The 72,089-nt window shown below is 46.3% G+C and overlaps 1 protein-coding gene and 2 long non-coding RNA genes across 3 annotated transcripts; all 3 read left to right on the top strand.

The window, feature by feature from the left end:
* The first annotated feature begins 43,186 nt into the window (after positions 1-43,186).
* LOC119405881 (putative nuclease HARBI1) lies at positions 43,187-45,526 on the top strand. Its single transcript, XM_049419530.1, has 3 exons — positions 43,187-43,648; positions 44,503-44,772; positions 45,513-45,526. The coding sequence occupies exons 1-3, from the start codon at positions 43,249-43,251 to the stop codon at positions 45,524-45,526; spliced, it is 684 nt and encodes a 227-aa protein (XP_049275487.1). The 5' UTR covers positions 43,187-43,248.
* Positions 45,527-45,650: 124 nt separating this feature from the next.
* LOC125759872 (uncharacterized) lies at positions 45,651-49,897 on the top strand. The gene is made up of 2 exons (XR_007417582.1): positions 45,651-45,699; positions 49,826-49,897. It is a non-coding gene; the product is annotated as an uncharacterized LOC125759872 (long non-coding RNA).
* Positions 49,898-53,788: 3,891 nt separating this feature from the next.
* On the top strand, positions 53,789-61,534 carry LOC119406112 (uncharacterized). The gene is made up of 3 exons (XR_005186542.2): positions 53,789-54,002; positions 58,701-58,825; positions 61,395-61,534. It is a non-coding gene; the product is annotated as an uncharacterized LOC119406112 (long non-coding RNA).
* Positions 61,535-72,089: the final 10,555 nt, after the last annotated feature.

Here is a 72,089-nt window from a genome sequence, read left to right as displayed (position 1 = left end):
GGTCTTTTACTGGGCACGTCAACTTTCTGCCTCAGGTTGCGCCAATCATGGCAACGAGGCCATCGACGTAAGGAGCAACTTGTAAGCGATTGCTTGTAGACATCCACTTCCTTGCTCTTCGTTATATGCCCTGGCGGTAAAATGAGAGAGAGAGAGAGAGACCTGCACCATGCAACACATTCTACATTTATGCGCCTGCCGACCTTCAGCCAGCTGTAAATATCTCGGCATCGGCGTCGCATCAAATGCAGGTACTGACCTGCACTTTTCCAGTTTGTTGGAGATCGTTCAGAGTAACGTTTTAACCTTTTCTCGTTAAAGTAAGTCAACTTTATTGTACCGTTTGTTTTTTTTGTTTTCTCTTGACACCAGCACGATACGATTCACTTCCGTTTGTAGAGAAACTTAAAAGGAGAAATGGTTTCGAGTACAAATGAGAAGTTACGCTCTCAAAATCTCGGCAAATAAGATTTCATTTCTTCCCATTACTGAATATGTCCGACGTAAGTTTCGAAATCAACCTTGGCGGTCGGAACATGTTGCGAGCTCGTGATGCAATATTTCAATGGAACCCACACAGATATATCCATTTGCAAATCCTAATTTCATGCTTGTTCCACTTCCAGTTAGAGCGTCCAAGATCGTTATGACAAAAGCGCAACTAAGACGGCGACCAAGAAAGAACGCAGGACAGAGCGCTTTCTTAGTCCATATTCGGGTTGTCTTTTTGTCATACCGATCTCAAATAAACGTGCAAGAAATGGTAGTTATTCGAAGCGTATACATGTACCACATCTCCCAGTTTAGCCATAGACAACCTGTTTTAGCATAGTTTAGCTTAGAAAACAATATGCGCAAGTTGATATTTGACTTCTGTACTTAGAAACCAACACGCTGTCCTTTTTTACAAATAAAAATTTAGGCTCTGCACATATTTTACAGACAGCAAGGATCACGAAGCTGCTCGTTTGGTGTCCTGTATGCGGTCTTGTACTTTCTTTTGCCACGGAAGCCTGGCATGGAGATCAGAAAGCGCTGCGATGCAGCCTGGCATGCACTCAATTGGTCTCTGAAATTTTGCTCTCCACTATACCCACCGTCCTTTCGAAACATTATCAAATTACACATGTCTTGCCCTGCCATTTATGACGACCTAAAGTGTGTTAGATTGCTTCCTGAGACGGACATCGCTAGCTATATTTGAATCTTAACCATAAACTCGCTTTGCTAAGACCATCACCGCACCGAGTGGAAAAAGATGTGAACATGTTTTTTCCACATTGCTCAAATTCGCGATAACGCCTACATTTTTTTCCTCGGAGATGAGACGCCACTATGCAGCTGTTCGCACCATGAATTCCAACATCAGTCCCAGCTGTTTCCTTTCTTTTCTCGTCGTGAACACAGGGGTTCCAACAGCGTGATAAGCAACGCTCTTTTTTTGTTTTGTTTTGTTTGTTTTTATTTCGTTTCTTTTTAGCACCAGCTGCGTTGCTTCGAAATATAACAAAAGCGCTACACTTTTCACGACGACACTGCAGTAATGGAAGTTGTTTCTCTGCTCATAACTTGACGTCCTGTCGTCTTTTTTTCTCGACGAACGACGTGCGCGATTCTTGTACAGCTTTTTTTCGTATAAGGTTCGCATTGACCATTCAAGAGCCCGGTTCGTGCCAGTAGGTCCTTCTGTCACCCCACAATACAGCAAAAAAAAAGAAAAGAAGGAAGAAATAGTAGTCTACAACGCGCTAGCATCAAGGTTGTTCTTACGATACATCGTAATGCGTGCCAGGTTTTCAGTGTTGTTCCACTGTAGTTTCATCGTGGCTCGGATCCCCGCGAACAATTTCTTCTAGATACTTTGATCCCGTAAGTGGCTCTCAGCGGAAGCACGTTCCATTTAGGAAAATAAAGCGGAACACGGACCGAGAGTTTACGGCCCGCTGTCTTCCACCGACAGCACTTGAAAGAGGCTGTTTTGAGCGGGAAAATATTTCATTCCGAGGATTGTGCATTCTCAGTGTGGAGCTCATTCTTGCAGATGAAAGTAACGTTCCGTGAAGGCAAGACAGTTTTAAAGACATAGTGTGAACAAAAGCTAAAACAAAACGGAAAACTAAAGAATGAGAGAGGTCGACGACTAGAAGGTACAGTATCTAAAATGGCAAACTGCGAATTAAGGAAGGTCTATCTGTAAGCAACAGCACGCCATGCTAGTGAAGCAGTTACTGCAAGCAAATGATGGTACACATCTTAATGCACCGAGTATGGTATGATGTGCGCTGGCGTTAAATTGAACGTTTAACTTATCGTGGTATATCGATAAACGTTGCAGCGATTATCCTTTATACGTCTTCGTATCATTACGGCAGCGTCATTATAGGTGATGGAGGTGTCCAACATTTCCTGAACTGAAGTTAAAACGTGCTTAAATGAGTATGTATGTATGTATGTATGTATGTATGTATGTATGTATGTATGTATGTATGTATGTATGTATGTATGTATGTATGTATGTATGTATGTATGTATGTATGTATGTATGTATGTATGTATGTTAAGATGCCACTAGACGTTGTTTACAGCTGCCGGGAGCTTGAAGAACTCAAAGAAGAGTCAAGCTATTTTGCAGTACTGCATGAACGACTGCAAAAAGCCAGAGAGCCCGCTGCCACATGCATCAGACTGGCTCAAAAAAAAATAGCAGCTTGACAAGCACGACAAAGACGTGTCGTTTGAGAGAGGGCAACTGGTGCTCCTCAATGTTCCACCGTCCGGTGTAATATGGTACACTGGTCCTCACAAGATAGCGAACAGACTGTCTCCCGTGAATTACGAGATCGAATTCGTGGATAACATGGGACATTGTGCAGGTGGAAAAAATAATGACCTTATTTGAGCCCTAATACTCATATGGAGCAACCTCATACTTCGGACTAGAGTGTACATCTGCGCCGTGAAGTGCACATAATTTCTAGTGTTTGTATATACTTTCGCATGCATGCGTGAAAGTGGAAAGGCAATGCTTGACTTTTGTAAATAGTTCCAAATAAGACTGTTTAAGTTGGTTTATTTATGTTTCACCTATCTTCTGTTTTACTGTTACGTTATGTAGTTCGCTGTGTTACGTTATGCATTACGTTATATTCAGTCAGGAGGACTAGTTTAAAAACCCGGACATGTCCCGAGCGATAGCAGACGACGCTCGGTGTGTGTCTCATGCCTTAGCGCGAAGCAAACGAAGAAGGTCGTTGCCGCGCTCGCGCGCACTCGGGCAGCTTCAAAGAATAAAGAAAGAGTCAGGTAGTCCCTTCCTGGTCTCCAATGTATTCGGTCGTCTTTCTTACGGCGCCTCGAAACTCATAGAAACCGACGGCCACAGCAGCCCGTCACAGGCCGGTAGGTCACTGATGTATATTATTTTCGTATAACATTTTAACACGTTTTATAACAATTGTTAACATACTTCCCGCTTTTATTTTTAGTTCGCCGTCAAACGCCAAGAGTTAGGATGATTGGTACCTATATTTTTCACATGCATACATCTCAACCATGGAGCCCGTGCGCTATATCTATATATATATATATATATATATATATATATATATATATATATATATATATATATATATATATATATATATATATATCCAGCCCACGACACTGCGCCGCAGCCGCACTGTCGTGGGTTGGATTCCCAGTAGCGAATCTTTTAGATGCGAAGCATCTCTTGCTTGGGGTGTGGGCGTCCGTACTCACACTACGCATGCGCAACTCTCCTCTTTCCCTCTCTCCAACAGCTGCGCGTTACTCTCTCCACTTCTCTCCCAGCATCTGCTTGCGCTTCTCCTGCGTTCTCGCTTCTGCTCTCGCGGCGCATGTGCTACTCTCCTCCTCTATCTAGTCTCCTCTCCATCAAGCGGGTAGAGCACTGCACGCGTTGTCGAGCGCTTGATTCGGTTGACTCCTCTGAAAAGCGCCCTCGACATGTTGAAATTCTCTCCTGCGCAACGACGCGATGAGCGCCAGCGCATGCGCGTCCCCTCTCTCTCCTCTCCTACGCTGCCCCCCTATCGCGCACCTGGCGACCGCGTTCCCCGCTCGCCCTGTGAGGATTAACGGCCACGCTAGAGGGAACACACGACGCGCGTAGTGTTCCTCTTCGCGTTCCACGACGTGAAGTCGGTAGCATGCCCGAGGTCGGTATCATGCCCAACGAACGCCAACGGAACGCAATCGTGCAAATGCTCCGGCTTCGCATCGCCTCATGGTCCCGTTTAGCGGGGGAGATGGTGTAACTTTTTTCGCGGTTTTTCTTCTTTCTCACCCGTTGGCGTCCATTTTATGAACGTCATATCCGGTAACGGAAGTACTTGGTGGACCCCAGCATAAAACACTTTCGTGTTAAAAAAATCGATATTTCTGACCGGAACGAAAACGTAACCTAAACTTTATCTACTATTTCGTTCCGGAGTGAAACCAAAATTTTTAAAATCGTTTTTTGGTTCATGAGAAAACTTGGCAATCCGGAACAACAGAGGTCATGCAACATGAGCAAGTATGCATATATCAGGGTACAGTATTAGCGCGTACCTCAGGCAGGAATTCCAAAGCAAAGATATGTTGAAATTGGGCGAAAAACGAAAACAGTGGCAACCAGAGATGTCTATATTAATGCAAGTGTACTTTGGAGCGCTTGTCGCGCACGCCAGCGTGGGGGAGAGGGCATTTTCAGCACTGAAGTTTGTTACAGCGATAGCTATTATGAGATCACAACAGCCGATTTTGGCGCCGTAGCTGTCCGCCGCCACCGGTGTCCGTAACCGCATTCGCGTGAAATCAGAAAAATAAATGAAATGAGAAATTTCTAGGGTCGGATGGGATTCTAACCTGCGCCCTCTGAGTGGCAGACAAGCATTCCACCGAAGCGCCAGGATGTTGCTTGCAACTCCTTCACAAAATATGTAATATATCGTGGCAGAAGAGTAAAATAACAACCTGGCGTAACACAATGCGAATTGCGTAACTACTGGGTCGTTTATTGCTTCCAACCTGTTACAAAGGACTCAGCAGTCATTCTTCATCGTCATCATCCAAAGCACAAAGTGCACATAGTACCTTTAGCGGGTACCACGATTCTCCGAAGAATGATGAAGAATGACATAGTGGGTACTTCGTTACTGCAGAAAAATTACGATGATGTAGTGGGTACCTCGCATGTGTACTTATATTATTTGGCCCAAGAGAGTCTACAAGGGGCTCTAGAAAGGCCGCTCTTCCAGCTTTCGCTGTGACTGTGCTGCGTGTTCCGCGCAGGGCTGGCGATTGTTTTACCTCTATCCTACTTTCTTAAGTGGAGGGCAAGTAACTACATCACAAATCCAGTGTTGTTTATTTTATTATTACCTTAACTTCAAATTCTTTCATACAAAACAAGACGTTACAAACTCTTACAGAACGTGTTTTTTTTCTTCGTTTCGGAACAGAAACGAAACGCAACTTTTTGCGGTTGAACGAAACTGAAACCGAAACGAAAAACATTTCGTTCCGACACCCAGGTGTTAATGTTTCTGTCGCGGTTTCTTTCCATGGCGATTCTGCGTCACCTAGTATTATTAGTGTCGGTTAGCTCCTGAAATCCGTACTCTTGCTTTGTGCTGTCTAGACTAACGAGTAAGAAAAAAAAAGAAATCACAGACCTCTTGTAAGAAGTTAGCCTGGAAACTCAATTCCTACAGGCCGTGTGGACGTGGGCGTAAAAAATGAGGGAACCTGCAAGAGCTCTAGCGCAAAGAACGGTAAGTTTCTAGGACTGGAACGTTGACGACGCGAGCCCAACCCGCAAGGCGCCGAGATTTCTGGGTGCCTACAGGCACCACTCGCTTTCCATTATGGCCTGCTGCTGCTTCGCCGTTGGCAGTAACGAAGGATTAAAGAGGGAGCAGAATTTATGTGGCGTTTACCGCTTCAAGCAAGAGAACTGAGCGCGTCAACCTATACCTTTGAAAGTTCTCGTGTGCTCCCAAGCAGAGTTTCAGTGAGAGAGAAAAAGATCGCGAGATTTCGTGTTTAAGGCCGTACGCTTCCTAAGGGTAGCACGTTTGAGCACGCCACTTCTTCAAGAGATCGAGGTGGTCTGATTATTTGGGGTGCATTTCTGTTTCATTGGCGAAAGCAGCCTCTGAAGTTGCGCAATTTTTGCACGATTTCTGATGTAGCTGAAAAACGCTGAAAGAAAAGAACTGAACTGCAGTAGTAAGGAAAGCCGAGCCACTTGGTACGAATGCATTGTGGAATAACGCAGAGAACATACAGGGGCACAGGCAAGAGAGACGACACAGGCGCTAAAAAGGAAAAGAAAAACAAGGATTTTTCCTGGGCTTGATCGCCTTCACCATCTTCGCAGTTCAACTCCGTCAACGTGTTCGCTAAAGCGTGTTGTGCGTGTTGTGCACTCAGAGTCTGAGTGCAGAATCATTCAATTTCTAATTCTTGCGTTTATCAACCCTCCCACCTAGGGTAACCCGAGCTTACGAGCTAGAGAACACAGCTTCGGAAAATTAAAAGTTTACTTGATTCCTTCATCTACATGCTTCATCTACATGCTTCTACATGCTTTAGAACAATACATTATGTATGAATTAGGCACACCACTAATGACTTACATTGCGTTGCTAACGTTACAAAATAATGATAACGAAGGCTGAAATCCTAAATGCACATGGCAAGGTGTCTGCTTCCGCAGCAGGGGCTTGCCGGGAAGTGTGCTTGTCATATTAAGTTGTTCATTTAATGAAATAAAATCACCATGCAAGGCTGCGTTCCAGCATGCCTAAAATAAATGCGTCTGCAGTGCGTCTTTATACTCGATGTCGACTACGTCACACTACCGAGCAAATCAGCATTGTTTTCTTTTTATAAGTTATAGCAGCTGCCCTCCAATAGCTGTGACTGGTTATTTTCTCATGCTAGCTTACTTTATTGCTTGTTAGCTTTTTTCTCGAAAGTTGGTCTGTCTTTCTTTACAGGCCGCTCATACTCACTCTAAAGTAGTTACTGGTCAACGAGTGTGTCTACTTTCTCGGAAATGATTTCCGTTGCTCACGCGTAGAGAAGTTTCGAGTGTAAGGGCTCAGTGAAGTACCGCGTAGATCAAGTATGAATTGCTTTTGCAAATTGCCTTTCTTTGCTGTCGTTATGCCCAAATGAAACATTTACGCAAAAGAGATGGGCAAAGAAAGAACACTTCGCGCAAGTTAAATGTGCACTATATGTAGGCGTACGTTGAATCCTCGAAAGACTGACCCTTGCGAATAAAACAAGCACACTCGAGGGAATACCTGCTCTATTCGTTCCAGAAAAGGGCCCTTATTTTCTTTCCCAAAAAATGCCATTTTCTGCCGCCGGTGCCAAACCACCGTCAGTCACGTCAGCACTGCTCGTCCGCGGCTATATTCATAGTAGTAACTATCTTTTTCGATCCCTTCCGTAGGAAAGATATTCGCTGAAGCGAAGCAAACATCGCCTGGTCAGAAGAAAATTCACAGTAACCGCGTTAGACCTTTCTAGTAGAAACCACTTTTACTTGGGGTAATCATCTGTTGCAGTTCACATCATCTGCTATGCCTTGCTTCTAGCAATTGCGGCACTGAAGTTGACGTCATTTAAATGAGTTGCCACTATGGTCGACATTCAAGGCAGTGATTCATATATGGAGGCTCCCTTATAATCTCGGCGTAGGCATTGTCTGAGAAAGCGCTCGTATAACATAGAACGGGCTTATCGGAATAAGTACAAAACATTCTTCCTGTCCTTCATGGCCGTGTTTTCTTGTCGTGCCTGACTTTTCTAACAAATGTGTACCAACTAGCCTAGGAGCGCGTTTCAGTCAATTACAAAGCATTCCTCTTTGCAGGTTCTTATCATATTTATACAGAGGCTGTATAGTTGTGTTACGGATTGGACAGGTTCATTTACGAGATCAATGAAGCAGCGTAAACTTGAGATTTCCGACACTGAGGCGTAACGCTTCCCCACGCGCAGCTCAGCCCTTTTTCCTCCTCATCTGCATCTCCGCCACGAAATGCAGCGTTTTCCCCCGGCGCCGATGAATCTCGCCGAGCTTGTTAGACAGCCCCATGTCACTGATGCCTCAGTCTCCCTTATGGCGGTGATTTAGTCAAGCCACATGAACCACATATGTATTCCGCAAACTATCGGATGACAGTTTCTCTATCAGGTAGCTCACGTCAGTCAGTCTGCTGAGTATGACGAGCGGGCCTGTGTACGCTGAGATGAACTTGCGCTGCAACCATTTCTATCGTACAGGAGTCCACCATAAAATGCAGCCGCCTTGCGCCAAAGCTACATGTATGTGCCAGAAGCCATAGCAGGCCTTGGTTGCAACATGCGAAAACAGTCTTCTCAAGCGGTTTAGTGGACACAACTGTTATGCACGACGCAATGTCTCTGCAAATGTGCACATGTGCAAGGTCTTTGTGAGAAGAATCCAGAATGGTTCCAGGATTTCTTTTGCTTCGTTCCATTTTTGGTACCATTAGTGCTGTCAGCGACAGTAACTTTTTTTTTCGAGTCGTGGTGCATGTGAGGCTTGCGCCTTAACAAAGCCGACAAGTGAACAATTGCGAAGCGGAAAACGTTGAGAGAAGCGTCAAAAATACTTATCTTTCTTCTACTAAATTGTGTGGATGTCTGCTGCAGTGGACAGAGACGTCGCGATTAGAGAACGCAGTATCCGATGACAATGCTGATTACTGCATCGACACTTTGATGAATGCCAAGCACGTCGTGCTTCGGCCCGCAACGGGAAAATTGAGGCGCGCTGACTCAAAATAAACGCAAAGCATTGGTGATTTGGTTGGAAGCTTACGCATACCAATACTTGTGTTCCAGCTTTAGAAGGCAACCTCAACGCTTCTGGCGTACGTGATAACCAGTGGTTTCAGCGCTGCTGCGTTTTAACTTCTTTTCTGAAGCAGATCCTGCTGACGGCGAATTCAGCACTCACCGTCATGGGAAAGCGACCTCCGCTGTAGCTTAATTGGTACAGCATCGGACGCGTTATCCGAAGGCTGTTCGTTCCCTACATGCGGCCACTTGATTTTCACCTCAATTCCTTTCCATTTATGTCACAATTACTACACTACAGCGAACGCATAGAAGTAATTTCCCCTGTGCCTTCCTTAGCTGGATTGTCTGTTGGCTTTTTTTTTAGGCTGTGTCTAACCAAAGAAACGAGTGCTCGCCCAAGCCCTCTCTTTCGTTCTGCCGCGGTGGCACACGCGCTTCTTTAAACAGAGGAACCGCCCACAGTCCCGTACTGACTGTCCGCAAAGCTTGTGGGTTTATAAGTGACGATTTTCAGTAAGTGAACATATCTGTTCCGGTTTGTTTTGCCTCTTAAATGTGCATGCTCATAGAAAGACAGTGCTTTATTGCAGTGTGCTAGTGTATACTTGCGAAACGTACACATTGTGATTGTGTGTTTGTTGTTGTATTTGACTTTACGTAAAACAACTAACTTGTACAATAAAGCTGCCCTGTATGGGCCAAACCGGAAGTCGTCCAGCGCCTGTTCATGTAAACAGAGAAACGGTCTGCATTGTGCCCGAAGGAAGCACTTGACGTCCCTCAAGTGAGAGAACTTGATTGGTGGAACCATCTATGCAATTTCTTTTTTTATGTGGTAGGACAACGGTTGTAGATAGATCATACATAATTTCTGAGGTTGTAACATCACCTTAAGTTTCCTTTCATAAAAAACGGCCATCAATTCCGCGTAGCCGGAATACTACATCGGTTAATTGAAGAGCACGACATACTCAGTGGTCAATATTTGGGAGGCAAGCTCGTACTACGTTTGGATTGGAATCTAGCCACCCATTCTAGTTGTAATATTGTTATGTGCCGCTTACCTAGAGGACAAAGAAGAGGAGGACGGGGTTCGTTGCTGTTCCGCCATCTTGGTTGTTACCCCGATCACTGCGATTGTGTGAATATACAGCCAGCAATAATACAGCCTTCTTCTGTCGTCTCCCCGTAACATCTTTGGTGGAGGTGCTGGGTATATCCGAAGCCCACCACGGAACTTCGCAGCGGCCGTCTCCTTGGGCAATCCATCATGTCGACAGGAAGGCCCGTTGATCCAGCCCCCGTTACGCCAACTGAACCCAGCCACGTTGTTGTGACCCATCTTCGAGACCCTGGTACCTTCTGCGGAACTGACAACGTGCGCGTCGAAAAGTGGCTGGCCAACTACGAGCGCGCCAGCAAGACCAACCGGTGGGATCCCACTTTGATGCTGGCCAACGTCAGTTACTACCTCCGGGGAACGGCCAGTGTGTGGTTCGACACGCACGAGGAGGAGCTGACCAGTTGGGACGTATGCAAACAAGAAATGAAAGACCTTTTCGGAAAGCCTATTGCACGCCAACGAGCCGCCCAGAAAGAACTTTCGTGTCGTGCACAAATGTCGACCGAGCCGTACATGGTGTACAATCAGGATGTCTTAGCCTTGTGCCGGCAAGTTGACGACCAAATGCCCGAAACTGAAAAAGTCATGCCCTTTGGGTTGTGTAACGCACCCGCAACATTTGAGCGCATGGTGGACTCCCTCCTTCGGGGTTTCAAATGGTCCACATGCCTCTGCTACCTCGATGATGTCGTTTTCTCACCTACGTTCTCAAGCCACCTACAACGCTTGTCGGCTATTTTACAAGTCTTTCGCACCGGAAGTCTTCAGCTCAACTCTTCGAAATGCCGCTTTGGCCGCCGCGAGATCACCGTGCTGGGCCATCTTGTTGACGCTGCGGGTATACGGCCTGACCCTGCAAAAATACGCGCCGTTGCGAACTTCCCCACTCCACGTTCTTCAAAGGACGATCGGTCGTTTTATGGCCTATGCTCCTATTTTCGCCGCTTTGTTAAAGATTTTGCAGCGATTGCGCAGCCCCTCACATGCCTTCTTAAAAAGGACGTCCCCTTCTCTTGGGGTCCTGCCCAAGCGTCGGCTTTTTCTCATCTCGTCGACCTACTCACATCGCCCCCTGTGTTGGCTCATTTCGACGACTCTGCACCCACCGAAGTACGTACCGATGCCAGTGGTCATGGAATCGGCGCTGTTCTCGGCCAAAATCAACGTGGTCAGGATTGCGTTATTGCATACGCCAGCCGCCTTCTTTCTGCGGCTGAACGGAATTATTCAATTACGGAGAGAGAGTGCCTCGCTCTTGTTTGGGCCGTCGGCAAATTTCGTCCTTATCTGTACGGCAGACCCTTCACCGTTGTCAGTGATCACCACGCCCTCTGCTGGCTGTCTTCTCTGAAGGATCCCACTGGTCACCTTGGTCGTTCGGCATTGCGACTTCAAGAGTACACGTACACTGTCGTCTACAAGTCTGGCCACTTGCATCAGGACGCCGGCTGTCTGTCTCGTTATCCCGTAGACCCACCAGAACCTTCGGCGAACGATACTATGCCATCTGTGCTTGCAATAACTGACCTCTTCAACATCTCTGCTGAACAACGCCGTGACCTGACTCTCCGAAATATCAATGACGGCCTCAACTCACCGACACCTGATTCCTCCCTTCGTCTCTTCGTGCTACGAGATGGAACCTTGCTTCGTCGCAGTTTCATACCTGACGGTCCTGAGATCTTGCTTGTGATTCCGGCACACCTTCGTTCGACTGTTCTGGCCCAACTTCATGATGTGACGACAGCGGGGCACCTCGGATTTTCCCGCACCAACGATCGTGCACGCCGTCGTTTCCCTCTGACCTGGGATGTATAGGTCGGTACGCCGTTACGTGACCTCGCGCGACCTTTGTCAGCGCCGGAAGAAGACTACACTCCCTCCTGCTGGCCGTTTTCAATCACTCGACATCCCATATGAGCCGTTTTATCGTGTCGGCCCCGACTTGCTTGGTCCATTTCCTACGTCTGTCTCGGGAAATCGATGGATCGCCGTTGCCACGGACTATGCTACACAGTTTGCAATTACTCGCGCACTTCCAACCAGCTGCGCGACCGACGTAGCAGACTTCTTGCTCCATAACGTCATCCTTCAACAAGGGCCACCGCGCCAGCACTTGACCGACCGTGGCAGGCAGTTTCTTTCCAGGGTCATCAATGACAACCTGGCGTCTTGCTCGACGAAACACAAGCTAACCACGGCCTACCATCCACAGACGAATGGCGTGACGGAGCGGATAAACCGGACCATTACCGACATGCTAGCAATGTACGTGTCGGCCGACCACCAAGATTGGGATAGAACATTGCCTTTTGTCACGTTTGCGTATAACACGTCCCGGCACGAGACGGCTGGTTATTCGCCTTTCTTTCTCTTATTCGGCCGAAATCCAGCGTTGCCTATGGACACGATGATGCCTCCTTCCATGTACCCAACTACTGAGTACGCTCAAGAAGCCATTGCCCACGCCGACCATGCACGTCAAGTTGCGCGCGTTCGATTAACCGAATCGCAAGCAGGCCAAGAATCTCGATACGATCGCCGTCACAGAAACGCCCATTTTCTTCCTAGATCTCTTGTCCTCCTCTGGTCTCCAGCACGCCGTGTTGGGCTTTCTGAAAAGCTACTCTTCCCGTACACCGGACCATACCATGTATGCCGCCAAGTGACTGACGTGACGTATGAAATAGAACCATTGTCTTCGTCCTCGTCGACTCAACCCCGCACCGACATTGTTCACGTTGTCCATCTGAAGCCCTATCACATACCGGAACCCACCGACGCCTCCGTGTAGTGACCATTCTCGCTACCGTCTTTGTCCGGGTGCACCGAGTCGGTGCTTTCACCGTCGGAGGGTATTGTTATGTGCCGCTTACCTAGAGGACGAAGAAGAGGAGGACGGGGTTCGTTGCTGTTCCACCATCTTGGTTGTCACCCCGATCACTGCGGTTTTGTGAGTATTGTAAATACAGCCTTCGTCTGTCGTCTCCCCGTAAGAATATGGTTAAATGGCAAGGTGCACGTGTATCTATGCCGAAGTAGATATTCACATGGTGTTCTAATGACGGTACTCGCATTAATACGCAAATTTCACTGCGTTCACTTTGCACAGGTTTGTCGCTCGGAAAGATTTTCAAGTCTTCCTAGTTAGATTGGCCAATGAGGAGAACTCCATACATCTCACGCCGCGAGCACTGTTTGAACAGTTGTCCTATAAATCCTGTACTCTGAGCAGTAGGGACATTGGCGGTAATAATATTGTGTGAAGTGTGTTCCGACGGCGCCATTTTATTTGCGTCATTGCCATCCCTTCGGAAAAACTGCCCTCAAACACGAGCATTGTTACCTCGTGTATACTTAAAAGGGCATATTTTTAGTATTTTTTTATGATTTTTTCTTAGGTGCGTTGCACTTTAGGGGCCTGGCGTGCCTTCCATCCACCATCTCATGTCGCATGGTTCGGCAGTGGTCAATACAGGCCAAAAACAAGGCTAACAATGCTCAAAATCAGTCGGTTACGCCGACGACGGCGACTCCACTCAACGCAAGAACGGGTACCTTAAGAGCTGCGCACTAAAAAGGACAAAGAGACGTAGTAGACCCGAGGTTCTCGGGTTCGATCCCGACCGCGGCGCTCGCATTTTGAATTGCGGCGTAATACTATAAGCCCGCGTGCTGTGTAATGTCAGTGCGTGTTAAAGAACACCAGCTGTCGAGATTTCCGGCGCCCTCCACTACGGCTTGCTTATATTCATATCAATGTTTTGGCCCGAAAAGCCCTAGAAAAAGCACAAGCAGCTTATCTAAGCAGATCACCTCTGTGCTATAAACAAAAATTCTTTTCTGGTAAGATAAACCGAAGCCGCGCTAAAGCATTTGTCTGGTCCAAGTTTCCAGATATGGAATGCCTCAATAATCTCCCGTTCTCGCTGCGTCTTAGCCTTACCTAAAATTGTCACCTTATCGAACAGAGGCGAACAACCACACAATTTGCAGTGCAGCGGCAAGTTACCACCGGTGCCCGTGGGTAGAAGATTTTCATGCTCCCTCACCCTAACATTGACACATCGACCCGACTGTCCAACGTAAAACTTGTCACAACTTAAAGGGATGCAATACACCACACAAGTGCAACACGCACGGTATTTTAAATGCGAAGCATTTCTTAGCGAACCTCTGGCACTTTGAGCGTTTCTATCTACGTATCTATGTATCTATCTATCTATCTATCTAGCCGCCTACGTCTGGGTGCTCTCATGATCGCCTCCTTAACTTGGTGTAGACCAAAATTTGCGTGGGAGGGTAAGAGGATTTGACGAATATGACTGCCGGGTCATGACATGAATAACGTTAAAAACCTTGTCGCGTACGTCGTCAAACCCTTTCCACTAGACACGTGTGGCACATACCCGTTTACCACGGGCCGCGGCGTACGGGTATGCGCCACAGGTGATTGACAGTTTATATCTACCCAGGAACGGCGAGAACGGACATTGGTAACTTAAATGCTAGAGCGTTAAGGAAAACCAACAATGGCAGCGTTGACTCAACAAATGGAATGAATGAAAATTAGGATCCCTGCAGGAATCGAACCCAAGCATTCTGCGTGGGAATCAGGTATTCTACCACTGAGCCATGCCAGGTCTATAAACTGGTTTGGAAAAACAGCCTACGCAGGCGTAATACCGGTGTAACGTCAATTGTGGTCGTGGTGCTTGCTATCTAATTTTACAAGAAAGCAATAAACACTACATGATACTCCTACAATGTGTACTCCTACGACACATGCATCATATCAGATTAACGTCTGAAGTTCCAGTGTTGGCTCCGCTTTTATAGCAGTCTAATAAACATTACGTTTGTATTCCTATGATTCAGCAAGCTATATTGAAGCATTGTTCGAGCACGGAGGAATACAGTAACGAAAGTTACATATGATATCCACATCACAGCACCGTAAAGTGCACTTAGTCCGCCAGAACGACGCAGTGTCCTCTTCATTTCTTACGAGGCTGGGCGATGGCCTCATGCTGACCGAGGATGATGCCAGATTGATTGACAGCCGCTTTGTAGAATAGGCTACGTAGGCCACATACGCCCAGGTAGCCTACAAATACGACAACACCATCCACTGATGTTGGTCTACGTAGCACTATCCAGGCCTACCAGCTTCGACGGCCTATACCTCACCAACACGAAGGGTGGCTTCAGGGTCCGACAGGTCGCCGGCTCTATTGACCGACAATTTGTCGACGAAATGACCGAGGCACCCACGAATTCCAATAGCTATACTATACCTCGTCACCACGATCACGACCGGATCCTATAAGAAGTCATGATCAGCTGCTGGTGCTCACTGATCACGGTGATGATGCCGTTGTTCAAGAACTGTCAAGAACATCTTGCACACATGCACACGGGTTCGTGAAACGTGCGTGCGTTCTCGGGACACGTATAAGCACTACATATTAGCTTACCGCTTCTGGTGTTGGTAATACCCACGTTGCCATTGGCAGCGTTACCCAACCGTAAACAACTGGTTATATAACACATATGCGGCTTTTCAACATATATAAGTGTGCGTATAAAATTTATACAAATCTTTAGCGTCATTTTGTAACGTGTCGCTCAGTAAAAAAAGGTTACGCCACAGTCACCTACCCGCCGCATGCTTCGCATAACATCGACTCCCACGGCACGTGGGATCTGCCGAATTTTTTTGACATGTTTTATGTCAAAAATCCTGCTCATCGCGCCACGCTGCACCACCTTCTTACAAAGACTCGCGAGTTTGCAGGGTGCAGAACAAACCAGTTTGACATCGCTCCTGCCCGCAACTTTCTTCAGTCCATGTGAAATGCCGCTCTGCTTTTTCCGTTTTCGACGTTTTGTGGCTTCTTTTGCAGTTAACTAAGTATGTACCAACTTGCCCAACAAGCAACTCTCCTGAACGTGGACACGTTTGTTTTCGCCTAGTGTTTTTCAGGGAAAAAATGATTGAATAGGTAACTCATTCGTAATTATGCCGCGTCAAGGCATTTACACCAGAAATAGAACGCACGATGTTTCTGCAATAACAATTTTTTGCTTGCCTGGTTCATCTTGTTCCCGCTAGATGGCGTCACCTATCCAGCCTGTCGGAGTATTTATGTCAAGGCTTTCACGTTTTTACGGCTTCAGTATTCTATTTCTAGATCACTCTCGTGACTTTAGCCTCGGTAATCCGGCTGAAACAAGGTGATCGCAATTGGCGCTCGCACTTCGGCTTATTTTTACTCGGCGGCTGGAGCCTCGGCAAAGCGGGTATCGCGAGTAGCCGCGAACGAAGGTGGATTTGCGAGATAGGGCCGTAAACGTAAAGCCAATCCGGCGAGTTGTTCACGTTCCGTAAAGGCCCGCGCATGCGCAGATTCCTTCCGGCATCTCGTAACACGGTAACGTAAAGCTAAAGCCCCTAATACAAGCTAAAAGCTCCTAATAAAAGGCATGGTTGCACTAGAACGCCAGAAGCTGAAACTGCTCTCATCGCAAGTTAAATGGTATGTTGGCGTATAACGTTTGGCATAAATATATAGCCTGAGAATGTGGCAATAAAATGCGAAGCTTCGCGAGACTCCGTGTACACTTCACGACAAACGAGCGGTTGAGAGAAGTACACAGTTGATAAACTTTACATTCGCGGTTTTATGCTGAACGGCAGTCTCAAGTAAAAACCGGCAAAAGCCCCGACTGCAGGGTTGCAGCAGAGATCACGCAACGAACACTTTAAACGCGATGCGCAGAAAAACTAACAGCGAGCTAACGCCGCTGCCCCACCACCCCCCCCCCTTATCTCTACCTTGTCACTGGCTGATTTTGGCGGGAGGGCAGCTATCACAGAAGAAGAAAACACACCTCCGGGCAAAACAAAAAAAAAAAGAAATTACTGGCCTTTTAGCTAGCGCAAAGCCTGTGTTTTCGCGAGAGATTCAGTACCTTGACGTTTTTAGATGTTTACACTGTTACTTTCTATTCTCTTTCGAACATCACCACTGGTTCTGCACGCCTATGCTCATTTCACTAACGTGTCAGAACGCGCAACGACCCGTCGGTACCTACATAACCCCGTTTGCTTTCAGACGGTGGCGTAGCGGTTAGCGTACGCGCACGGCGATTAAGTGGTCGCGATTTCGAATCCTGTGTGTTTGTTGCAAATTTCCTGAAATTTATTTCTGAATGAGATGTCTGTATATCATTTGTACATCTAAACAAATATCTATATGCTCAATATGCTGTATAAGTCAATTAAAAAAAGCGAATTTTTTTTTCGCCCAAGAAGAAACTAAGGAGTAGCGGAAGGAAGCATCCGTTGCTTCCTTGAGGAGCAACGGATGCTCCTTAGCAAGGAGCAACTGACGGGAGTAACAGTTGGTCCTCAAGGAGTAACTATAGGGGAATAGCCATTCATCCCCCGAAGGAGCAACTGAAATGAGAGCAACGGTTCGTCCCTTGCCGTTGCTCCTTTTAGGAGAGTAATGAGAGTGGCAGTGCACTTGCTCCCTCAAAGGAGGAACCCCTATACCCCCTTTGCTCTGTTTTGGCGTAAGGTGTAGTTGTAGCTAGGCAGAACTTGGTTGTAGCTAGGTTGTCGGTAGAGCGGGCCGGCAGCTTGTCGAGTTCAATCTTTGGTTTGGCTTCTTTCCGCGTACCCGTTTGATAACGATAGCTTTCTTCTTAATTTTGAGTGGACCAGTGGTGAGTAGTGGGATTTACCCAATTTCCGTGGCACATACTCGTTTATGATGATGATAGTTTTCACGTAGGCCGCACGGCACATGCCCGTACGCCGCACAAATTACGGTTAGCATTAAGAGCTTCGCTATTAAAAAATAATAGATGGTATCTAGTCAAGATAGAGTTACCATGTTTACGTTGGCTTACGCTGGGAAGTTTTAGAATTAAGTACCCAAGCCTTGTAATCTTTAGGTATGCCCGCTATTTGCAAAAATTGGCGTGCGCATCCAAGAGGTTTTCCTTTAACGTACGTGAATTGGCCATAAGAGTATAAGCCAATGCGACTGAGTGCACAAAGCATTGGGTACCTTATTCAAAACATACCTACTGCTACATCCTTAAACGGTTAACTACGCTTTTGCAGGAAAGATACATAACAGCAAGAGAAAAATACGCAGGTCACTTCTGAAAAGCTGCATGTGATTTCGTATGTTTATTAGGCGGACATATGGTGCTAGCATATCGCCTGTGGTCTACAGGCAGCGTGGTGGATAATTACAGTGCTCTATATTACGGCAGTTGCGCTTACGGAGATGGACGTAACAGGAGATGCAGGAGATGGTCGAACACTATTCTATTTTGCATGTGTCGAGCCTTCGTGCGCATGGATTTGAAGACTCCCTGAATTCGCTTTTGGGAGAGCGTCGGTATTAGCAGCACTCGACGCACGGAAGGTCACTCAAGCAGGTGCGGTACGTGCGCCGGACAGGGTTGCGTCACGTTAAATAGGTTTAGAGGCCATTGTTTCGTATAATTCGAAAGCAGAAGCACAATTTTCTTGTCGCGCATTCAGGGTATCGCATCAAGGCCAAGGCAGATATTTTTTATCGCGGATGGGGGCGGCTAACCGCCCTTCGTGTATGTTAGTGTGTGTGTGTGTGTGTGCGTATATATATACACATAGAAAATTGAAAAATCTCAAGAGGGTTTGAACCCCTCCACCATACCCCCTTGCTATCGCAATGAACCGTACATTCCACAACGCGCAAAGGGATTTTGTCCAAATAGTGCCTCGTTTCGGCGTGCTCTATTGAGTATAATGTCACGTTCCTTCCGTTCGCGTGCACTTACTGGCTGTACTTTCAACGGGAACGTTTACCAATCTATTCAGTGCCGTGTAAGCAATACGTTGCGCGAAAATGTAAATGTAGTAAGACCGTAAACGAAGCACAAGCTACGCCACACGTGGTGCCACTCCTTTCGCCGATGCGTGCATGCAATGAGAATGTAACGAACTGTAAATAGTCTGCAAGCAGGCGAGAGGTGAGAGGGGGAGGGAGACAGGTGGCGCCACCCCGCCAGGTGGCGCCACTTGTCCGGCCTCTCATGTTTCCGGTAACCCGGTATAACGCTAACGCAAAGGAGTTTGCGGACAAGCTAAAAAATTGGAGCGGGGCGAAGCATGTAGGAAAGGGTGTTTCAGCACCACTAACGTGAAACCTGTGGAGGGGCGAAGCATGCAGTCTGCGCCGGTGTTTCCCACAGCAAAATCACTGCTAATAGGCAACGAGGGAGAAAAGAAAGATTAGACACAGAGAGCTGCAGTCAGCTTCTAGTTAACGCGCACGCTGCGAATCTTTATTGTTCAACGACGCACAACAGAAATCTTCCACCGGTGCTACATGGCAGATCACGATCCAGTGCCTATATATAGGGAGTGGCCGGTGAGCGGTTGTACAGCGCGAGCAGTCGGTTTTTAAAGACGATAGTCTTTCTTGGGGAACTTAAATGCAGAAATTTTGGTCTGTCTGTCTTTCTGTTTGTCGGCACGTCCCTCGATTCAGCCACTCGGCCAAAGTTGAACCACTTGCCCAAGGGCCAGCAGTCTTGAACTGGTACGGCTGTTCATACTTGTGAACGTTGTCGATCAAAAAGTAAATATCATGCATATCTGAGGTGCAACATCACTAGGTAAGTATTAGGTGGCGTGTTCCTTTAATAGAAAATGCATACATACGTAATTTTAAGGACCCTAGTTTCTTAAGCTGCGCTGAAAATGCATAAGAATGGAAGCTTGAGCGAGTTGGTATGCGTTCATCTTTGTTGAAACAGCGCTCACTAGACGACGACGAAGTAAAAGAAGGCACAGGACAGGCGCTGCCTGTCCTGTGCCTTCTTTACTTCGTCGTCGTCTAGTGAGCGCTGTTTCAACAAAGCTGAAAATGCGACTGCGCTGAAATTTGCCTTCCTCCGTGCCCTTCGCACGAGCTCATTGTTGTGTTTCGGTTTCGGTTCTGTTGCACTGTACGAATGCCATGGGTTGGTGTTGAAAAACTTTAGTTTTGAGAAGGCCAAGAAGGTGAAAAAAATATTTAAAAAATGAAAAAGCAGCGTTGTGGGCGGCCTTCAGGCTGCCGGTTGTGGGCGCCGCTCTGGCGTTCCTGTTTTACCCAGGCGACGTGTAAATAAAAGAGTGTGTGGAGAGTACTCGTTGAGTGCGGACGTTTCTCTGCTTCAGCGCTTCGCGCCAAACCGCGTTTTCGGGCTGGCTGGCGTCCCCGCCGGTCGCGTTGGTCACCGCCGGTCTTCGCCTGCTGCTGCGCCGGGACTACCAGCACGCAACACAGCACTCATATTTCCCGACGTATTGCCAGATGGCGTCCATATCTCACACAGCGCCTCTTCTATCGTCTTTACACGACATTTGCAGCGAAGCACGCAGATACGCGGCCAATTTTTCGATCTAGAAACTCGCTAGCCGACGCTGTCTGCGTTGGCGTTGTCTCTGGCGGGCGAGGGCGCGTTCTCGTTCGATGAGAGCTGGTAGTTCAGCGTCCATCGCAGAAAGAGCGTTTCCATAGTCAACGCGCGCCGTTCGCTCTCTCTCGCCACACGGAGAACGCTGAGGCGGTGTCGCCCTCTCTTGCGTTCAAACAACTGGACCGTCACGACAGCGGACGACGATGCACGCCGACACGCCGAGACACTAAGGTGCTTCACCCCTAAAACCACTACGTAAAGCCACATCGTATCGCTGTTGCGAGTGAGGCTCAGATGTTTACCGGCGACGGTGCAGCGTAGCAGGTACGGCGTCGCGTTGCTATGCTCTAGACGAATGCTCAATTCCCAACCTAAAAAACACTGAGATGACGCACTTGGTAGAGGGCATTCGTTTCGAACAGAACTCTGATTGTTAGACAGTACCAGCTATTTTTGGCTCAGATCGCAAGCTGTCTCCTCGTAATGACGGTAAACATCCAGCGTTTTGATAAAAGCAAAAGGGTCTACTTTAAGTATAGCAGCCGAGTGAGTTCATGCGCGTTCCCACGCACACTGCTTGCGCAATATAACGGGCAGAGAGTGTGTTCGAAAAGGTACACGCTCAACGAAAGCGACTGCGTACACGCTCGTACCCTCGGGAAACAGTGATGGCATGTGCTTCCTACTAATGCCCATTGCGCAAGTGCGCTTTCGGCTCGGCTTAGGCATGCGAGAACCTTATCTCGACAAGAATGAAGAAAAAGAGAGATGCTTTCGAGCGATCATACAGCGGTGCAATATTATCAAGCCTCTTCAGCGGATCGCATAAAAAGAATAACTGAATTGCTTCAAGAACGGGAGTGCTTTGTGTGTTTACGACAAGAGAAAATCTTTCGATTGCAGCTGCTATTTTTGCTATTCCGCCACCTCGCTTCCAGCTTGAGGGAACCGGCGTTTCTGGTAGCCTGGTGCATGGCGGTTGCTATACAATACTTCTGCCTGAACTAAAATATAACACACACGCGAAAAAAAGTCGATGCTACCTGCGTATATAAAGCGTGGTGGTAACTCGCTCTATGTAGGGATCGGTTGATGTGGCAGCTCATCCGTCTGGCCCACTGTTTCTGCGTTTTTATTTTTTTTTCTTAGCGTGAAACCACATACAAAGACAAAGAAACCAGAGAAAGCGCAAGGCGATTCAAAGGATCCTTGATGATATGTCGAAACAACAAAGTAAAAGAAATTGAAGCGCCGTAAAACGGCTCTTCTGGCGTGACTGCCGTTGCGTATTTTGCAACGGCGTTTTCGTTTTGAGCTGTTCCAGCCTGCAGCAAAGACGGCTGCGTGCTTTGCCTTTTTTTGAACGGGTAACAAAAAGGTGCAAAGCCGTTCATTTCTGAATTGTGAAAAGGCACTACAGCAAAGCGCTTGATGGCACGCCGTTAAAATGCCCAACATTGCGCAGTTGTTGCTACGTGCGTATGAGCAACTTACAGCAACCACGTCTCGTTCGCACCGCGCCTAACGATTTGTTGCATTTAGTAGGTTATGCCGTATCACGAACGCAGTTGTGGAAGAAATATTCTGAACGCCAGAACTCCCATTTTAGAATCGTGCACGTTATGCAATGCGCACCGCCTTCCTCTCACTCTCTTCTTCATTCTCTATTTAGGTCCAACCATTCGTTGGGGCTTTACGTTCCAAAACTACGATATGAATAATAGTGACGTTTGGAGGGTGGAATATTCATGGTGCTGTGGACACGGACAACGGGCGCCTGTTAGCGGTGAGTGTACTGCTTTCGTAGATACCAATTATACAGCTTTAGCTGGGTGCCTGCTGCACCTCTGCGGAAGTAGGCTGCCAGCCATTTTCAACAGCATGCAGCCTGCGTCTGCGGGGCTCTTGAGGATGCCCAACTGAAACTGGCACTTAACGAATTGAAACCGTTATGCGCGTTGGTGTACAGTTAAGCCCCCACAAAATGAGCGATGCAAACAATCATCAAGGATCATTGCTTGCTGATCGCGCATTGTGTCTGCACATTTAAAAGTGCAAGATGCCGTTTTGAGATGCACTTTAGTCTACTTCATAATACCATTTCCATCGACGTTGAGTGTGCCGCGTGCTTCTGCGCGTGGGAATGGGAAAAAAAACATGATTGATCCCTCCGTCATAGGAATCGGAATAACCCGAAAGTAAAGCGTGCCCTTACAGAAGTAACTGAATGCTTACTGCACATTGATATAAGAGAGTTTGCACAATGTATATTGGTGCCTGGCACCGTTTAACGTGTATGCACCCACTTTGATGATTGGTGGTACATCTCCATCCCGACGACTAACGTCCATGTTAAATGATTAAAGAAACCCTTGTGGTAGCTGTGGTAGTTAACGGTGAAAGCGTAATCAGAGAACGAGGTGTGATAGCCAGAAGAGCGTCGCATACTGGACGGAGAACTTGGTCGCCATCCCGCGGCATGTTAAAGGGCCCCTCACCAGGCCACATAGCAAATTTTAGTTAGACGCTGGAAGTTGTTGTGTGCCGAATGAAGAGCAGTATGCCGCAAGAATTTTTCAAATCGGTTCTTTACGAGCTGAGAAAAGGAATAATTTGTAGCGGCGCGAAACCATGATCCGAGGAGGCGAGTTTCAAACCCTTGCCACTCGCCCCGTGTAGCCTTAGCAAGCCAAATCCCTTCCCTGCCCTCTTCATTTGACACATACGCATGAACACGTCATGCGCATGCATGGTCACGTGCGCATGACGTGCCCGAGCCAGCCCGAGCACGCGAGCGGCGTTGCACGGCCGTTACCTTTTTTTTATGTAGCGGCCGTGGGCGTTTTGTCGGCGTTCTCTGTGGTGTACAGCCTGTTTCTGCGGGACGAGCATGAAAGTTGAGACATTTGTACGGGAACGAGAGTGGCGGTATCATGAGCCAGTGCCGCATTAACGTTGACTTGGACGTGGCAGAATAAATGATCGTAATGAGTGCTCGAACGCGCCAGAACATTACTTTCATTTCCAGGGCTGGCGTCTGCTCGATGCGCTAACCGCGGGGACACCAACGCATGGGAAAGGGAGGCACATTAGCCCCGCATCTCGCTGCAATTCACAAAAAAAAAAGAAAAAGACGCACACATTCCCTTTGTGTGTCTCATTATCTCTCTCAGGTTTTATTAATCTATTCAAGCAACAAATTACACAAACTACACATGTCGTGTCAAATAATTATTGCAGTTTCACGTGCTACTGTTGGCGACGTCAGAGCACAGTCGTCTACGTAGAGGAGCGACGTCACAGCACTACCATCTACGTAGGGCCATTTTCTCATGCACGTCATCCCCTCATTCTCTAAAGCGCGCGCCCGCGAGAGGAAGGGCAAGCAGCGTTCACCATGAAATTTGACTCATTTCCGCGGCGCGTAGCGTTGCAAATTTTGGCAGACGTGATCGTGAACGCCCAGTGTATGCATTGCGCTCGTTAGCTCAAAATTGTCAAACCTGGTGAGGGGCCCTTTAAAATGTGATTGAACAGCTTGGCCGGACTAGAGGGAAACGCAAAGCGCGTCGTGCCGCCTCGGTAGCCCGGCCTCAATTTTTCTCGGGGCGAGCGCGTGAGCGTGGAACGCGGTGTTACAACCAGGTGAGGCAGGCGCGCGTCGCAGAGCTAATTTTGGTTTGTACTAGCGTGATGCTATGAGCGAGGCCGACGCTCTTACGACGCTTAGGCTAAGATCGCCACCTCGCGGTGTGTTAAGGCATTGGCAAAATTCAACATCTCTTGAAAACGCGCCGAACGGGACGGACGCGTAATGCGTTGCGGGTGCTAGTCGCGGAGGCCGCAGCAATGACGAATTACTGTACCTTACCACTCCCAGAGGAAGGCCGATGCGGCTCACTCGTGGGCAGACGCGCTCACGTTGGGCTCCGCAGTTTCGATGTTTTTCGGGCGGTTCAGTTCCGGCTTCCCCCGAAAAGTGCACTTCGTTCGATCCATGAAGTCCAGCGGCACCCAACGACACCAAGTTTTCGGACGTGGGTTCGATTTCAGCGGATTTACGGCTAAGAAGATACCTCCGACAAGTGACACCCGAGGCAGCGCCGGCTGCAGCGGCGATGACGGCGAACGCTTAGGGCAAGTCAAAGACGCCGATGCAGTTGGCGTCTTGTGCACCTGCGCTTGCGACGGAAAACAGCTCGGCGCGTCCCTCGACGAGCCGTGAACAGCCCACAGAAGACCGTATGGATTATTCCGACACTCAAACACGTCCATAAACGACCACGACGGGCAATGCGGGAGCCGACACCGACTCCGAACGCCAGACCCAAACAACCACTCACGTCAGCGGGGCCAACGACTAGGGCTGGATTACGGCGCTCACTCTCCGCCAAAAAAAGCAACAGGCGAGGGAACGCCGCCAAGCGCCGAGGAACGACCCTCCCAAATCAAACGCAGAGAGGCCAAATTTTCACCGCAGGTCCAGAAAATTTCGAAAACTGCCGCCGCTGCCGCGCGACGACTTCAGGGTGATTATACGACCACACCAAGGACTACCGATGAGGGTCCTGACAAGCCCCACGCTGGCCGACGCGCTCATCGAGGCATGCCAACGGAAAGTCTCCGGTGATCAGTTCTTTCTACGCATCAAGCCTGGCTCCAACATCGCTATTGGACGCGAGGCCCACCACTGGAGACGCGGGCGCTGCAATCGCTGTGACGTGCAGGGTTGGATCACGTGACCTCGCCTCGCTCTGGCGAAGGGAAGCGGACGGTTGAATGCGTTGTTTTTAACCGCGATTTCGCTTTTGAACAGCGTTGTTTTGCTCTCACTTCTTGTATGTGGACCCCTAGAGGCTACAAAATCCGGAAAAGTGCAGCAAATGTTATCGGCGGCATGGTACTTTTCTGCTCCGTGTCACAGTGCGCTACGTACGTGAAGGGGCCAGGCGTGAGCTTTCGCTTTTACCGCCACCCTGCTTTTCACAAGCATGATGCCGCTGTCACCTCTCTTTCTTTTTTAAAGACGATAGTCTTTCTTGGGGAACTCAAACGCAGAAATTTTGGTCTGTCTTTCTGTCTGTCTGTCTTTCTGTTTGTCGGCACGTCCCTCGATTCAGCCACTCGGCCAAAGTTGAACCACTTGCCCAAGGGCCAGCAGTCTTGAACTGGTACGGCTGTTCATACTTGTGAACGTTGTCGATCAAAAAGTAAATATCATGCATATCTGAGGTGCAACATCACTAGGTAAGTATTAGGTGGCGTGTTCCTTTAATAGAAAATGCATACATACGTAATTTTAAGGACCCTAGTTTCTTAAGCTGCGCTGAAAATGCATAAGAATGGAAGCTTGAGCGAGTTTGTATGCGTTCATCTTTGTTGAAACAGCGCTCACTAGACGACGACGAAGTAAAAGAAGGCACAGGACAGGCAGCGCCTGTCCTGTGCCTTCTTTTACTTCGTCGTCGTCTAGTGAGCGCTGTTTCAACAAAGCTGAAAATGCGACTGCGCTGAAATTTGCCTTCCTCCGTGCCCTTCGCACGAGCTCATTGTTGTGTTTCGGTTTCGGTTCTGTATTGCACTGTACGAATGCCATGGGTTGGTGTTGAAAAACTTTAGTTTTGAGAAGGCCAAGAAGGTGAAAAAAAATATTTAAAAAATGAAAAAGCAGCGTTGTGGGCGGCCTTGAGGCTGCCGATTGTGGGCGCCGCTCTGGCGTTCCAGTTTTACCCAGGCGACGTGTAAATAAAAGAGTGTGTGGAGAGTACTCGTTGAGTGCGGACGTTTCTCTGCAAAGGTCTTCGCCTGCTGCTGCGCCGGGACTACCAGCACGCAACACAGCACTCATGTTTCCCGACGTATTGCCAGATGGCGTCCATATCTCACACAGCGCCTCTTCTATCGTCTTTACACGACATTTGCAGCGAAGCACGCAGATACGCGGCCAATTTTGTTATTTCAAGCCTTTGGTGTTAAAATGGACAACGAACACGAATACTCACGGCAGCATTGTTCACAGTAAAAAATGAATGCGCAAACAGTCCGGTTATATATGTTTTAAAATATGACGTAGGCAACGTGCGGACATGTGTGGAAAGTTGCCGTCATGACAATTAAGCGTGTGCGCCGTTGTCTAGATTGTCAGAGATTCAAGATAAAGCCAAGAAAGCCAGTTATTTTCTCTTTTTGTTATCTTTGCCTCATCTCAGTCTATTTCGTGGCCTGTTGCTTCTGCGTGCTCGGCCTGCGCGTCCGATGAAACCTTTCTTACGTCATACATGTGCTGCTTGAGTCTTTGCTGGACGTTACCTGTCTCGCCGACGTAACTACCACCACTGTTTGACCCCCCCCCCTCCCGCCCTCGTGTTTATTTTATTTGTCCTCGTGCTTTTTCCCGACCACACGGGTTTCCGTCAGACTCTCGACTTCAGGCCATAGGGTTCCTTGCTTATAAATTATTTATGTAAAATGAGCCCATAGCCAGTGTCATCTTCAAACACTGATTCACCATCTAGCAGCAGCCGCGAAGTGTCATGCTGTTTATCAATGAAGCTTTATAAATGCTGGACGCTGGTATTTTCACAACAACATAATATTGCCATTTAGACCACGGTAAGTTACACCTTGCAGCATGGTCATTCAATTGCGCAAGTAATACGGCCGGCTGGCACATGGTGCATTTGCTACCGCAGTCGAGCCTGGTCGTGACCGTATTTTTCAATCGCGATTGGTCCCTTTGTGCAAGCTGGATAACGGAGTCAGTCGTCGAAAATTTTCATCCCAATGTGGCTTGGTGGCGATCGAAAATGCACCGCGTGAGAACCTTAGAAAAAATGCGCAACGAGAAGCAACAGATAGATATTAAATTCGTGCCGCAGACAAACTCATGTGAAATGTTATCTAGCTACAACCACGGTATATCTCACATGGCTCTCGTGCGGTTCTCGTGCGTTTGTCTCCAATCATATGAGAAAGGTTGCGGCTACATGAATCTCTAAGCATACTAAATAGCTTCTCACAGGGCGGAGAAACCGCTTTCATCGTGCTTCATAGGGCCATGTGTACTAAACAGGAATGTAAATTTGCTCATGCTTGTGTGACAACCGCGGCCCGTTTTTATATGCAAACCTACAACGAATGAAGCTGTACAGTTGCCCGCATTCCTTGCAGCAAAAAATATGTTTCTTTGCCGCAAGCACGCGCTAAAGCCCACTCGACGCAAAATGATTCGTTACCTTTTACAAAAGCAGCGTGCTCGGCCCCCGTGGTTTCGATATCGGTGGCCATAGCGGACGACGCCGGCAGTCAGGACGCTGTCAAGGCATTATGAGGACGTAACATTTTTTTCTGAGCAGTTATTTAGCATTTCGTATAGTCAGTGATGAAGCCGCAGCAGTATTTTACTGATTTCTTTGAAGTGAACTACAACAACAATAATAAAAAAGCAGACGCGAAAGCGGCTGCGGGCTGAGCGGGAGAGGGCTGGTTGAGCAATCCAACCTTGCACGTCACAGGGATGCCTCCGCATGGTGGCGCCACGGTATACCTCGCGCCCAATAGTGTCTACCCCCGACCAAGAAGTGGCGGAGCATGTGCGCAAACTCACATCCATTGTGGTAAATGGCAGGCAACACGCGGTAAACGCGTACGTTGCAACAGGTGATGGAGCAGTCCGCGGGGTCATTCACGGGTTGCCACCGCACACGCCTCCAGAAACTCTCAAGAGAAACCTTCGCGTCCGCACGCAAAACGTCGAAATTATTCAAGCCAGAATGCTTGGAGACTCTAAAAGTGCGGTCATTACCTTCTACGGAACGTTTGTTCCACGATACGTGTATTATCAAGGTGGTGAATTCGCTTGTTACCAGTATCGAAACACGATACAAGTGTGCAAGATCTGCCAGCAAGTCGGACACCGAACCGACGTGTGTCCACAACCTGACTTTCCAGTCTGCAAAATATGCGGCACCCAAGAACCAATGGTCGGACATGAGTGCAGACCTCGGTGTGCCACATGCGGTGAAGGACATGTGACCGGGGACCGCAGCTGCAGAAAACGACTAGAGCCACCTCGCCGGTATCCGTTGAATAAATCTAAGAAGAACAAGAAGACAGAAGACAACGCGTCCGGACCTCAGAAAAGCCATCCTAGGTGGTTCGAGTCCGAGGAAGAAGAATTGCAATTAAGCGACAAACAAGGACTTCCGAAAGAACGAGGAAGGGAACAATCAAGATCCGACTCCAGGTCCAAATCGAGATCCCGCTCCAGATAAAAAACGAGATCCCAGGACCTTGGAAAGAACACCAAGTCTACATCCCACCCCAAATCCATCCTGCAAAACAACCCACAGTCCAAGGGACCTGCTGGCCAACCAGTCCCGACTGCACAGCTGCCGGTAAGCTGGGCTGCCACCGTATCTCCTACTGCCACACCGATTATACAAAATCAAGAATATCAGAGAGGCATTGAGGAAAACCGCCTCCTAAAAGCTAGCATGGCCGAGACAAAGCGAGAGCTGGCCGCTCTTAAGCAATCTAAACAATCGGAGTTAGCCGAGAACAGATCTATCCCAAACACCCCGGAACTGCCGGCACCAAACGACATTAGCGAACAACTTGCCGATTTAAGACACCAGATCCAACTCATGTTCGCAGAAATACATACGCTGAAACGACAAGTACGCGAATCGATAAACTCATCAAAAACAGCTGTCCGAAAGCGCAGTAGCGACAGTCCGGGCTCTCCGACCCGCCATCCCAAAGCTATGGAGACGACGGATAGCGAAAGCACTAATCATGGCTAGTCACGGAAACAGATTACCCGACAACCTCGAAGTGTGGCAATGGAATAGTCGGACACTGAAAAATAAACATGAACTTCTAACACAATACATAGAATCTGTGCCAGTCCCGCCAGATATTATTTGCATCCAAGAAATTGGCAGTAAGATATTGAATTTAAGGGGTTACGATACACACTGGAACCCCATTTTCCCGCAAATTGCTACTTTTGCCAAAAAGGATGTTGCGATAAGTGTTAAGTACATTCCTGACTGTGAGGTACAAACTTCAGATGATCACGATATGGCCGCATAAAAGAAACCGAACAAAAACACTCATAACGAATGTATACAGTCCACCTAAGGATAAACGAGTAGACTTCCGCCGCCCTGTGGATTTTATGGCACAGGAAGCTTTGAGGGGGGACCAAATAATAATACTAGGTGATTTCAATGCACCACACTCGCACTGGCGCTACCCGAACGACACGTGTAAAGGGAAGTCTCTACTAGAATGTACGGAACAAAGGGGTCTAGAATTAATAACTCTCCCAGGAATGCCGACGCGCATGGGCAATAGCGTAGCAAGGGACACGACACCAGACCTAGCATTCACCAACGACCCGAATCGAACGAGGTGGACAAACACAGGAGAAAATTTAGGCAGCGATCATTATATCATAGCATTAGCAATTAATTCTCCCAAAATAAGAAGGCAAACGGGCTCCGCCATATTAACGGACTGGACAGCCTTTAGGGAACAGCAAGATAGACCTCAAGGGGAAGAAAACGCGAAGTCCTCGGCAGTATACATTAGGGACATACATGGCAAAACAACAAAAAAACTTACACTCACAACTGAATCACCGGCAGTGGACGGACATCTTTTACACTTATGGGAGGCTCGACGCAGTCTAATTAAGCGATGGAAGAGACAACGACACAACAGAAGGCTAAAAGTACGCATCGCAGAGCTTCCACAGAAAGCCAATGAGTACGCTGAAACGTTATACCATACCAACTGGAAGCGGTTCTGCGACTCGATGCAGGGAACTCTACACACGAAGAAGACGTGGGCAATCCTTCGTAGCATGATGGACCCTACAACGACGCGAACTGCTACAAACAGAGCACTCAAACTTCTCGAAAACGAATATACGGGAACGGACGCCCAGCTAACAGACACGCTGAAAGCAATCTACGTTGGCACAGCAGTGCCCCAACCGCATGGTAAAACGGTCTACGAAGGGCCACCAAATCCAGAACTAGACCAACCTATAACGGTAGCAGAAGTGTAGGCAGCCGCCCAATCGTTTAAGAAACATACAGCCCCGGGAGCCGATGGCATCACGAATGCGATGATTCGCAACCTAAACGACAATACCCTCACACAGCTAACCAAATTTTTCAACGAACAGGTCTGGGTGGAGGGAGGTGCCGTCCCGAAAGAGTGGAAAGAGGCAAATATTATATTAATACCGAAACCTGGAAAACCAAGACACCTTCAGAACTTGCGCCCCATTTCACTCACTTCGTGCATGGGTAAGCTGTTTGAGAAGGTAATACAAACACGATTAACAAACCACAAAGAAAAGCACAGACTTTTTCCTCATTCAATGTTCGGATTCCGACCACATGTCTCAGCACAAGATGATTTCCTCCTTTTAAAGGAAGAAGCACTAAATCCCCCGAACGGCAGTCATGACAAAATAGTCCTAGCACTAGACATAAAGAAGGCCTTTGATACAATAGCACATAGCCTAATCCTAGAAGAACTTCAGAATATTCAATGTGGAGAGCGAGTATATCAATACATACGCTCTTTCCTGAGCAATAGAACGGCAACCATAGGACTGGGATCAACTAGATCACAACCATTTAGCATGCCAAACAGGGGAACGCCCCAGGGTTCAATTCTTTCGCCGCTACTTTTCAACATAGGAATGAGAAAGTTAGCGATAATGCTAGGAGAAGAAAGGGACCTAGGGTATGCGATTTACGCGGACGATATTACGATCTGGGCACATAAAGGTTCATACGGAAACAAACAAGATTCCCTACAAAGAGCTATCTCTAAAGTCGAGAAATTCACCGAAGACGCAGGAATGGAATGCTCACAAGAAAAGTCCGAATTTATACGTATCCGGGCCCCGTACTCGAGAAAGCAGCAACGACCACACATAGAGCTACACCTAAATGGCTGGCCTATAAAAGCAGTGAAAACACTGCGCATATTAGGTCTGTGGATCCAGGAAAACGGCAAGGTAGATCACACCTTAGCCAACCTAAGGAAAACCACGACAAGCGTCGCGCGCATGATCTACCGAGTAACCAGAAATAAGAAAGGTTTCACCGAAGAGGAAACAACCAGGCTAGTGCAGGCTTTTGTCATAAGTCGCGTAACTTACGGCCTTCCGTTTCAAAAACTATGAAACAGAGAGACCTACCAGGTAAATGCTTTAATACGCACAGCATACAAGACAGCCCTAGGACTCCCACACAATACAAGTACTGAAAAACTTGAAGACCTGGGGATTCATAACATATTTGAAGAGCTTGCAACGTCAGTTATTCCCGTCGCGCAGCGGGAAAGACTCAACTCAACAGAGCAAGGCAGAGCCTTACTACAAAAACTAGGGTATCCTTTGAGGCCGCAACATTGCGGAGAACAAACACTTCTTCTACCCCATGAGGTCAGAGAACACATAATGGCATCTCCCGTTCCCAAAAACATGAGTGCAAAATATCACGCAGGCAGGCGAGAGGCCAGGGCCAGGGCATTGCAAAAGCAGTTTGGTCACAATCGGGACGTGTACTACACTGACGGCTGCAGAATAGCCAAAGACAAATACACTATTGTAGCCACAAGTCAAAAAAGCACGATCACAGCTACCGTACGAACCACCTCAGTTGGCACGGCAGAGTCAACAGCAACAGCATTGGCCATACGAGATGCCGAATTCAAGACCCAAGACGCCCTAGTCATCTCAGACTCGCAGTAAGCATGTCGTCAATACACGACCGGAGCTGTATCAAAAATTAGTGCGAAAATCTTAGGAACACACATGCAACAATATCACGCTATCATTTGGTATCCTGCACATGCGGGGCTAGAGGGTAACGAGAGGGCAGACGGTATAGCTCGCGGAATCAGTATCCGGGCACCGATGGAGACTCTCGACGAACCTCCAGTCACCCCACGCGACATCCTGGAGGCACAAAGGAAAGAAAGGCAGAAATTCAGCCCACCACACCCCAAACTCGATATCGGGCAGGCTAGGGACTGGCGCCGGTTACAAACTAATACGTACCCCAATCTGTGAATTCTCAACAAAATCCACCCAACGCAGTACCCGGACACATGTCCTTGGTGCAGGGAGCGGCCATCTCTCACCCACATAACGTGGACGTGTACACTCAGGCCACCCGAAATCAATTCGCCCTTATTGGGGAGCAACTCATTTGAGAGGCAGTGGGAGGTCTGGCTTGCGAGCAATGATCGGGAGAGCCAAGTAGCTCTACTCGATCAGGCCCAGCGGGCCGCAAAGGCCAGTGGGGCCCTGGACTAGGGGACCCACCCACCTTCGCCCTAATTCTCTTCAGTTCAATAAAGTTTGTACTACTACTACTACCACTCCTAGAAGTCAACGCCACCCAGCCAACCGGGAGAGTGGTAGATATAAAAGGCGCGTTTGTAAAGCCTCCAGTCTGTGACCGTGGCGCAGTGGATAGCGTGCCCGGCATCTGTTGTTGCGGATCGAGCGGTCGTGGGTTCGATGCCCGTTGACGGTACCTTTCTTTCTTTGTCATCTGATCGTGTATATTCAGTGACGGAAATGCGTCACTGAAGTCTTCGTGGACCCCGACATAAAACACTTTCGTGTTAAAAAAGCCTGTGTACAGAGCACTTAGACGCACTGTATATAGTAGTTTTTGTTGGCTTAAAGACGGTAGCTTGGAATGCAGATATAGTACGATGCTTCCAACACGTACGCGGTTGTCAAACTTTACGCGCCTCGCCGGCAAGGTGAAAAGCTCTAGACTTTCGAAGGCGCGCGTTGTTGGGGCCGCCGCATTGCACGCTTTTCACTCGTTTCTGTTTGCTGTTTTCGTGGTTTTCCTACAACCCTGGGAACGAGGAGGCGCACCGCGTAGCCCGAGGTCTAACAAACCGGGAGGCGCGTCTCTCGGACCCGGTCTACCCTGATGAGGCACCGACTTCTTTTAATGATATAACGAATATCTATAAAAGTGAACGGCGAGTCTACCCTCCGCCCGATGAAACCCTCACGAGAGCGCAGGCCACGATCCTTCGCCGCATTCAAACTGACTCATTTCCTAGTCCTCATCGGCTGGCGCTAATTACATGCGGATCGGTTAACCCAATCTGCCAAAATTGCAGCGCGCAAGAATTGGCCACACAAAATCACATATTGTGGGGCTGTGAAGGCTTTCCTCCCCCAGAACGCTCCTGGCAGCTCGCTCACAGTCAACGTGGGAGGAGCTTATTAAAACTCCCATTAAGGAAACGCAGCTAGCTATTGCTGCCTGGGCCGAAAGGGTCGCTGCCCACGTGGAGCCACCCTGAGGACCGCACCATATGTGTAAATAAAGTTGATTCCTCCTCCTACATCTGCGATGACGTTTGACGTTATAACAGAATCCAGTGAGTGTACAGCGGTGAGCACTGTTAGGGTGAATACGCGTGCGCGTGGCCGACGGCACTGTCAGCGCCGCGTAACAGTCATTGCTGGAAAGCTTGCGCATGCGCATGATGCGTTCCACGAAATAATCTTTCCACCGCGCGCACGACGTCATGGATACGCTTGTTCGTCGTCTGCTAGCCGCATTTTTGTCTGCTAGGCTCATGGATCCTGCATTTTAAGTTATCTTCTTGTTTATACATCTTTGCTTGAAGAGAACAGTACCAATAAAAAAACGTGTATAACTATGGGGGCGTGTCCATTTGTTCCCTTCAGAATTCTTCAGCACGCAACGCCGCATATAAAACAATCGAGCACCTTTCGCAGCCGTTCATTCTCTCGCCAGATGATAGTATGGCTATGGTTCCCGATTATCAAAGGCGCTCTATTGTTGATCGTTCCCTGAAAGGTTATTCCCAGCGATATATTGGCGCTTTAGTTAATAGGCCCTGAAGGCTGTGAATCAGATAATTCAAGCATATAATTCTGAAGGTCGCATTCATGGTGCACCCCGCGCGCCCTGTCCTCAAGCTGCCACAGATGATGACGCAATCATAGTTGCAGCTGCTGTCCAAAAGCTTTTCTTGCCTGCTGCAGCAGTTCGTGAGGACTTAGATTTGGACGTTTCGGATACCACTGTTCGACGTCGCCTGCGTAGTGCAGGCCTTCGCAGTCGTGTCGCAGCCCATAAGCCACTACTTACGGCTGCGAACAGGGACGCACGCCGGCGGTTCGCTGAGCAGCACGAATCATGGACAGTAGAAGAATGGGGTCGTGTCTGCTTTTCAGTTGAGTCCATGTTTACGATGCGACAAGACCAAAGATTGCGTGTTTGGAGACTGAAAAGCGAGTATTTTATTTGATTTAAGAATGCCACGCAGCAACGACCCGAAACAACGTCTAACACGTTTCTACCAGTGGAAGATCAAGTGTGAGCGTGTGGGGGGCGGTTTCAAAATATGGTTTAGGGCCCCTGCATCGTATACGTGGGCACTTATTGTCGGAACAATACTGCAATATTTTGAACAATGCTGTTGCCTACGCGACCAGTTTATTCCCCGACGGCAATTATCTGTTCCAACAGGACCGGTCGCCGATCCAAACGTCACGGGTTGTGAAGGGCTTCCAGGCGGAGCAGCACATACCCCTACTGAATGGCCTCCGAAAGGGGCGGACCTGAATGTGATCCAAAACGTGTGCTGCCACCTGAAAGCTGCCTCAGCAAGGAAGTCCTTTTATTCCGCAACTTTGGGCCAGTTGTGGGCCCAAATCAACAACGAGTGGGAAAGTCTGATGGCTGATCGCGAAAATGTTAGATGACGTTATGACTCGCTGCCGTCCAGAACAGCTGCAGTCGTTGCTGTCAGTGGTGACATGACTCGCTATTAGATTTGTTCACATTTTCTTTTCTTGTCATGCGTTTGTTTAACTTGAATTGCAAGATTGCAGTTTTATTCAATAGATAGTTCGAATATAAACTGTCTTCTACTCATTTTTTTTTTCATTCACACGCCAATTTTCAATCTAGATGGACCTTGAAATGCAGGAGACATCAGCTCAGCAGACAGAAATCGGCTAGCAGACGACGAACAAGCGTATCCGTGACGAGGTGCGCGCAATGGAAAGAGTGTTCCCACCGCGCATGTGCAATGCTTCCAGCGATGACCGTTACGCGGCGCTGACAGTGCCGTCGGCCACGCGCTCGAGTGTTCACCCTAACAGTGCTCACCGCTGTACGTGACTGTGGGAGCTATGTGCGGTAATTCTAGCATATATATGACATGTCTGATCTTGACGTAGACGGCGTCCTCGCGCTCTGAGTGTCATTCGGCGCTCGTACTCGCCTGTGTTTATCTGAGTATTTAGGGACGGGTTACGTTTGTAAAACACGCGGTAACCGCTCACGGCGTACCCCTGACTGCCGGAGGATATGCGCTTGGGTGTCAGAATATGCCGGCGCCAAGCTGGGATTATTCTTGACCGAAGTATAGTGCGCGGTGGACAACACGGTCAACAAGAAGACGGGGACAAGCGCATTGACGTCTCGTTTCTGTGACAGAAACCTTGAAAAAAAGAAAGCTCAGAAGTGGAGAGATTGCGGAACAGAGGGACAAAAGCAAACGTGACAAAGTCGATGTGATAGCTTACATGCACCTGCTATCACACCGGATGAAAAAGTTCGGTCAACACGTTGGCGTGAATGTCGTTTTTTCCGCACCTTACAAGCTCTCCCAACTTGCCAAAATGGCATGTGCAAGCTCAAACGCTCTTTCAAAGACAGATATAAAACCCAGTTTGTCAGATGTGACACGAATGCACTATACAGAATTCCGCTATCATGCGGAGCGTGTAACATCGGGCAGACTGGGAGATGTCTCAGTGACCGCCTGCGTGAGCACGCACGTAAAGTGCGCAATGGCAATGAGGGATTCTTGGCTCAGCATGTCAGCAGGTGCGGTTGCCGTGCGCAGTTCGAAAGCACAATGGTGATGCATAATCACAAAGATGAGCGTACCCGTGTAAACATTGAAGCCGAGAAAATGGCGCGGGAACCTGACAACTGCGTTAGCAAACCTTCGGTTGCTATCCTGAAAAAAGAGGTACAGTTCCTGGCATATGGCGCGCATGGCCAATGAGCCTACTTTCTGTCTTGTGCATCGAGTGTACAAATTTTGTTTATCTTTGTTTGCTAACAGTAAACTTTTCTTTAATCTTTTTTTCTGTTCCATTCCTTTATAGGTAGCATGTGAAAAATAGACCTTCAGTTGATAGTCTGCGCTTGTTCCCGTCTTCTTGTTGTCCGTGTTGTCCACCGCGCAGTATACGTCGATCATGAATCACCAACTGGCCCAATCTTCCACTTTGATTAGCTACACTGGAATTATTCTGAAAGCAAATGTGAAAGCGATTTCTCAGAAAAGAAGGAATGTCATTCGTGCATAGCCCGTGCCTTTTCCAAAACGAGGTTCCCGCCTTCTTTTACGTGAAAATTTGTTTTTGTTGCAAAATAATTTAAAAACTGCCAGGCCTGCGCTGAAAGCGCAGCACAGTCACAGCGAAAGCTCGAAGAGCAGCGTTGCTAGAGCACGTTGTAAACTCTCTTGGGGCTACTAAGGCAATTACGCTAGCAAGATACCCGCTACGCCATAAAGCACAATTTTTGTGAAGCTGAGAAACACCTAATAAGCCATTATTTGTCATTCTGAGGAGAAGCCAGGTACCAGCTACACATCTGTAAGGAATTATGTGCCCTTTGTTGATGTGACAACTGATGATTAATAATTATGGCCCAGCCCTTTGTAATGGGTTGGAAGCTTTAAATGGCCCACCGGTTACGTATTTCGCATTGGTTGACGCCCGGTCGCTATTTTATTCTCCCGCCATGCTGTACAACATACGTTGACGTGGGAAAGAGAGAGAAAAAGGGAGGAAAATAACTTTATTGAGACCTTGAGGAAATGAATCATGGCCTTATGGGCGTCCGTGGCAACCAATAGAAGGGCACTTGAGAGGAACCCACTACGCTATAAATCATCGTAATTTTTGTGAATGAGGGATGCAGCCACTATGCCATTTTTCGACTTTCTACGGAGAGCCGTGGTGCCCGTTAAACACATAAGGCGTTATGCGCACTTTGTTGATTCTGTGCCTGATGAGGATAAAGAATTATGGCAGAGCACTTTGTATTGGGTTGGAAGCATTCAACAACCTACTCGTTCCGCAGTTCGCATTTTGTGACACCTGGTTACAGAATTCGCGTTGTGTAACGCCTGGTTCTTAATTTACTCTTCAACCGCGCTATATTGCACACAGTAATGTGGTTCCTTCCCGACATGAAGCCTGTATAGTGTCTTTTTGCAAAGCAGTTTGAAGCACCGGCATGGCTCTGAGGTAGAATTCTGGGCTCCCTCGCAGAGGGCCCAGGTTCGAACCCGGTTCCATCCTGGAATTTTTTAATAATTTCGTTTTTATTATTTCACGCGATAGTGGTTACGGACACCGACGACAGCGGACAACTATGGCGCCAAAAAGGGCCGATGAGATGATCTCATAACAGCTTTCGCCATAAAACGAAACACTCCTGTCATATGTGCGTACAGCAGCGGTGTCTTGAACAAAGGGTGCTTTTAAATGCAAATAATCAGTGTGTGCGTGCTGGTTATTCCCAGCATCCCGGATCGCTTGTACCCCCTCTTCACTCAAGTTGACAGCCACACTCGGGGAAACGAAGGTGCCACTATGGTCTGGTGTGTCACCACTCGCGATGGGAAATTCATTGGTGGCGTTCACCCTGTCAACGAGATTGTCGGTCCTACGTTTCCTTTGGTTGGACATGACGATGTAGGAAAAGGCGTGAGTTGCACTCACGCAAAGGAGACTAAACGAATTTCGTTTGTTGTTTAAAAGGGGCTCACATCATCTTGTGTTGAAAGTTTGTCCCCAAGTGACATGTTAGAAAAGCTACTATTTGCAAGTTGTGTTACGATAACGGCAAGAAACTGTTCCTTACCATGTCTGTCTGCATTTGTTGTTTTGTCGTGAGCATTCATTATGTCTGTGCAAATGAAGTATTCTGTAGGTTTTCCAAACTCTCTCTACAATTCCGTCTTTTCATCATAATATCACGTTCTGCTTTTCAGATACCACTTTTCGTGGTTCCGCACGCTGAACAGGAGCGACAACATAGCAAACCGCAAGTCGGATGCCTGCAGCCGTCACCACGTTTTGATTTTTTCATAAATATAAAGAACCAATATGGAAACGTGATGCCGATTTCTGCAGTACATTTTGCATCGTATGACACTATGCACATCACAGTTACACATATTAGATGGCTATACTCATACAAGCACGTAAATGAGGAATATCTCAACTGCTTATTTGGAAATCGCCGACCATCCTTTCACGCTTTCTGGATTACTGTGCTGGAAAAGGTGTGCTGTTTTGACAAGTTTCTTTAAAATAATGCTAAAATTGAACTATTATTTTTTTGCAGTCTCTGGGCACAACGGCAAGTATTATTGTACATGCTTAAAAGGAATACTTCACCAGTTAAACGGTAGTCGCGCAAAAGTAGAGCATGGGTCAATTGAACAACTTAAAATAGTTGTGGAGTCGCTTGGCGCTTCGGCGTGTGTCATTCGACCCACGCAGGAGTGTCGCCATCAAGAGTCGTCTCAGCCCCTCAGAAGTGGTAATGTGATCCGTCAGATAAGATTCCTTCCACTCTTCCTAAGTGGTTCAGGGTCCTCTCCTAGAGTTCGCCGACCCTGACCCACCAAGAGAGTCCCCGTGCATCTTTAAAAAGAGACGTATAGGTGGCAAGTCATAACTCTCCGAAAAGAGGCGCGCATACTCTTTTTCTTTTCTTAGAGCCTAGCACTTTGCCACTACCGAAATGCGGTCGCCGGAACAACGATTCTATCCCGCGACCTTTGGGTCAGCAGTCAAACACAGTAACCATGAGACCACCGTGGCGGGTTTCCCTATTTCACGCAAGAAAATGTCGCGCAAGCAATGTCGAAGGGTGGAGGGAAGTTCACGGTATAGATTAAGGGCGGCTCAATATTTCTTTCTAGCTGAACTTTTTTATAAAGCTGGCAGAATATACTCAAAACTCGTATAACTCGCAACTAACCGTTCAAATGAGTAACTTCTCAGGGTCCTAATAAGTACCGTACCCCTAACATTTGGTAGTATACAACTCTACCGCTGCCCTTAACAGGAAATTCAAGATCACAGGCACAGAAGACACGGAGGCACAGTAAAAATTACGGAATCAGAGCCTAATTATGTTATTTGCTCACTCATCCGTGCCATTTGGTAGCATATTAGGGCCAAGCATATTAGCATATTAGCATAGCATATTATTATCATTAGCATAGCATATTAGGAAGCATATTGGGGCCACTACTTTTCAATATTTACCTAAACGATATCGTAAGCATCAACCCAAGCGCAAGATTTAATATATATGCAGATGATACGAGCATTTTTTTCTCAGGAAGTAACATTCATGAGCTAATACCATCATGCAATACAACGATGGCCATGCTAGAAAAATGGTCAAAATATAATCATATGCGCGTCAATGAAAAAAAGACAAAAGTGGTAATCTTCAGGCCGAGAAATAAACTGGGGCCGAATTCACAAAGCTCACTTACGAGCAAATTGTCGCGTAAGAGAAATTTTGTCGCGTAAGTCGATTCACGAAGCGAAAAAAACGTCGTAAGAGCCATCGTTATCACATCGGCCGCTGCGGTAAAGCGCGCTGCGACTGTCAAGGAACATGCCAGCGATGGTGATGCAGTTGCTATATTTGGTGACGTCACTGAAAAAGGCTCGTAAGTGGATTCACGAAGCAAAAAAATTGCGCAGAGACAGCGTGGCTACGAAGAAATCCCAAGAGTGGTCCGGACCACTCTTGGGCTGTTTAGAACATGCAACTGCGGCGGGCATCTGGGTGCCATGGCTGATTTTAAGCTAATTCACGGCCATGTAAGGCTGCTTGATGACTGCTGGTACGTTTTAATTTATTTCGGCGCTTTGAGTTCGTGTGTTGTTTCGCTTGAGCGCTATGGACAGTATTGACACTCGCAGTCGTGCAATAAGCTGGGAGCCGCCGTAAATAAAGAAGCCTATTGGGGTGTCAATGGCGAAAAATTATGCATGCAAAGGCTTGTGGTTGGATTAAAAGCAAAGTTCTACATGAATGGTCGATGAAGTCGAAAGCTGAGCGGTGTTTGGTCAACATTTTTTTGTTATGTTGTTGTGTGGCGTCCTACTTCCTCCAATGAGACGTCCAACTTATCATGATATACGCAGCATTGGTCGAAATTACCACCAACGAGGTTCAGAGGGGCACATCAGCTGCACGCTATTGGAAATAAAATTGAGCGGAGCATTTCATTTAGCCGTTATTAAAGTCTATTATATGATTCCACTATTTGTATAGTTGGATTGGCTTTAACTGCCCAATAGGCACGATCGCCGAAACGCAGCTGTCGCTATGCGCTTTGGGCCGATCCAGAGCGGGCTCGTACATTTGCAAATCGCAGCATATTATAGATGTGCGTGATTATGCATGAAATCACAAACAAATCGAGCTTTTCGACCTCCACTGTTCGGAAACCGAAACGGAACGCGTTTATACGGCGAGCAGTCAGAAATAAATGGCTCCAGTAATTTGAAATGACATCAAAAATATGTACGAATGCTCACGATTCTCGAGTATCGCTTTGATTAATAACTGCCATTTAATTTGGCGTGAGAATATCAATTGAAGGTGGCTTCACGCACTCATAAATGTATATTGTGCTCATAAACGTCAGCTTGATGTGGAAATCATCGCGTAGCCAAGGCGAAACCCCCGCAGGAGGCGCCTATCGTAGCAGACGACAAACGATAGCAGACGACGGTTTGGGCGAGAGGCGCAATTTGTGATTGGTTGGGTAGCAGTACTCTCCACAACAGGCCATCTTATGACGTTAACAGAACACTTCTTTCATCGCGCGCTCCTATCGTGTTCGTCATATCTTCCCCCTCGCACATAAGAGAACTTTTTATCTTCTCGCGATCAACGCGAAAGAGCTTTTTCTAAGTTGTCTTAGCGCCTACCCCTTGCTGCGCAGTTTGTAAGAACAACATGGCGGCGTAAACAAGTGCGGGTGGTCATTTCCGCGAACGTTTGTCGCAGTGTTGTGGATCCCGTTGCTCTTTCAGACCGTGCAAGCCGTGCGAAAACGAACGGCAGTGTCTCTCTGTGCTCAGTGGAACGTGGAAGCGTGTGCCTCGGCGTGCTTGTAAAGAGGAAATAGGCGCCAGCGCATCGTCGTAGCCGACTTACGGTGTCTGCCAAGTGCGTTTGAATACCGTTAACAGCTCGTTCGCATCGCCTTCTAGTTGTTCGTTCACGTGCAGTGTGGTATCTGGCATCGGAACCGTTTGGGCAAGTTACTTGAGTGATCCTGGAAAGTCGCTGTTACTCTTCAGCGACGCTGTTTATTGGATTCCGGTTTCAGCAATGCGCTTCTATTGTCGCTGTATTGTGGATCCCGTTGCTTCTCGCTGTGTTGTGACTTCCGTTGCTCTTTCGGAGCGTGCAAGCCGTGCGAAAACCAACGGCAGTGTCTCTCGGTGCGCAGTGGAACGTGAAGCGTGTGCCTCGGCGTGCTTGTGAAGAGGAAATAGGCGCCAGCGCATCGTCGTAGCCGACTTACGGAGCCTGCAAAGTGCGCTTGAATACCGTTAACAGCTCGTTCGCATCGCCTGCCAGTTATTCGTTCACGTGCAGTGTGGTATCTGGCATCGGCACTGTTTGGGCAAGTTACTTGAGTGATCCTGGAAAGTCGCTGTTACTCCTAAGCGACGCTGTTTATTGGATTCCGGTTTCAGCAATGCGCTTCTTTTTTTAAAGCCAATATTCGATGAATGCGCTTTGCTCGAGAAAGTAGCGAAGCTAGGGCGAACGGTGGTTCTGTGATGACAGATTCAAGGCTTGTGTAGAGGCTGTGGTTGTGTGACAGGTCAATAGCTCAACGGCGTTGACGACTACGTGTCCTAAGGCAAGTAATTGCAGGTTTTTAGTGCTAAAAATTTGTCGTGATGCTTTAGGCGAACTTGAAGGATTTGGCGTAGCTTTTGTCTGCCAACCTATTGCTTCTCCTGGTTGATGTGGTAAACCCAACGTCGTAACCACTGACCTCCATTAAAAAGGCTGGACGGCGCATCCCCGCTCTGCGAGGCGGGCACTTGTGAAGCCACCGGAAGGTCCCCTGTTTGTCCCGGAAGCTGGCGTCTTCTGTCCGTCTCAGTCGCGCAATTCAAATATTCTCGGGTGACAGCTGCTGTTATGATCGTTCTTCTTTTTTATTCTTTCAAACTCTGCGATTACGCCTCACTTTAGACGCCGACGAACGCTACACGAGAGATGACAGACGCCGTGCCGACACCGTCCAAATACGGCGGAGTGCTGCAACGTACAAAATGCGTAAAAAGTAATGCAACTTTGAGGTACTTACGCGTGAAATGTCTTCCCTGACGACTTTTCCGGTCGATTCGTACAGTTTACTGCGCTGCAGGCAGGTATTTCTTTTAAAAAAGATGGGAAAAGCTCTCTTCCGGGACAAAAACGGCGGCTTCCGGTGGCTTCACGTCCGCGTGCTCGATGCGCCATCCAGCTCCTCCTTGTGGAGATCAGTGGTCGTAACGCGCGGAACCGGAAGTCGCACGCCAATGCGTTCTGCTATAAATATGGCTGCCTCAGCAGCAGCCACCCTTGACTTTCGCCAGAGACACCATGGAGTACTTCATGGCTGCCATCGCTCGTGAGCGTCAACCTTCCCTCCGGAGAGAGCGCACGTTCCGCCGGCGCCTAGCCTTGGATGACGTTCCGGACCAGCATCTTCGCAATTACCGGTTTCCGAGGCAGCATATCGTGACCCTCTGCACGACACTCGAGCCTCGACTGCAGCTGCCTACGGCGCGGTCTCACGCCTTACCAGTGGACGTGCAAGTCCTGCTCGCTTTGCGCTTTTTCGCAAGCGGGAGCTTCCAGACGGCGGTAGGGGACACGGTTGGCGTTAGCCAGTCGAGTGCGTCGCGCGTTGTGGCAGAAGTTACTGACGCCCTGTGCTCGCTCGCTGCGGAGCACATACGCTTCCCGGCGACACTGAGGGCTGCTAATGCTTCCGCCATCGGTGAGTTGAACTTTCGCAACTAAACTTGTTGCTTGACGTGTAGTGTCATAACGGCTGTAGTTTTCTGTTAGCGCTGCAGACTTAATGTTAACCGATGTAAATCTCTGGAATTACACATGTGTTACTACTAGTATACCATGCATCTTGGTACCAGTGATAATGCACACAATATCAAGTACGAAGTATAAGTTTCTACAGCTGGCATTGTTGAGCATTTTTTGTTGTTGCTTGGCCTACACATAATTTTTTCAGATTAATTGGTGCCTTTCTGTTATCTAGGAAGTGTCACAGTTTTGGGGAAAGTAATTTAGGTGAATTAACGTTCCAGGAGTCATGAATCAGCTTTTTACAAATTGCCTTTGTTTCCTGTCATTAGTTGCATGCAATGTTGTTCTTGTGGCAGCACCAGTATTTCACGAGAATACAAGGTTATGCTGCAAAATGTTCATTTCCACTATCACACACCATCTTGAGAAGCTAATCATTCATGAGATGGGTAACACACTTGATTACGAAAACATACCAAAATATGCAGAGCTTATGTGGCACTTCAGTGCAGGCACGTAGGCAAGAGGGGGTGCCAGGAGGGCCCGGCCTTCACCCCCCCCCTCCCGAACTTTGACCAGCCTTCAATTATCCCGGGCAACTTTTCTCTTTTTGCCATGGAAAGACTTTCTTTTGAACAATTAGGCCTTGGCCCCCCCCCCTGAAAAAAAAATCCTGCCTACGTGCCTGCTTCAGTGTTTCATGGTGCGTAAGCATACTTGATGGGCTTAACGGAACGGTATGATTACGTTGCTGCCTAATATGTCTTAAAAGCACTTTCAATAGCTGTTTATTCATCTTCTTTTTAGCCTTCTCGCAGATCGCACAGTTCCCCAAGGTCCTGGGATGCATAGATGGCACACATGTGCAAATCAAGCCTCCTAAGGACCAGGAACACGTGTTCAGGAACCGGAAAGGCCTGTACTCGATCAATGTACAGGCTATCTGCAATGCTGAAGGTGCAATCACACAGCTGACGTCAAGGTGGCCCGGCAGCACTCACGACAGCTTTGTTTGGGCCAACTGCGACCTGCGGAGGTGCTTCGAAAGAGGGGAATTGCCTGACGGCTGGTTGCTAGGTAAGTTCTTTTTAAAGATATAGATGAGAAAGCTAACAGCAGTTCATGTGCACGCCTTCAGACTGTTTTTTTAATAGTGGCTGATTGTATTATTCTCACATAGTGGTGTCAATTGTACTGTCATTATGAAGTAAACTACTGCGAACTGGTGTGTCTCTCTGTATTTTTATATATATATATATATATAGAGAGAGAGAGCGACACGCACACACACAGTTGAACCCATTTATAAGAGACGTGCACGGGGAAGCAATTCTCGTGTTTGATGTGAGTTGCCTCTTATAACCAGGGTACCACGTTTACATTTTCTTCTCAATCCCTATTTTAATGTAGGCACACTGATGTCTCTTATACCGAAATGTGTGTTACAGCAATGTCTCTTATAAAGGAGTTTGGCTGTGTTTATATATATATATATATATATATATATATATATATATATATATATATATATATATATATATATATATAAGGGTTATGGGAAGTATCACGCAGGCCCTGGCACTGTAGGAAGGTATTTGAGACACGACGTACGGAGCACAGTTTATTTCGACGTTTCGGCCGTGGGACCGGCCTTCGTCTAGGAATACAGAGCATAAAAAATCGCGCACTTATATATGCCAAAGATTGGGGGCCCCCAAACACGTGTTCTAGTGTAATAAACAGGCAATCTTATATCAGTACAAAGAAATTTTTCACTGATCAAAAATACAGCACCGTGTGATATCACCATGTGTCAGTCATTGCCAAGTGAGGTGGCTTAACGGGATACATGTGTAAGTACATAGCGGCATGGATAGGAATAGCCATAAGCGTTTTCATACAAAGACAGTACTGACAGTCGGTTCGTGAAAGATACGCGTTCAAGATGACAAAACTGACAAAAAAAAAAAAAAAAAAAAAAAAAAAAAAAAAAAGGAAAGAATAGTAACAGTGAAATACCTGAAACAGTGAAAGTAATAATGACGGAAATACAGCGGTGACATTGAGCAGGATTACAAAACTTCTTGCTTTTTCACGTTCTACATTCTCAGTAGAACGCACTTTTGGAAGACAATTGCCGCTGTCATCATACTGGGTTGTGCAAAAGAAGCACACTTGTTGCTGTTGAACAAGATAAATCACGCGGAAGGAAGACATGTCAGTGTGCCTGCATCCTCATTGATTCCATCCGTTAGAGTGTTAAACTTGAATATCAGGTATGATTCCCGGAGCTCGCGGTCATGATTTGAGCGAAAACCAGATTCAAGAATGGTTGCTTTCATTTGGTCGAAAGAGTGACCTGGCATGCGAACATGTCGTGATAACGGTAGATGAGGGAAAGTATTTACATGCGATTTGTGGTTATTGAAGCGTATTCTGAATGGAGTTTCCGTCTGACCAATATATTGTTTTGAACAGGCACTACATTCCAACATGTACACGACATTGTAGGTGTCGCAGTCAAACTTGCCACGAATCTTTATACTAAAGTCGGAAGACGTGCTTGCGGCATTGTGTGTGGTTTGCATGTGCAAACACACTTTGCACCGTGGTTTGTGGCAAGGGGCGCAGCCACTATCTTTAGGGGCACCAATTTTCGATGACGTTAACATGTCGCGAAGGTTCTTTGACCGTCGGTAAACAACACGAGGTGGCTCAGGAAAGATTTTTTTAAGATGATCACTTTGTGTTAGGATGTTGTGGTGCCGTTTTAATATAGCAGAAACCTTCGGAGCTGATGATGAAAATGTTAGAACAAGATTCGTTTGGCCAGAACTGTCGTTCCCTTCACTGCCTTTAAGAATGTCAGCGCGGTTAAGCAGGTCGGCTCGGGCTATGGCATCGTCAATTATTTTTTCCGGGTATTTTCTTTTAACTAGGGAACTTTTGAGCCTGTTACAATTTTCAATGAAATCTGTACGGTCAGAGCATAATCGTTTGAAACGGTGAGCCTGGCTATAAGGAATTCCTGTTTTGCAATGTCGGGGGTGGCCGCTCTGAAAATGCAGAAATTGATGCCGGTCAGTGGGCTTACGAAACAGCTTTGTGGCAAGTTGCCCTTCGGAAATAGTGACTGTTACGTCGAGAAAATTTACAGAAGTGCGCGAAAAATGGTGGGAAAACTTAATAGACGGGTGGAAATTATTAAACTCCTGAATGAAACCGAGCAGGCTTGCTTCGTCATGCGTCCAGATAAGAAAAATATCATCAATAAAGCGCCTATAGTAAAACGGTTGAAACGTGGTTTTACTTAAAATTCGCCTTCCAGAACGCCCATGAAAATATTAGCGTAGTTAGGGCCTACCTTCGTACCCATAGAGGTGCCATTAGCTTGTACGTAGTGAATGTTGTTGAATTCAAAATTGTTTAATTCAAGGATAAGTTTCAGAAGAGTAGCAAGTGCTTCTTCATCGATATGTTTATCAAAAGAGGAACTTTCATAGGCCTTTATAACTGCAGAAATACCATCTTTATGCGGTATGTTAGTGTATAGTGATGCTACGTCCAGAGTTACTAGCATTGAACCAGATGGAACATGAAGATCTACAATTTCTTGAAGAAAATGGTTGGTGTCTCTGATGAATGACGGAAATGTGGCTGGAATCTTGTTAATGAGGAAGTCAACGTAACGGGATAAGTTTTCAGTGACTGTGCCAATTCCAGAAATGATGGGGCGGCCAGGATTATTCTGCTTGTGAATTTTGGGAAGCATGTAAAATCTTCCCGCTACGGGACTGAGTGGTAACAAAGAGCGGACTGTTTTTTCATCCAATTTACCAAGTTCTAGTAGTGACGTAAGTGCGTCCTTAAGCTTAGATTTAAATTCGCTGGTCGGATCGGAAGGCAAAGCCTTGTAAAAGGTGGCGTCTGAAAGTTGCCTGTCGGCCTCGTTAATATAATCAACAGTGTCAAGAATGACAATAGCCCCCCCTTTATCGGCTGGTTTTATGATGATGTCATGATTTGTCGACAATTGTTCGAGAGCGACCCTCTCTTCTTTGGACAGATTGCGGCGGTAAGGCACCGCTTTCTTATAGGCATCTAAAATGTCGCGTTGTACAGCGTTTATGTAAATGTCTAGACATTTGTCGCGATGTGGCAGTGGTGTCCATTGTTTACACGTCGGTAGTGCTGGTCGGCTTTCGTTCGGGCTTCGGCGGTCATGATAGTATTCTCTGAGGCGCAAATTGCGGGAAAAATTATGTAAATCTTTAAAGAGTTGAAACTCATTGAAGCCACCCGACGCGGGGCAAAAGTTGAGACCCTTCGACAGAGCACCCACCTGTGCGTTGGAAAGGACTATTTTTGAAAGGTTTACAACACTATCAACACTATCAACTTGAGGGGACTGGTCTTTCAAATCTTTCGAATGTCTTGTGGCACGTCTGGTCGCGTCAACGGCGCGCTCATGCGTATGTAGGCCATCGCGTAAAAACTTCTTCTCCTTGGTCTTGCTTAACGTGTCCCTCTTACGTTCCTCATAGGCATTCAGACACTCTGATTCATGCTGCCCTAGCCTACTTAACAGTCGAGTTTCTGTGTACTGAAGGTTCTGCGTACAAGACTTATAATGGTCAATGATTATAGGTATTAGATCTAGGGAAGCTTTATTTAATACTTCTTGCCATTTCGCTTTGTTGGAGGCCGAAAGTTCGGATGTAGCTGGTTTAAACCTTATCTGTATACCTTTCGGGACAACAGAAGCATTTAGGTATCTCGTAAGTGAGGATACATGTAGTTCGGAACGAACTTTTTTCTCAACAATTTTCCTAGCTTCTAAAAACTCTCGCGAAGGAAGACTTAAAACATTGCCACCAACCGCTGGCGCCTGTCGTCAGTCGGCGGCGCTCCCTCGACCGGCGTTTCGGCGGGTAGGGTAGCGATGACCCACGGCGGCGGGAGGCTCAGTCCGATCTTGCCGGGTTGCACCTCGGTTTGAAGAAGCGGAATTGTGTGCAGCACCCATAGGGGACACATGTTGGCGCCCACCGGAAGGGGTCTGCGTGGTGCATTGTGGGGGTTCGCACGGTGCGCAGTCACGCCATGATGAAGTAGCTCCGTGGAAACGTTTGCAACAGAGTTCGCGAATGTGGCTGGCAATGATGGCAACACCTTCGAAGCTTGCGTGAAGACCGTCAGCTGCCAGCACACGGGTGAGGGGCAGCCATTGGAGACCATGGTCTATGAAAAACACTTTTTTGGAACGCCTGCAGTAGTTGCATAGCAGTCGGTTGAAGTACGTGGCTTCCATGTTGCACCGATGAACAAAGGCAAGGTTTCGGTTGCCATTACGACGATTAGGGCAGCGTGGAAGAACGAGTGTAGCGTAAATCCTGGAAATATGAGGTTTGGCGTTCATGACGTGTTCAAGCAGGGATCGGTATCTTCCGAATGCTACAGCACCATTTGTTGAAGCAATGTCGTTCGTACCGATGTGGAGAACGAGGGCGGTTGCAGTTTCTGGCACAAGGTCAAGTAAAGACCGCACGTCGGTGATGTACGCACCCACTTGAGAGATGAAGGCGGGGGTCCCTCTCGAACATGGGTCGAAATGCTGATGGACGTATTTGGACTGAGAATCGCCGATGACGACCGTGGAAACTTCTTCTTGGGGGTACTTTAAAAATATGTGCTTCGACGTAGTCGTGACAAGGGCCATTGCGGGTAAGTAAAAGGGTTATGGGAAGTATCACGCAGGCCCTGGCACTGTAGGAAGGTATTTGAGACACGACGTACGGAGCACAGTTTATTTCGACGTTTCGGCCGTGGGACCGGCCTTCGTCTAGGAATACAGAGCATAAAAAATCGCGCACTTATATATGCCAAAGATTGGGGGCCCCCAAACACGTGTTCTAGTATAATAAACAGGCAATCTTATATCAGTACAAAGAAATTTTTCACTGATCAAAAATACAGCACCGTGTGATATCACCATGTGTCAGTCATTGCCAAGTGAGGTGGCTTAACGGGATACATGTGTAAGTACATAGCGGCATGGATAGGAATAGCCATAAGCGTTTTCATACAAAGACAGTACTGACAGTCGGTTCGTGAAAGATACGCGTTCAAGATGACAAAACTGACAAAAAAAAAAAAAAAAAAAAAAAAAAAAAAAAAAAAAAAAAAAAAAAAAAGGAAAGAATAGTAACAGTGAAATACCTGAAACAGTGAAAGTAATAATGACGGAAATACAGCGGTGACATTGAGCAGGATTACAAAACTTCTTGCTTTTTCACGTTCTACATTCTCAGTAGAACGCACTTTTGGAAGACAATTGCCGCTGTCATCATACTGGGTTGTGCAAAAGAAGCACACTTGTTGCTGTTGAACAAGATAAATCACGCGGAAGGAAGACATGTCAGTGTGCCTGCATCCTCATTGATTCCATCCGTTAGAGTGTTAAACTTGAATATCAGGTATGATTCCCGGAGCTCGCGGTCATGATTTGAGCGAAAACCAGATTCAAGAATGGTTGCTTTCATTTGGTCGAAAGAGTGACCTGGCATGCGAACATGTCGTGATAACGGTAGATGAGGGAAAGTATTTACATGCGATTTGTGGTTATTGAAGCGTATTCTGAATGGAGTTTCCGTCTGACCAATATATTGTTTTGAACAGGCACTACATTCCAACATGTACACGACATTGTAGGTGTCGCAGTCAAACTTGCCACGAATCTTTATACTAAAGTCGGAAGACGTGCTTGCGGCATTGTGTGTGGTTTGCATGTGCAAACACACTTTGCACCGTGGTTTGTGGCAAGGGGCGCAGCCACTATCTTTAGGGGCACCAATTTTCGATGACGTTAACATGTCGCGAAGGTTCTTTGACCGTCGGTAAACAACACGAGGTGGCTCAGGAAAGATTTTTTAAGATGATCACTTTGTGTTAGGATGTTGTGGTGCCGTTTTAATATAGCAGAAACCTTCGGAGCTGATGATGAAAATGTTAGAACAAGATTCGTTTGGCCAGAACTGTCGTTCCCTTCACTGCCTTTAAGAATGTCAGCGCGGTTAAGCAGGTCGGCTCGGGCTATGGCATCGTCAATTATTTTTTCCGGGTATTTTCTTTTAACTAGGGAACTTTTGAGCCTGTTACAATTTTCAATGAAATCTGTACGGTCAGAGCATAATCGTTTGAAACGGTGAGCCTGGCTATAAGGAATTCCTGTTTTGCAATGTCGGGGGTGGCCGCTCTGAAAATGCAGAAATTGATGCCGGTCAGTGGGCTTACGAAACAGCTTTGTGGCAAGTTGCCCTTCGGAAATAGTGACTGTTACGTCGAGAAAATTTACAGAAGTGCGCGAAAAATGGTGGGAAAACTTAATAGACGGGTGGAAATTATTAAACTCCTGAATGAAACCGAGCAGGCTTGCTTCGTCATGCGTCCAGATAAGAAAAATATCATCAATAAAGCGCCTATAGTAAAACGGTTGAAACGTGGTTTTACTTAAAAATTCGCCTTCCAGAACGCCCATGAAAATATTAGCGTAGTTAGGGCCTACCTTCGTACCCATAGAGGTGCCATTAGCTTGTACGTAGTGAATGTTGTTGAATTCAAAATTGTTTAATTCAAGGATAAGTTTCAGAAGAGTAGCAAGTGCTTCTTCATCGATATGTTTATCAAAAGAGGAACTTTCATAGGCCTTTATAACTGCAGAAATACCATCTTTATGCGGTATGTTAGTGTATAGTGATGCTACGTCCAGAGTTACTAGCATTGAACCAGATGGAACATGAAGATCTACAATTTCTTGAAGAAAATGGTTGGTGTCTCTGATGAATGACGGAAATGTGGCTGGAATCTTGTTAATGAGGAAGTCAACGTAACGGGATAAGTTTTCAGTGACTGTGCCAATTCCAGAAATGATGGGGCGGCCAGGATTATTCTGCTTGTGAATTTTGGGAAGCATGTAAAATCTTCCCGCTACGGGACTGAGTGGTAACAAAGAGCGGACTGTTTTTTCATCCAATTTACCAAGTTCTAGTAGTGACGTAAGTGCGTCCTTAAGCTTAGATTTAAATTCGCTGGTCGGATCGGAAGGCAAAGCCTTGTAAAAGGTGGCGTCTGAAAGTTGCCTGTCGGCCTCGTTAATATAATCAACAGTGTCAAGAATGACAATAGCCCCCCCTTTATCGGCTGGTTTTATGATGATGTCATGATTTGTCGACAATTGTTCGAGAGCGACCCTCTCTTCTTTGGACAGATTGCGGCGGTATCAATTTCTGCATTTTCAGAGCGGCCACCCCCGACATTGCAAAACAGGAATTCCTTATAGCCAGGCTCACCGTTTCAAACGATTATGCTCTGACCGTACAGATTTCATTGAAAATTGTAACAGGCTCAAAAGTTCCCTAGTTAAAAGAAAATACCCGGAAAAAATAATTGACGATGCCATAGCCCGAGCCGACCTGCTTAACCGCGCTGACATTCTTAAAGGCAGTGAAGGGAACGACAGTTCTGGCCAAACGAATCTTGTTCTAACATTTTCATCATCAGCTCCGAAGGTTTCTGCTATATTAAAACGGCACCACAACATCCTAACACAAAGTGATCATCTTAAAAAAATCTTTCCTGAGCCACCTCGTGTTGTTTACCGACGGTCAAAGAACCTTCGCGACATGTTAACGTCATCGAAAATTGGTGCCCCTAAAGATAGTGGCTGCGCCCCTTGCCACAAACCACGGTGCAAAGTGTGTTTGCACATGCAAACCACACACAATGCCGCAAGCACGTCTTCCGACTTTAGTATAAAGATTCGTGGCAAGTTTGACTGCGACACCTACAATGTCGTGTACATGTTGGAATGTAGTGCCTGTTCAAAACAATATATTGGTCAGACGGAAACTCCATTCAGAATACGCTTCAATAACCACAAATCGCATGTAAATACTTTCCCTCATCTACCGTTATCACGACATGTTCGCATGCCAGGTCACTCTTTCGACCAAATGAAAGCAACCATTCTTGAATCTGGTTTTCGCTCAAATCATGACCGCGAGCTCCGGGAATCATACCTGATATTCAAGTTTAACACTCTAACGGATGGAATCAATGAGGATGCAGGCACACTGACATGTCTTCCTTCCGCGTGATTTATCTTGTTCAACAGCAACAAGTGTGCTTCTTTTGCACAACCCAGTATGATGACAGCGGCAATTGTCTTCCAAAAGTGCGTTCTACTGAGAATGTAGAACGTGAAAAAGCAAGAAGTTTTGTAATCCTGCTCAATGTCACCGCTGTATTTCCGTCATTATTACTTTCACTGTTTCAGGTATTTCACTGTTACTATTCTTTCCTTTTTTTTTTTTTTTTTTTTTTTTTTTTTTTTTTTTTTGTCAGTTTTGTCATCTTGAACGCGTATCTTTCACGAACCGACTGTCAGTACTGTCTTTGTATGAAAACGCTTATGGCTATTCCTATCCATGCCGCTATGTACTTACACATGTATCCCGTTAAGCCACCTCACTTGGCAATGACTGACACATGGTGATATCACACGGTGCTGTATTTTTGATCAGTGAAAAATTTCCTTGTACTGATATAAGATTGCCTGTTTATTATACTAGAACACGTGTTTGGGGGCCCCCAATCTTTGGCATATATAAGTGCGCGATTTTTTATGCTCTGTATTCCTAGACGAAGGCCGGTCCCACGGCCGAAACGTCGAAATAAACTGTGCTCCGTACGTCGTGTCTCAAATACCTTCCTATATATATATATATATATGTATATATATATATATGTATATATATACTGCTGTTTGCAACTAGCAGGGACACAGAGCATCAGTTTGAACATGACGCCACTCAAATGCAGTAATAGTGCAATTTGCCAGCCATACCATAATTTTTCGAACGTTATGCCTTGTTATTTCCGCACCATACATGTTTTCATGCTATATGCGATGTCCTTAGTAGTACGTTTATTTCAACCCATCACATGTGACATGAATACACACTTGTTCCTCTGTTAAGGTTACTCTGGGTATGCCTTAGAGCCATGGCTGCTCACCCCTCTAAGGTCTGCGGCTGGCCCAGCGGAGCAACGCTATAATGCAGCCCATACCCGGACGAGGCAGGTCATTGAGCGAACCTTTGGAATCCTCAAGGGACGCTTCAGGTGCCTGCACCAATCCGGGGGTGTTCTGCAATATAGCCCATCAATGTGCGCCAGAATAGTGGTGGCATGTGCGGTGCTGCACAACATGTGTGTCCGGCATGGCATTGGCCTCGACGCTACTGATGGTGAGTGTTGTTGCTGTAGTAGCCTTATTAATGTGTTAGGCAAAAGAGTACTTCGTTAGGAGAAATATTGATGACCAACAAATGCACTAGCAATTAGCAACTGCCGTGCAGCTCAGGAAAGTGATGTTGTTCAAGCTTTTAAGCTATCCACATGACATATTTTATTCCTCATAATGAAAAGTTCATCATTAGCTCGGTAAGCTCCTACCTCACAACTTGATTCTTTAGGAAAACATCGAACTTGCTCAAACTGCTGCACATGATTTGCCAGTTTCTGTACATTAAGGCTTAGAAATTGGTACATAGCTGTACTGATAAAAACATATGCGAGTTTTAGTAGCGTACCGCAGTAGTGAGGGTATGAAGAGAAAAGGTCGCGCTGTACAGGAATGGAATGTTGCAACGGGGAGAGTGTAGTAGATAAAACGCTTAACACTGGAACAGGATTTTCATGTATTGTCGCTTTGTCATGCAACTTTCTTTAGACTTGTGCCTTCATCATTGTCGCTTCAGGTGTGAGTGAACTTCACAGATTTTCCTGGCCGTGGCAGGCACATTTTGGTGGGAGCAATATGGTAGAGTAGAGCAATATGGTAGTGCACCTGAAAGAACACCAGATGGTTGAAAGTTCCGGAGCGCTGCACTATGGTGTCTCCCATAATCGTATCGCTGTTTTGGGATGTAAAAACTCAAATAATATTATTAATAATGAATTTCACAGATTTATAAAATAGGGAGATTAGCAGATGTGACAGTCACCTATGTTCACATGAACAGCTTTCTATAAGCATTTTACTTTTCACACACAGTTTCCAGTTAAAGCATTGCGATTTGTTTGGCAAACTCAAGCGCACCACTTTGCACTACACAATTTCTTTGCTGTGATAGCATTTTTGTGCGTGAGAGCTTTTGTGATGCGGTGTTCATTTTAATGTTCATTAGGCTTTGGTAGCAAAAATGGTGTAAGCATGCTGAATCCATGCTGACAAATATTGCAGTGACATCATCTGTGAATGTTGCTTCAGATTAGTAAAGGCATTATTAAAGTGGGCGCAAAAGATGTGCCTGTCTTTTCAGGCATGAGCTTCAGGATTAGTTTGAAGTATGATATTCAGAAATTGGTTAATAAATGATATGGAAGGTTTCCCATTACAAAAAACATGTACCAGTTATAAAGTAGAAGCTTGTCAGTCTTCAGTCAGTTTCACCTATGCAAATTGTGTAACTAGCAGTCCTTTCAAAACAGTTGTGTGGTCTATCGCAAAGTACACTCCTTATTCAGCTTCGCTTTGTTCAACGTTGCACAAGTAAACTTTTGTGAGGAAACCAGCATGTCCACATGAGTGTGCCTAGGTCTGGGTAGCGAGAGAAAACTTCCGCTAGGCTGTGTGTATTTTACTTAACGGTCATGGTTTTGATTTGGCAAAGTCAGCATCCATACAGCAATCGCATTCGTTAGCAAATGTCATGTGATGTTATTAATATTTGCCATTATAATGTTTACAGATCATTGCTGCCTCGCTTTGCAATTGAAAAAAAAACAATGCATGCTGCGGTGTCTAAACTCATTTGCCTCTATATATGGGGCAAGCAAGACAATGAACATTTAGTTTCTGAACTGCTATTGTATTTCAGAACATGCATGCTTGAGGTGGGGGCAGCAGTTAATTGTCACTGGGCATTCAGGTATAAGTTGTATGTGTATAGCAGACGTCACTGATAAGTATTTCGCACACCCTTTGGCCACATTCTGAGTTGCCGTGGTTGTAGTGTTTAGCGAACCCTGGGCACTTTGAGCGTTTCTATCTATCTGTCTGTCTGTCTGTCTGTCTGTCTGTCTGTCTGTCTGTCTGTCTGTCTGTCTGTCTGTCTGTCTGTCTGTCTGTCTGTCGATCCAGCCAGCCAGCCAGCCGCCTACATCTGGGTGCTCTCGTGCTCGCTTCCTTAACTTGCTGTAGACCAAAATTGGCATGGGAGGGTAAGAAGGTTTGACGAATGTCTGTCTGTCTGTCTGTCGATCCAGCCAGCCAGCCAGCCGCCTACATCTGGGTGCTCTCGTGCTCGCTTCCTTAACTTGCTGTAGACCAAAATTGGCATGGGAGGGTAAGAAGGTTTGACGAATATGACTGTCTGGTCGTGACATGAATAACGCGAAAATCCTGTCGCGTACGTCATCAAACCATTTCCTCCAGACACGTGTGGCACGTACCCATGTACCACGGCCCGTGGTTTACGGGTATGCGCCATAGGTGATTGACAGTTTGTCTACCCAAGAATGGCGAGCACATACATCGGTCATTTAAATGCTATAGCATTTAAATGCCGAAAACCGACACGGGCAGCGTTGACCCGAAGAAAAACCGACACGGGCAGCGGTGACCCGAAGAATGCAAAGAATAAAAATTAAAAATTAGGATCCCAGCAGGCATCGAAGCCAAGTATTCTGCGTGGCAGTCAGGTATGCTGCCGCAGAGCCACGCCAGGTCTAGAAACTGCTCTGAAAAAAGACCCTATGCAAGCGCTAGGTCGGTGCAACGTGAATTTTGATTGTAGTGATATGTGTCTAATTTTATAACAAAGCAATAAACACTACATATGTACTGCTATGATCCATGGGTCATGTCGGGTCGACATCAATTGTGGTTTCAGTGTTGGTTCCGCTTTTATAGCAGTCCAAGAAACATTACATTTGTATTCCTGATTCGGCAAGCTATATTGAAGCGTTACTAGACCACGGAGGAATATGCTAACGAAAGTTACGTATCAAATTCACGTCATCGCACCTTCGCATGCGCTCTGTTTTGATAAGACAAATGTCTGTGCTCTAATGTGAGTGCTGATACTACGTCAGACCAAAAGTTACTAACTAAACGTCAGTGTAGTCGGTGTGCTTGGTAAGCTCACGTTGTGCGCACAACTCCTCCATTTACAAAAACACGTCGATAGTCCAAAAATGCAGCATAGAACTACTGACTGCCTGCTCTGCATGAAACCGATTCCCACAAGGCGGGGAATCTGCCGAATTTTTATGAATAGAAAAAGAATGAAATGTTTTTACTGTTGCAGTTTTTGTACTGCATTACCTTCCACTATGGCATTAATTTAGGCCGTTTACAAATGTTCACATACTTTCATTTACGAAGGGCAAGAAACATGGTGCTGTATGGACCGCAAACTATCTTGTGGTGTCTAGTGTTCCCCGGATCAGGGCTGCCAGGTTTGACTACTGTGCACCAGTTTGGCTTCTTTTTCGGGCAGGTGGTGGTAGAAAAGTGCCTTGGCTACTTTCATGTTCACTTGATGTGGATGAAATTATCAGTACCTTTTGCTCTCAGCGCTGCTGCTGCCCATGATGTGTCAAAGCATGGCAGGCAAGGCGTGTTTCCTGGTCCCGAAGTTTAGTTCGACAGTTGCATTATGCGCAATAACATGCTTTTGGATACGTGGCTGGAATAGGGGAAAACTGCTGCATGAAGCCTCACTTTGCAGAGCAGCCTATTGAGGAACGTGACTTCAGACTAATTCGAAGTTAACAGGACAATTGAAAGCGCTCCACATCCACCCTCTGTACGCTTCAGCATTGCAGATCGGATAGCTGACGAACTTTTTGTACTCTTTCTGAGGTGTAGGTACTGACTGTGGTTTGGGTATAGTATTAACTTGCTGGGACTTTGTCAGTGTGTGATAAACTATTGTGATAGTGGCTATAATTCATGCTTATATTCCAGCAACAGCGATTTTGAGAACACTCATTTTTATTGCAGCCACAAGGCTGTTACTGGTAGCCGTTTTAAAAAAGGTCGCGCAAGACGCGTGAAGAGTGTGTCATTTCTGCAACAGCACAAGAAGCCTGGTCAGCATGCACGAAAAACATGCTTACGTAACCAATTTATGCTTCAATTTCAGGAATTTTTGTTTTGACAGATTCCTGATGCGCCTATTTAAATTTCCACGAAAGTTCTGTTGCATTTAGTTGGTTAAATGAGAACGTCGTAGCAGTTCTCACGAGCGTGATTACTTGCATCTACTTTTACTGCCCTTAGCTCAAGTGGGATATGTTTTGGCTAGTTTTGAATCGGTAAAGAATGTGGGTTCACTTTGAAAAAATAGCTGTGAGTATAACGAATGCTAATTTTCATGCACTCGGAATTTCTCAACCTCTCAATATCTAAGTACAATTGGCACTCGGCAATGCCACGGTGTGTTGAAGCGTACATGAAAAGAGTTATCATGGCTAATAGTGACAACTAGGTGATTCAGCGTTCGGTAGTTTCGCTGCACCTGTGCAGATGATGTGAGAAATATGGCTGTAAGTGTTGCTGGTGCATAACCACCTCTATTCGCCAAACCTTATCACAGTTCATGAGGCAGCATTTTCACATTTCATATGTGAAATCTAGCCACTTGCTCACACCATAAATGCTGTTATAAACATGCCTGTGAATTAACGTTTCAGTTGAGTTGCGCCAAAGAATGCCCATAATTAGCACATTTTCTGCTGTGCTTGGAGCTTGCTACTAGCAGTGAATTGTTGTACACTCATTGCAATTGCTGTTTTGCTGCATAAGCTGGTATGAGCTCACATTTATAGCTTTTTTCGTGTCAAGTTTATATTTGCGAAATGTCTTGCCACATGGAATTGTGTCGCTTTTTCATGCTGCTTCTTTATATATACACATAGTTATCGTTGTTCCCTAGATGACCCTGTTTTCGACGAGGGCGGGGATGACCCTGAGCCACCACGCCTGCAAGAAGACACAGCAGCTGGGATTGCCGTACGTCGCCGGGTTATCGAGGCCATGCATTCATTGGCTGTGCAGACGGTATGGCAGCTAAACTTTTGCTTTCCTTACACAATATATAAACAAAATTTTACCGGTTCATGTTGTTGTCTCCATCTTCCTAGTCACAGTTAATGCTTTAGTGTAGCTGGCAAAAGTTAACTGGTCACAATAGTTTGCGATCAGGGGCGTGGCAAGGGGCGGGGGGGTTGGGTAACTCAACCAACCCCCCTCCCCACCCGACCTTTTTGAATTTTACTCGCGTATGTATACACACACACACATACAAACGCAGGCACGAACATACACAAAGTATGATTGACCCCCTCCCCCCGCCCCCCCCCGCCCGAAAAACTTGTCGATCACTTGTCGAGGCAGACTACTGTCTGGTCAGTTTGTACATGCCGTGCAGTCTATAGGGAAAATAAACCATACTAGACATTTCTTTCCTTTCAGCTTTCCTCGCACAGCGTGCACTGCATTGGTGACTTACAGGCATTTGCTGTGTTAAACCACGTCATCCTATCCTTTATTGGTGCCCCGCCACGGTGGTCTAGTGGTTATGGCGTTCAACTGCTGACCCGAAGGTCGCGGGATCGAATGCCGGCCGCAACGGCTGCATTTTCGATGGAGGCGAAAATGTTTGAGACCCGTGTACTTAGATTTAGGTGCACGTTAAAGAACCCCAGGTGGTCGAAACTTCCGGAGCCCTCCACTACGGCGTCTCTCATAATCATATCGTGGTTTTGGGATATTAAACCCCAGATATTATTATTATTATTATTATATTCTTTATTGGTTATGTAGAACAGAGACGTGTAATTGGTATCTCCACAATATCGGGGGCGTCAGAGCCTAGAGGGCCTTAGAGTAATATAGCCAGACAATATTGCACCATCCACTGCAAGATGAGCTTTTGATTCTTTCTAAGGTGTAAAAAACAATGGGTTTGAAGTCCTCATGTTGAAAAAATCTAACACGCAATGCACACGGGCTGCCAAAATCTCTTCTCATGTTGAAAAAATCTAACACGCAATGCACACGGGCTGCCAAAATCTCTTACAAAATGCATATATCTAAGACAATCAAGAGAAATATCACGAACGGATAATTTCCGTTTTGTTGCCTTCAAATAAGTAATAAGAGTGAATAATATTGTTACGTGCACATGAGATGTTTATGGGGCATTTAATGAGCACCGAGGCACAAAAAGACCGTGGTGATCGCAGGAGCGGCGTCATCGTTCTCTTCCTCTTCTGCTTCTCTCGATTCCCCCTGGCAGTGACACTTCATAACAATATTATCTGAGCACATGCTCGTGACCATAGGCGTGCGCAGGGTTCCCCATCAGGGGGGGGGGGGGGGCGAAGGATCATTGCAGCGCACCCCCATGCCTTGTAAGTCGATGTAGGAGGCAGATTTTGCGCCCCCCTTCTTAGTATATTAGGGGGGGTCGGCCGCCCCCCCTGCCCCCCCTGTGCGCACGCCTATGCTCGTGACATTTTCACCAAATGGCAGATATTTTCTACTATGTGTATCGTTGCACTTCATTCAGTAATATGTTCAATCATGAAATGTCTGTTGGCACTACCCAAGCACAGTGGGCTCCACTGAAATACGTTATGTAAGAGTGTGGCACCTGCACAATTTGTTCCCTTTAGCAAGTGTTCAAACTCCTGGAATTTCATCAGGAAGCTTTCAGTTGGTCATGGAGGCATCTTATAACAATGTACACTACATTGGTATACCCTCTGCCAGTGCATGTTGCTTGTCTGCCAATAGAGGCTATGCCATTTCAACAGGTCCACATTGCACTTCCTACAGCAGTGATGCTACATATATGTCACATGAATTGCTTTGCACTAAGACAAGGCTTTGAAGATTGAAGAATACGTTAGGAAATTGATTCTTACAGCTGTTTCGCTGGTAAGACAGAGTAGTCGTGAGGCCAGAAGTACACTGAAGAGACCTGACAAATACACATAGTTTGGTACACATATTGCAGGCCGTTGGAGGGTATTATTGCAAGAGAACAGTGTGCTTCTTTTTGTGTCGTATGTGTGCACTTTACTTGCAGTATTCAAGTTTATGATGTTGGCGAGAAATTAAAGGTGGGTGCTTGCAACTGCTTAGATGAAGACGTGTATTGACAAAACGTATTCTACAGTGTATTACAGTGTACAAGCGTATTACAGAAAAACACAGAGATAGTTGGTTCACCCACATTAGATTCTCACACGCCAACACATTAAACTTGTGTAAATACACAATTTGTTTTAGCATTGTGTACTCATTTTTGGTCAGCTTCTCACATAGTCACACATTCAATTCAACAAAGTTTTAATTCTGCTCTTCAGAATTAGGCACAACCACGTTGCCCTCAAAATGAACATTATATTTGTACAATTTTAATTGAACAATTCTTTCCAGAGCTGTCGCAGTCCGCCTTTGCGCCCTCAGGAGCTTCCTTTGCGTCGTCAGGACTTCCTCAAACATTTCAGATACCTCTGAAAATACAAGAGCAAAAGTTCTTAGCACCTCATTGCATCACCTGTGCACTTTCGTGAACACCACTGCTGTAATGACCATTTGTACTTTTTCTACGTTCCAGTAATGACATGACAACGGACAGTCATCATCATGTGCTCTGTGGCTCAAGCAAGGGTGACAGATGAACAGGGACTACCAGTGACTGTTCCGGGCTCTTCACTGCACAAGTCAAATTGAAAAGTACATCACAATGACTGGAAAACTTTGAATTGTACGGCGGCTACTGGTGTGCATGCACTTCAGGCTTTGAGCAGCATATTGTGCTGTAGTTCCTTGCACTTCAGTATGAAAATGTGTTCCATTTATTGCGCTGTGAAAGCAAAGTGCCCAGCAACCTCGCATTTTCCGCTCACAGAGTAGCTGCCGTGGTCGGCAATCTAAACTCCTTTCATGCTTGGTGCTGCAACCCAGTAGCTGCGAAGCCAGCACCGTGGGCCATTTTTTCATTTTTTACTTTGTTGCTGAAGAAGGACACGCACAGCATAAATGAACTTCTGTAAACTCTGGAGCACGTATCTCTGTGAAATACGACCCTTACTGTTTCATATGTGCACTTTTCTCTGCTTTGTCTCCTGTAGTATAATGTTATCCCGCTGCCTGCCTGTATTCCCTTACAATGGAGCTCTCTGTACAAACTGTTTATGTATTTTCATGTACCATTTACCTGAGCAAGCTTCCTTGCAATGTCAATAGTTCCTCATATCTGCAGCACTTTGCTCACGCTTTTGCTGAATTATTTGCAGCTGTGCAGGTAATTAACTCTACCGTGCGTCTACTTGTGCTCTTTAATGCATCTGTACCATGGTTCACCCAGCAGGTGGAATAATGGCGTGCTTTAGTTGCAAAGCAAGCGACTTCTAGGAGGTTGTGAGGCTCAGGAAATATTTTGGTGATCGCTACTATGACTGCGTTCTGATAAGCTATGGTAGCTCCATGGAAGTGTACTCAACATTCAGTTCTTGTTTTATTTCAGTGCGAGACTGATGTGCTTGACCATATTTGCTTTTTTGTGCTTATTGCTACGGGAACATATAGGCTACCAAATGTTGCTTATTTATTGTGTGATCCAATGTGATTGTGCCCGGCAGCAATATATGCCTCAGGACAGCGAGACATTGTGCCGCTAAAATTGCACAATCTTGGACATTCAGAACGCGCCAGTGCGCAACAGTTTTCGGCCACCGAAAGAAAGGGCAGCAGTGCAAGAACTGGGCACATGTGCACATTTGCGCACTTGCACACTCCCTTCAGGAGCGTTTTTGGGAGCGCCGCAGCGGTCTTAACGTATTGATATCAGCAAAGTTTTCACTGAAGTAATTTGTTAATGTAATCTGCAAGATTACAACTACTAATGTTATTCAATTGGTGTGTTAGTGAAAGGTCGGTCTGCTGCGTTACACGATAGGGCTTACACTGCTAACGAAATTTTACTCATTCAACCGTAGCAGTCTCGCGAGTGCATCAAAGTCGAGCAATTTCATCCTGTACAAATGGCTTTCATGCACTCTATATATGTATCTTTAAGCAGCCTAGCATTGATCAGCTGCTCGCACTTTGCTTTATCTGGACTGCATAGGATAGCACTGCTGCATTCTGTACTTTACCGTCGGGAACTTTTATAGGCAGTACTTGTTTACTCACGTCTGTTGTTCTGTGGTTGCTGCCGCCGCCGCGGAGTGCTTCTGGTCTGATGTGGCTGACCTATATTTAGAAATGACATAACTTGTATCTACAGTCGCACACAAGTCTTGTGTCATTTTACGGTCGCTAAATGCATTGTTGTTGAAGTGGCATTTACTACAGTCGGATCCACCTAGTCAAACTCGAACATTCCACATTGCTTTTTAATGCAATGATCATGCATAACATACAGCCTTGTGGCCTCATGATCATGCGTGACACACAGCCTTGCAGCCTCCCACACAATAGGATTTTCAAAAAGTTCTTGTGAGTGGGTGGTTGCAGAGAGCTTGCACTAATGTATTTTAAGGTAGTTTGAAAAGCACTTAGTGCATTGCAGCAGTCAGAGTGTTCTCATCTGAAGGTAATGTTAATTTACTGCATTCAGATATTATACATTTATGTTTAAGCTTATGCGCATTTTTGTTCTTTAACAGCCCATCTAAGAACTGCGCCTCAACTAGAAGAGTCCGGCAGTTTCGAAATTAACATGGTGCAAATTATTTTCAAGCTTGCCAGACCAACTTGCCCAAGCGTCGGCTTTATGCTGCATTCATTTCAAGTATCCAAGGGTATTTGAAAATAACGCTGATGCACATCTGTGTCATTTCATTAAGTGAACAGTTACTTTCGCTTTCCTTTGGTCACATAAAATTTACAGAATTCTGATGTATTTTTTTCTCAGTTTGACATTCCTGTACATGTTCACTTTCTCAAGTATGTTTGCTGTTGTGCAAAAATTACTTTCACCCGATGCATAAAACGTACGCATGAGGACAAGAGCGCCGTGTTTGTGCCCTTTCTTTGTCCCGTCTCGTAGCGCTGTTTTCTACGTGAAGATGTTTCATTTTACTTCGTGAAGTCGCGAGCAAATGTTTGCACACCGCAACCGCGAAAAATTAGTTCTAGCACATCTCAATACAATGTAATTGCTTTCACGGAACAGTGAGATATGGGCACTTAAGGCAGAGGGCTTCATTTCACCAAGCATGCCCATGCTTCAAGCATAAAAAGACTTGTCGACAACATTTGTTCCCCAAACTCTTGCTCATGACTGCACACACCTGTACATATGTGTTTTTTACTACTCACTATTATTGTATGTGTTGGCAGTTACTGGTAGGGGCACAGACGTAGCCAATCCGAATAAGCAACCTTTGTGTTAACTCTTGTTAGGTCTACCTCATGTGGTTTAAAAAGGAACTAATGATTCCAGCAGCCGTATGCTTACCAGGGGCGCCCTGGCTTTCTTGGTCGCCGGACCTGTACAAATGCAGAAAATGTTTTTCATTTATGGGGTGCCACGTCTTGAGTTATTGCGCCTTACCCAGCAGCAGAAGGGATAGCCATGTCGGCTTCATAGGTGCCTGCAGTATAGAAATGTATGAATCTCAAGGGCATGCAATGCAAGTCACATTCGGTAAAGAAGCCAGTTCAATCGAAACTATTTATTTTAGCTATGCCGCTGCTTGGGAAAATACGCTTTGTATACTCGTAGGTTTCAGCAAGCAATGACAGACAATGTAATACAAAACCACACAATGTAATACAAAGGGAATGTTGCAGGACTGGTGTTTCGGAAAATAGATTTCTCTTTGTGAGGACAGCTGAAATTGGAGCATTGCAGAACATTTTCACCCTAGTTTCTCACCTCTCTGTTACGCATTGGGTACCTTCATTATATTAAAACACGTCATAAGTTAAACACTTTCATTGGCCATTTCGACTGTCACAGTAGTATTACATTTACTGCACACCATTTTTCTTGCAAAGCTAATTCCCTTGATGCAGCAGTACCACTTGAAAGATGGAAAGTAAATACAACGACGTACATAAAGCCAGCAGACCATAACGAATACCTAGTTTACATTAGCCAACAGCAGCTAAAAGTATCTGTCAGACAGGAAATAGGCTGCTGCCCTGAAAAGTGATTGTGAAAGGTTGCCTTGAGTGGCGTTTCTTGTTCGATATTGCACCAACGCAACTCTGTTTTCTTTGGGGCTTTCGGCTTATTCAAAGGAAAAGTAGGCCCACTGTACAGCGCACTGGAGCACTCTAACAACTCTTATAGAGAACCTTCCAATTTTCGTATATGCACACATCAACAATAAAGGGGTCTGTCTTGTACTGTCGAATTTTAGGGAAAAAAGGTTCATTGTGTATGGGCATTTTCTAAATCTCACAGATTATAGAGTATAATTATTTGTGATTTCTACATATTGCAATAAATGTGCATCTTCACTGCTTACCTTCTAAAATTTGTTTATTTTAACATAACAGGATGCATAATATCGCTGTGGTTCATGCATACGTACATGCAGAAACATCTCAGTATGTTTAGGAATATTCATTTATCCTGTTCATTGCTCTGTGCCTTACTTTGTGTCTGTTAACTCAGCCATATTAGTATTGACCTGTGAGTGCTATATTTTCCTTTCATTTATTTACGCCTTCTATCGCATGAATGGTTAAATAAAAATTGAAGGAGAAGCGCGGTTGCAATGCAGCACCCTTTTCTTGTGTGCGTTTTTCACTTGCCATATTCACTTATTATTAGGCGCAAACACACAGTTAGCTGCAGTGCTCGTTTCATTATTTGTTCTAGCAAAACTCGCCAATATTGGACAATGTGCTACTGACCTTCCTCCAGTCCATCTTGTGGCATATCACTTTCTGGTCGGCTGGGTCTGAAAAGATGCCACATTATTTTTGTAATACTTCGCATTTCAAACAGCCTTCTGACAGTTATTCTCACCCTGCTCTGAAGAGCTCTGCGGTGGCCTCATCATCTGGCTGCTGTTCAGCTAACAAGAGAACAACAGCACATAATTTAATGGGGATTAACTCATGTAGAAGCACAGCATGCGAAGTTAGCATTCGTGTAAGAGCAAACAGAATCATTGTACACAATTAGGCTTGAAGACTGTATAGTTTCGGCAAACTAGGTCAGTTGCCCCTGTGCTTTGGAAATTCAAATGACAGGTAGTCATCATTGGCAGTGTATTTCTGTTGCCAAGGTAAATGAATTTCAGGTCACCTTTTAAGTTTAACCTAAATCATCCATATAATATGTGCCTTTGCATTCATCGCTCATATAAAGAGTGCAGGCCTGTTTGTAACATAAGGTGCACTGGTGTGCTCTATAACGTGCCCGCACATATCCTATCACTGCCACACTATGAAAACACCTGAGTCATCCTATGAAATTTTAGTGACCGCCCAGTTAATCTGACTATACGCTTGCTAATTCTGAATGTTGTGGCTCAACCAGTGACTTAATGCGCACAGAAATGTGTAATAAAATATATAGGATGGCCTAAGTTTAAGCATGATGTTTATCTCGTTGTGTGTCGCCTACAGGCTCCGTCTGACATCATCCTCACATGCAACTGCTGTTACCATGAGCACATGGAGCAAGCACTGTCAGCGACTTCTTGTGTCAAGGGTGTCTTCACCTAGTGTTCTAGATTACTCGACAGGCACCCCGCACAGTTGTCTTGCTACTCTTTGTCAGAAGCATATTTGTTCTGCTGTTTTTCCAAAACACAAAACAAAAGTTAAAAAACATTTCTGAGGATGTCAGACACCTAGAATAGCTTTTTCGAAAAATCAAGCCATATTGAACTGCGAGAATAATGTCCATCAGCCGTTTACACCGACAAGAAGCGAACAAAAATTTCGCCCTCGAATTTCTCTAGCTAGCTTTGTGAATAAAGCATTTGGTTGCTCGGTACTGACGCGAAAGTCGTGGGTTTGATCCTGTCCGCGGTGGTCACATATAGGTGGCAGCTTAGTGATATCCGTGTAATGTGCGATGTCAGCTCACGTTAAAGAACCGCAGGTGGTAGAAATTTCCCGAGCCTACAGCTACGGCGTGGCTCATAAGCATGCAGCGGTTTTAGGTTGTTTTCTTCATGAGATCATAAACCCAATGTCCATGACAGAGGTCTCTTTTTACAATTGTTATGGTAATGGCAGTGATCATCTGCATTGCCCTGAATTTGCTCTGTTCTCTTTTTTTTCCATTTTTTTCTTGTCGAAGCACATAATTACTGCTAGCTTGTTGTTGTTGTATATAGCTTCCGTGGGCGTCTGCAGGGGGGTGCAAAAGGGGCAATTGCACAACACCCAAGCAACAGCAATGCTCTGACACGCCCCGCCCCCACTGCGATAAAACTCGGGTTTTCACCCCGTAAGGCAAAATCCTGGAGACGCCCATGATTGGTTCTGTTTTTTTGTATATGCACGCTGTTGCACCTTGTGTCATCCTTTCTTTTCACTATTTTTGTGTGCAGTTCACCTAATGCTCCTTTGCTTGTATGTTTTTTTTTTCTAAATTTTTCTCGTACTATAGGTACCCAGCTTATTGCTGCCACTGCCTGAAAGCTTGGGGATATTGAAACTGCCTTGTATTTTTACCCTTATTTTCAGCACTAGCTGCTGTGTAGAGTGCTGTTAGTATAAATGAACCATTATTATGTCAACTTTTCGCAATAACGATATACGTGCATCTGCGCCTTCCCTAGACCGCCGTGCAAGCGCACAATGTAGCTGCAGTATATATAGGCATGCGTTGTGTTCGCATTCATACCTGGACTCGGGGCACCAATGTCCAAGCCGCCAGATACGCCGAATACCGCTTCTGGGTCAAGTGTACTTGCGACCCGGGCCTCAAATTCGTCCAGAGGGGCCACGTCCTCTGGACCGCCTCCCGTGGTCGCCCTGCTGCGGCGAACCGCAGCAGCTGTTGGAGAGCCGATAATGAGTGTCGTACGTGTTTCTGCAGCAGTTTTCTGTCGCACACTTATAAGATTATAAACTAGCGGACCCAACTCATCCCGGATACGCAAGAACTACTGCACGTCTTAGTAAACAAAATACAATTATACTGCGTTAATTTAAGTTTGACCGCCACCGATGCCTTAAGGTACAGCTAAAGCATGGCACACGAGCTCCTTTCTTTCCTTCCACATCGCATACCCTGCTGATGTAGCTTATAAGGATCGGTGTTACATTGTTTAGGCTCAAGGGCGCGGGCTCCATTCCTGGCCACGGCAGAAGTATTGTGATAGGGACGCGGTGAAAGAACACCGGGGCACGTTAAAGAACCAGTGGCGATCAAAATTCATCCGCTCACCGTCACTACGGCGTGGCATGCAATCATGTTGTTTTGGCGCGAAACGCTGCAACTGGTTATATCGCTCACGTGCATGTTTGCGGTTGTCGTGGGCTATGAATCAAACCAGCGAGCGCCGTCGGGCCGCCACAGTTGATATGCAAAGAATGTATCGATATTGCCAGGGTTTATATCAGTCGTTCGGCAATGAATATTTGCTTAGGTATATTGCTGCGCTTACGCTGAAATACGCCTACAGATTTAAGACCCCAAAAGAGTGCCTGTGCCACTGCACGTGCTCTTCAGGGCACTGTATATTGCGCAATAAATTACGGAAAAGGCTCTCACCTCGTGCCTTGGCGGCGCTCTTCACGTCGGACCATTTCTTCTTGACCTCGGCGGGCGTTCTAACAATACCGGATACAGCGAATAAATTAGCTGTGATAGTGTCCCAGGCCCTCTGTTTGGCCTGGGACCCTCGGGGACCCTCGCCTCGGCTTTCTATGGCCCGACGGTGCTCCTCGTAGCCATCGACGAGGGCGGCCAACTCTCCCTGCGTAAAGTTCGGCTGGCGCGCTCGCTTCGGAGGGTTCGCCGACATGTTGTCTGAGCGTAAATGTCAAAACTAACTGGGCCCGCATGAAAATTGGGCTTCAGGCGTGGGCGCGCATGCGATAACCGCTGGCCAATCCATTATCGATATACCCCCTTTCTCTCGAAAGACAGCTGTCACTATACGTCCGGCAAAACGTCATCAGAAAAAGCACTGTGCCTAAAGAAAGAAAACGCCGCATAAATTTCTTATTGCATTTACGCTAAACAAAAAATGGCATTCGGTTTGCGTTAATTAGCCATAAGCACAGGCTTTGGAGACCACCACTTCGTATGATATTAAAGTGCACATCGCAATAATTAACATACAGAAGGTGCACGGTGCGGTTTGAGGTGTACCTCTAAAAAAATGCTCGCGAACATTTTTTTTTAATTTTTCGTGCGCTGCTGTGTTAGCATATGACATCGCGCTCAGACCTCCTTGCTTTGACTGCTGCTGTATAAAGCTGAGCAGCTTTCCTGTCGTGTAAAAGGCCGCACTGATGCTTCGCACTAACATTGCTTATACGAAATGCAACTTTTTAGGCCCAGCTACAAGCAGTCTCACGTGAATAAATCTAGCGTGCTCGAATTCGCCCAACAATAATCTTTAATGCAGTGCACCCCCACAAAGGTGCATTTATAATGGCGGACGTAGGGCGCGTTTGAGTCACGTCTCCACACCTTCATTGTCTTAGTTTAAATGATGTTTTGTTGCAGCGCCGTTCGCCTACACTTGGCGATAGTGCACGGATCTTTCCTTCACGTCACCGAACCTGAGTTACTTTTTTAAGAGCGGGTGGCTGTGGTGAAAACATTTATTGGGCTTTAAGAGTGAGAAGAAATTTGCAGGGACCAGCAGGTAAGGAATCGGTCTTTGCAAATACCAGGTTGAGGTCCCGCGGGACTCCGGTGGCGGTGGCCGCCACCCAGGCGCGCCCAACTAAGGCTTGTTGGGCCTCTAAGTCGTGGCAGCCGAGCTGGGTCGCCTCACAGTCCACCCGAGTTGGGTTGAAGATGGGAGGAATGGCCGTGTTGGAGGGGCAGGCCCACACCATGTGATAGGTGTCTGAAGACACAACACCGCAATGCGGACAGCTACCACTAAAGGAGGGGTCGAAGTGTTTGAGAGCTGCCGGGCACTGCCGCGCATTGGTTAGAAGGCGTAGTAAGAGCCGCTCATCCGCCTTAATTTTTTTGCATGGGTGGTGGTAAAGGCGATGGCTATCTTGATAGTATTCTGCAATATCTGTGAAGTAGAGGCGAGATTAAAATCATGTTCTTGATCAGGTGTGGTGAAGAAAACCTCTCATAGGCGCTCGTCCTTCCTTGTTGGCCGTTGTTGTAGGCGCCTGTATCGCGCGCCAATAGCCACGCGACGTTTTTTGCTGAGGCGGGCTGCATTACTGTGGAAGCGTCGCCACCGAAAGAAATTGAACATTAAAAAATTAAAAAGAAACAACAAACAAAAAATAAACAAAAAAGTGGGACAGGTACAAATAACAAGGCGTACACGATAAAAACAAAAATGTTAAACAGAAGATGAAAATTAACGAAGAACAAATGTAATATTAAAAAATACAAATAACACATTCTAAATGTACGCACAAACGAGCCACTCATGGCTGCACTGTAATGTCGCAGTGAGTGGCATCGTAATTGTTGCTTTATATATATATATATATATATATATATATATATATATATATATATATATATGTACGTACGGTCATTGATGAAACACGAGCGCTTGGCTTCGCGCAGCGCAATACCCCAGGACGTCTGCTGTAACGCGGCAGCGCGTAAGCGCTGTAGCAGACGCCCGGAACGGGAAGCTGAGATGCAGCGAAAATACATTCGCTATCATCGTATACCCTCGATGCTAGACGCTTCGCGTGCTGCCTTGCTATCACCTGCGCGCACTTCTTTCATTCCTTGTCGTTTCATCGGCTTTGGCGTTGCCTCCTTGCCCTCAAAAGTGGCGAGTAAGTTAAATTTGTACCATTGCTATCGTAATCCCTCGAGATACGAGAATTCTTGGCTAAGAAATTGCGTAGGCAAGAGAAAGCTTTGTGAATTCGGCCCCTGGTTCCTTCGCATGATAGCATTATATATATCTCCAAAGAAATAGAAATAGTTGATTAGTTCAAGTGTCTCGGTGTTATATTTTCATCAAATATGTCATGGGCAGCCCATGTGAACCATGTTAATAAACAATTAGCCAGAATAACTGGTGCAATCGGTTCCATTAGATACATACTTCCTAAGTCGATAAACTGCTCCTTTATAACTCTTTATTTTATTCTTACATTAATTACTGTCAGCTAGTGTGGGGCACTGCATCATCGTCTTTTCTCCAGAAAATATACATTTTCCAAAAGAAGTTTCTTCGTCATATCTTTAATGCGAACTATGGGACACCCAGCAGAGAGCTATTTCTTGAGACTGGCATAATCAAAATATTCCATTTATACCAATACAGGCAAAGCGTTCGTTTTAAAGTAGAAACAAAATGTAATATAAATTACATCCGACATCTCGCCAATTTGGAAGAAAAGAAAACGAGTTACCCTTTTAGGCAACCCGAAAGCTGGTTGGTGCCAAAAGCACGCATAAATACCGGGACAGAGCGCCTCCAACATACACTTCCCTCCCTTCTAAACGCGTACACATCTGCAAACATTGACCTGTTTATCTGTACCCATAAAAAACTTCGTTCTATGTATAAGGATGTACCCCCACATATATTCTAGGTTTTGTAAAATTCAAATACGGTATCTCTCCTTCCTCTGTATCTGTATTTTTATTTGTGCTATTATTTGATACATGATGATCTTGGGAATGTGTTATTATTGTTATTACAATTAATATTATTATTACTTTCAGGAAGCAATTGATGCTGTGTGTAGAAAGTGTAGATAACACTCTGTCTGCTCATTTTCTTGTCTGCTTTGATATGCAGTGCTTTTGTTGTTTTTTGTTTTCCCTGTTTGGTTTTTTTTGGTAACATGAAGCTCTGTGTATGCGACGGTTTTTGCCTTCAACTACCTTTTCAACTGCCTTCGCTGTTGCCTCGTATTTAGGGGCTGTGGCTCTGTCAAGCTGTCTATTACAGCTTTTTCTGCAGCTCCCCTGTCCATGTATTTCTTGAGGCAGAAATAAAAATTATTATTATCCGTTGGTTATATAGCTGAACCAGCACGCGCGGCCCTAATTATCTCTTTCGTCTTTCCGAAGCAGTAATGAGCAGTTTCGGTTTAACAAAAACATTCGAGAGCACAACGAGATATTTGTGGCGCAACTGAAAACAAGGAAGCCTAACGAGAGAAGACAGGATAGGGCGCCACAAATATTTCGTTAAGCCAAGCA

The sequence above is a fragment of the Rhipicephalus sanguineus genome, chromosome 9 (genome assembly GCF_013339695.2).
Source record: "Rhipicephalus sanguineus isolate Rsan-2018 chromosome 9, BIME_Rsan_1.4, whole genome shotgun sequence".
Taxonomy (NCBI): Eukaryota; Metazoa; Arthropoda; class Arachnida; order Ixodida; family Ixodidae; genus Rhipicephalus; species Rhipicephalus sanguineus.
Note: the sequence above shows the minus strand (reverse complement) of the source record. Positions and strands in the feature narration are given on the sequence as shown.

Coding starts and splice junctions, on each gene's coding strand:
- LOC119405881 (XM_049419530.1), top strand. CDS start 43,249: ATGGAGTACTTCATGGCTGCCATCGCTCGTGAGCGTCAACCTTCCCTC. Junction 43,649..44,502: donor TGCTAATGCTTCCGCCATCG/GTGAGTTGAACT, acceptor TCTTCTTTTTAG/CCTTCTCGCAGATCGCACAG.